This window comes from Drosophila persimilis, unplaced genomic scaffold (genome assembly GCF_003286085.1).
Source record: "Drosophila persimilis strain 14011-0111.01,24,50 unplaced genomic scaffold, DperRS2 tig00000232-arrow-arrow-pilon, whole genome shotgun sequence".
NCBI classification, from domain to species: domain Eukaryota; kingdom Metazoa; phylum Arthropoda; class Insecta; order Diptera; family Drosophilidae; genus Drosophila; species Drosophila persimilis.
This window is the reverse complement of record NW_020825307.1, coordinates 397,113-465,525: the sequence shown is the minus strand read 5'-3', so window position 1 is coordinate 465,525 and position 68,413 is coordinate 397,113. Positions and strand designations below refer to the sequence as shown.

General features: G+C 47.3%; 9 protein-coding genes and 1 long non-coding RNA gene across 17 annotated transcripts; 8 read left to right on the top strand and 2 right to left on the bottom strand.

Moving 5' to 3' along the window:
* Positions 1 to 9,057: 9,057 nt before the first annotated feature.
* Positions 9,058 to 15,214, top strand: LOC113565939. Its single transcript, XR_003408847.1, has 3 exons — positions 9,058 to 9,096; positions 10,090 to 10,216; positions 15,173 to 15,214. It is a non-coding gene; the product is annotated as an uncharacterized LOC113565939 (long non-coding RNA).
* A 73-nt stretch (positions 15,215 to 15,287) lies between these two features.
* LOC6604138 (flocculation protein FLO11) lies at positions 15,288 to 20,228 on the top strand. The gene is made up of 3 exons (XM_026989290.1): positions 15,288 to 15,442; positions 15,503 to 15,808; positions 15,894 to 20,228. Exons 1-3 carry the CDS (start codon positions 15,385 to 15,387, stop codon positions 19,508 to 19,510), a joined length of 3,981 nt encoding a protein of 1,326 aa, XP_026845091.1. The 5' UTR covers positions 15,288 to 15,384; the 3' UTR covers positions 19,511 to 20,228.
* A 954-nt stretch (positions 20,229 to 21,182) lies between these two features.
* On the top strand, positions 21,183 to 21,790 carry LOC6600089 (39S ribosomal protein L14, mitochondrial). Its single transcript, XM_002025145.2, has one exon. It carries the CDS (start codon positions 21,224 to 21,226, stop codon positions 21,719 to 21,721), a length of 498 nt encoding a protein of 165 aa, XP_002025181.1. The 5' UTR covers positions 21,183 to 21,223; the 3' UTR covers positions 21,722 to 21,790.
* Positions 21,791 to 21,917: 127 nt separating this feature from the next.
* Positions 21,918 to 25,852, bottom strand: LOC6600090 (raf homolog serine/threonine-protein kinase Raf). 2 transcript variants are annotated; one of them, XM_026989312.1, is made up of 6 exons: positions 24,884 to 25,851; positions 24,008 to 24,795; positions 23,798 to 23,926; positions 23,576 to 23,716; positions 23,129 to 23,502; positions 21,918 to 23,045 (listed from the first exon to the last, which is right to left on the bottom strand). In XM_026989312.1, the coding sequence occupies exons 1-6, from the start codon at positions 25,044 to 25,046 to the stop codon at positions 22,466 to 22,468; spliced, it is 2,175 nt and encodes a 724-aa protein (XP_026845113.1). In that variant the 5' UTR covers positions 25,047 to 25,851; the 3' UTR covers positions 21,918 to 22,465. The 2 variants fall into 2 exon arrangements, with proteins under 2 accessions (XP_026845113.1, XP_002025182.2); XM_002025146.2 differs by having other exon boundaries at positions 23,798 to 24,795; positions 24,884 to 25,852.
* Positions 25,853 to 26,790: 938 nt separating this feature from the next.
* LOC113565942 (pre-mRNA-splicing factor 38B-like) lies at positions 26,791 to 27,513 on the top strand. The gene is made up of 4 exons (XM_026989336.1): positions 26,791 to 26,800; positions 26,896 to 27,054; positions 27,138 to 27,262; positions 27,364 to 27,513. Exons 1-4 carry the CDS (start codon positions 26,791 to 26,793, stop codon positions 27,511 to 27,513), a joined length of 444 nt encoding a protein of 147 aa, XP_026845137.1.
* A 167-nt stretch (positions 27,514 to 27,680) lies between these two features.
* On the top strand, positions 27,681 to 28,718 carry LOC113565935 (pre-mRNA-splicing factor 38B-like). The gene is made up of 3 exons (XM_026989294.1): positions 27,681 to 27,782; positions 27,879 to 28,163; positions 28,461 to 28,718. Exons 1-3 carry the CDS (start codon positions 27,681 to 27,683, stop codon positions 28,716 to 28,718), a joined length of 645 nt encoding a protein of 214 aa, XP_026845095.1.
* Positions 28,719 to 37,203: 8,485 nt separating this feature from the next.
* LOC6600062 (inositol-trisphosphate 3-kinase A) lies at positions 37,204 to 58,203 on the top strand. 7 transcript variants are annotated; one of them, XM_026989302.1, is made up of 6 exons: positions 50,529 to 50,669; positions 55,032 to 56,208; positions 56,378 to 56,627; positions 56,713 to 56,981; positions 57,211 to 57,321; positions 57,378 to 58,203. In XM_026989302.1, exons 2-6 carry the CDS (start codon positions 55,144 to 55,146, stop codon positions 57,726 to 57,728), a joined length of 2,046 nt encoding a protein of 681 aa, XP_026845103.1. In that variant the 5' UTR covers positions 50,529 to 50,669; positions 55,032 to 55,143; the 3' UTR covers positions 57,729 to 58,203. The 7 variants fall into 7 exon arrangements, with proteins under 7 accessions (XP_026845102.1, XP_026845107.1, XP_026845106.1 ...); XM_026989303.1 differs by having other exon boundaries at positions 50,529 to 50,673; XM_026989301.1 differs by lacking the exons at positions 50,529 to 50,669; positions 55,032 to 56,208 and adding an exon at positions 37,204 to 39,157.
* Positions 58,204 to 59,508: 1,305 nt separating this feature from the next.
* LOC6600063 (peroxiredoxin 1) lies at positions 59,509 to 61,181 on the top strand. The gene is made up of 2 exons (XM_002025151.2): positions 59,509 to 59,631; positions 60,259 to 61,181. Exon 2 carries the CDS (start codon positions 60,259 to 60,261, stop codon positions 60,841 to 60,843), a length of 585 nt encoding a protein of 194 aa, XP_002025187.1. The 5' UTR covers positions 59,509 to 59,631; the 3' UTR covers positions 60,844 to 61,181.
* A 3,177-nt stretch (positions 61,182 to 64,358) lies between these two features.
* On the bottom strand, positions 64,359 to 65,735 carry LOC6600064 (40S ribosomal protein S15Aa). Its single transcript, XM_002025152.2, has 2 exons — positions 65,676 to 65,735; positions 64,359 to 64,944 (listed from the first exon to the last, which is right to left on the bottom strand). Exon 2 carries the CDS (start codon positions 64,940 to 64,942, stop codon positions 64,550 to 64,552), a length of 393 nt encoding a protein of 130 aa, XP_002025188.1. The 5' UTR covers positions 64,943 to 64,944; positions 65,676 to 65,735; the 3' UTR covers positions 64,359 to 64,549.
* Positions 65,736 to 65,878: 143 nt separating this feature from the next.
* On the top strand, positions 65,879 to 67,717 carry LOC6600065 (nuclear speckle splicing regulatory protein 1). The gene is made up of 2 exons (XM_002025153.2): positions 65,879 to 65,940; positions 66,001 to 67,717. Exons 1-2 carry the CDS (start codon positions 65,930 to 65,932, stop codon positions 67,268 to 67,270), a joined length of 1,281 nt encoding a protein of 426 aa, XP_002025189.2. The 5' UTR covers positions 65,879 to 65,929; the 3' UTR covers positions 67,271 to 67,717.
* Positions 67,718 to 68,413: the final 696 nt, after the last annotated feature.

Genomic DNA, 68,413 nt, shown 5'->3' with positions numbered 1-68,413 from the left:
CAGGGAAAATCAGAACTTGGGAAGAGTCAGGGAAGCGAAATCTGAAAATAAGATCCTACAATTTCGGTTCTTTTTCCCGCTCACTCTCCACTTGATTCTGATGGGAACCTTTAGAGTCAAATGAAATAATTGGAATATTATAATACTTGGTAATAGATCTCCCAAGAATAGTATGTATATTTCAATTTTTACTCTACATCAATGATCAATGATCTGGAATCTAGAATCTCTGCATCGGAAATAGAGAAAGGGAAGTACCCTGAATAGGGTCCACACTACGAGTCCAGTAGGCCGCTGATATTTTCCCTTTTCGATTGCCACTCGACTTGATTGTATTGTGGAGTATGAAAGCGTGAAAAGCTCAACGAATTACCAGTAAAGCAGTGACAAGGCGCAGGCGCAGCGATGGGAGCTGTGTCTGTATCTCCGAGTGTTGGAAAGGGCTGGCTCAGTGTTGGGCAGTGTGGAAATGCACTTGAAATAGACGCTTTATTCGGTTTCGTTTCGATTTGCAACTGTGTTTACGGGCTCGATGGGCTCTGGATGGGGAACGGGGAGTATGGCTCTGAGTCGTGCCCGTCGAGCCGTGTCGATCCATTTGGGTGATTTCTTTCGGGACGAGGGGGGGTGGGGCCTCCAGCCCTTGCATCATTTTCATTCCCTCGCTTTAATCTGTGTGCTTTCTGTTTTGCTTTTATTTTCACGCGGTTTGGCGTTTGATTTGTATTATTACTTAATGGGTTTGAACCTGAAAACTGCTAAGAGATGAAACGACTTGGATTTATGGCGACTCTTTATGCAAATCTGGCAGAGACATTTGCATAAAATTTTGTGTAAATTCTGGTTTGCTTCCCTTTTGTTTCGCTGAAGAAATCAAAACACGCGCAACTCCCAAAAAAATAAAAAAAAATAATAGAGGAACCAAAAGCTGATTTCATTGTCACCCAAAAGAGCGTGCTGACATTGAAAATGTCCAGAAAAAAAAGGAAAGAAAAGAAAAGAAACGAGCACACAACGAAATGACAAGAAAGGTGTAGAAAGAAGGAAATACTCGTGGATGGTGGATCGTGGATCGTGGCGAGAAGCGGCTGAAATGTGAGCGGAGCTCTGAGCACTCGCATTGGGGCAAATGGGTCAGCGTGAGGTCCGCAGATGTTGGGCAAGGCAAGGGCCGCAGACACCCGAGAAGACGTGCCCGCCATACGGCCCAAATATGCCCATACCATGCCCCCCTTTTTATAAACAAAATATCTTACAATATATTGTATAATCGGGTCGGCTATGGTGTCGTACGTGATCTGGCTGAGATATAGCCATAGACGGAATTGGCCCAAAGTAGAAATTCCGTCTTAAATGATAAACCTAGCAAAACGTTCTTTTTAGATTGCAATTGGGATATCTACATGTCTTGTACTGGAAGATTTCCAACCCGGATACATGTATAAGATCCTAATAATTCTTTTACAAGATCCTCAGCTATATGCATATCTCTAAAATCTCTACAAACCTTTAGATTACCATAAGATCTATTGGAAAGCCTTTAGCCATTCGAAGCAGCAACTCCTCCTATACCACAGACATACCCCAAAGCGATTGAAATCCCATTAGGTTTATCTAATTTCGAACGCGGGCCACCTGAGGACGTGTCGCACATAAGCGAGAGACGCTCCCAAAACACACATTTCCATCATTGTATAATCTTCAAAGGCAACAGCAATCCCAGACGTAGACGTAGACGCAGTCGCTCTTATATTTACAGCTACGTGACATGAATGAGCCAAAGGCTGGTCTAATAATTTATATAAGTCGCCGCCGCTGCCGCTGCCGCTGCCACTGCCACTGCCCAGGAGAAGGAGTTGGGTTGGTGGCGGAGATTGGTTGAAATTCCATTAGCCAAACGACCAAATGATCAAAAAAAAAAAAAAAAAAAAACAACCGAGGGAGAAACAGAGCTCAAATCAAGCGGGGCTTGCGTGTTGCAAGTGTTGCAAGTGCTTCCTGCTTCAAGGCATGCAACACGCATCCAGCGATCAGGGGACGGGGAGCCAACTTGTTTGGCCAGTATGCGGATTCGGATTGGGAGACTTGCTGTCGATATGTGTGTGTTGCATGCCCTCTCCGAGGAGCTACCATGACTCTACCCAGAAGTTGGTGGCACTGCCATAACATGACGATCGGAATGAACGGTACGACTGCAGACAGTCCTTAACTCTACAGATCTCCACAGATTTCAGAGCCCATACTGTTCTTTGGATATATTCAATAGATCCAAAAGATCATCGAGATGGACGTTGCTCGTAGGAATGAAACCTCAAAATATTGCTTTTTATATCCATATCCATATCCATATAAATATTTCGTTTACTATTATCTAGTATTTTTGATATTTATATTACCACTTATCGAAGGATGATTCCCATTTGTTTACAAAATATGGTTAATGATTCCATTATAAATACTCTATACAGAGCCCCGAGATTGTAATATTTACACTTCGATTTAAAAGTGTGTACCAATCGATTTTGAAATTAAAAAAAGGAAAATTATTGTACCATCAATTTCGAGATATTCATTTAGATTAAATATATTCACCACAAATTGTATATTTTATATTTATTTTAAAGTATTTTAAATGGGCTTTTAAATACTCTATTTGTAATGTTTAAGATTGGGTGAATACTTAATGTCTTTCTTTCTTCGAGTGTAGGAAAGCCCAAGTGGAACACTCTATTAGGGTATTTGAGCCTTCGGCAAAAGTCACCCTTCCGTTTTTTTTTAGCCTTTTTGGGGGGGGGGGCCGAAAGTAAAACCCACCACTTGCCGCTTGCAGAAAAATTTCCTGACCAGTTTTGGAGCTGGCTTTCGGTGCGGGCTCTCACAGCTGTTTTGGCCTGGTGTGGTGCGAGTATGGTCTGGTCTGGTCTGGTCTGGTCTGATCGGATCCGAGATCGGGGATCGGGTCTGGTGCGGTGCGGTGCGGGGCGGTGCGGCGAGCCTTGGGTGCGCTGCAGGTGACATACTTATCTCGGTGGCCTGTCCTAAAATAATTTTACTTTTTCTTGCCATCTTGGCAGCCAACTGGTTACCCACTACCAGCCGTCTACCAGCCGACTACTGGCCGACTACTGGCCGACTACTTTCTCTGCCCTGACATCGTCGTCATTATGGTGGATTGGCAGCGCCAGTGCCAGTGCTTGGTGGTGCCTGGTGGTGGTTTCGGATCTCTTCGGATCGTTTTTCTAGCCATCATGTAGCACTTTTCGTGGCCGGGGTCCATTTCAAGGTCAGAGCAGGCAATTTGCTGGTAGTTTCCCACAGCCCAAGCGATGTGACTTGCATTCGCAATGACTCTGAATGAATGCCTCAAAGGCCATTATCGGGCAGATGGCCATTATCCGAGATGGATATATATAGCCCACGTCATGTCCGCTGACAGTTCCCTCTCTTGATATCTTGCTCTCCGTCTCCAAATCCGTGTCCGTGTCCGTTTCCAAGTCCGGCCAACGACACTCCCCCGTTCGTTCATCTTTTGCATGCATTCACCTTTCTGGCAAAGTACGAATACGAGTACGAATACGAGTACGAATACGAGTACGAATACGAGTACGATTACGAGTATTTTATTGTGTGTGTTTTTTTTTGTATTTCGAGATTTGAACTGTTTTTTTAGTCCGACTCGGACCTGCATTCCACAGAAAGTGAGCTCATCTTCCAATTTCATTTCCATTTGCATTTGCAATTCCTCTCTCGTGACTGAAACTGAAACCGAGACGGAGACGGAGACGGAGAATTTCTTGAGGCGAATCCAACGGGTAATCCGATCCGATACATCCATCAGGTGGTTTCGATCCATCGATCGAAAAGGGGCTACGGATGGGAACTGACTTGGATTTCAACGGAAAGCGAATATCATATCCGCTCCGCTCCACATATGGCAGGGATTTGATCTTGAATCTCGGATTGGAATGCACAATAAATACTTTGATAAAGTTTCGACTGATTAAGGCTTTGAAAAGACTTCCCTGGCATGGGATAGATACAGTAGAAAGCATTGAAATGCTGTACACTCAAAGAAAAATGAAAGAGAATCATATATTTGAATCATTCGAATTGCTTTGGAACCCATTCGAATCCACTCGAAACAGAAGGGATACTTAGAAGACCTTCCTATGGGTGCACTCGTACATTTTCAGACTCTGGTCACCCACTAATTGGTGTCCAAGTGTCCAGCGTCCACCTGGCCACCCAGTTACCCATTCAGCTGTCCAATTTCATTGATAAACATTTGCCCAGCCCCAGCCCCAGCCGCAGCCCCACCCACACACCCAAACACAACCAGAAACAAAGACAAAGAGAGAGAGAGAGAGGGAGAGGGAGAGAGGGAGAGGGAGATATGTGCTGCCAAGGTGAGCCACATTTGCTCGGCGGCTGGTTCAATGCCCCAACCCCCCCGCCCCTGGTGCAGCGGTGCAATGCTGCTGCAAGAGCGGTACCTGGCTCTTTCGGCGGCTGTCCGTGGCATGATCCATCGGTGCAAATGGCCAAATGAAGTTAGCCGCATTTTTCAGTCTCTGCCAAACAGATGCAGATACTTGCAGTTACAGATACAGATACAGGTACACATAGATATAGATACGGATAGGATATGGATAGAGAGAAAGAGAGATGTATTTGGCGCTGGGATGGGGGATCGGGGATCGGGCAGGGGTCGGCAATTGTTCCAGCAGCAGCAACCGGTTGGATGCGAGGCGCAATTAAAAATCTGCGACCAGACCGGGCCCCAAGTCGAGGCACATCTCTGTGTGGGTCTCTACGAGTAGAGATTGGAATGGATGAGTGGATGGGACTGGGCTTAGAGATGGGATTGGGCTTGGGTTGGGGTTGGGGCCTGGGATTGGGATTGCGCGGCACTTGTCGACAATTTCCTGCCATTAGTTTAGCTGCATGTCAAGGTTGTTTGGCAAGCCCAGAGGCAGATACAATTGTACGAGTATCTCGTATCTGTGGGCTGCAGCCACAGCTACAACTACAATTATGGCAACGCGTTAAGCGTCGTCTTTCAAATGAAATGCAAGCCAGTTATTACCCAAGTAAGAAAGCCGCCTCAATCCACCAGCCAGCCAGCCAGCCAGCCAGCCATCCAGAGAGAAGCAAAAGTTGCTGCTGCTGCTGCTGCTGCTGCTGCTGTTGTGGCAGCTGCAGTTGCATTTGATTTCGCTTCACTTTCTTCCAGGCACCAACATCCAGTCGTTTGCCGTTTGGTCAGCAATAGAGTGGGGCATAAAAAACCTGCATCTTCTCTTGGTGCCGCCCCCTCTGCCCCCTGCCAAACATTGCAATGTGGAAAATGCACTTCAACAAATTATTATGAGCAGCACTCGGCTGGCAATTGGATGTGGATGTGGATGTGGATGTGAGGCTGTGAAGCACTATGGCTCTGGCTGTATCTGTGGCTGTTGCAGTTGCAACACTCAAACACCCAAAAAAAAAAAACACACACACACAAAAATCATAAAAGAAAAACCCGATCTTGGCTGACTGTGACAGGTTGGACCTGGACCGTTGCTGTGGCTACATTTATTGGGCGGCATTTGAGGCATTCAACATGCCAAACACTTGCAGCTGGCCAGAGCCACAAAAAGCTAGATCTAGGGGCAAGGGAGAGTACAGTACTTGCGAGTATCTACTGTCCGACATATGTATGTACCTACCTGTCGACAGAGTTCGAGAAACAGAGAAATATCTATAGGTACATGGAGATATATGGTACATATCTATCTGGGGGAGAGGACAGGAAGCAAAGGATCGAGGGCACAACCTTCCCTCTTCGATACCCTCGATCCTTTGCTCCATGTCCTCTCAAGTCCTCCTGTCCTCAAGTTCAAGTTCAAGGGAACTAAACCTCATAGAACACCCGTATGACTGAAACCCGTATGACAGCTGTAAATTAAAACGTTAAGAAATTAAAAACACCTTCTCTTAGCTGGAAATAGGGTAAGAATCACTTCTCAGAGAACAAATCCAGACATGCATCAAACCATATCGAATAAAGGTTACTAGTATTTAGAGCAGGGTCCAAGGTGGGATACAGATATAGATACAGGCTGTATCGATATCCCACCTTGGAATATATGATAGATCGAATGATAGGGAGTATCTACGAGTAGATGAATACAAAATTGAATATTACGTATGAATAGAAACGCCTACATCTTACACAATCGATGTATTGCATAGGAATTACATTACTACATTGTACCTTTACTCGTACAGATACTCGATACATATGTATGTGTGTATTTATCTTTAGACCAGGCCGAAGATTGATAGACAGAGGATTGCTCAGACAGCTGACTGCACTTCCATGGCAACCGCAATCGAATCATTTTGGAGCAGTCGACGCAGTCATCGAGCAAACGCATGCAACTGTCAGTTCGGTTCAGATGCAAACATACAGATACAGAGATACAGATTGTTGGGTGGGAGAGGGGGGGATTCTGTGACTGTGCGACGGGGGTCTACGGCTGATGGCACTGCAGTTGACCCCATTCCAATCCATTCCACTCTGCTTCTGCTTCTGCTTCTACTTCTGCCAGGTCTTAATGACTGACGTCAGATTTGCAGTCGTCGTCGTCGTTGTCTTCTACTAGGGCGCTGACGTTTGCCTCTGGCATTGATTGAAGTCTAATTAAAGTGAGACATGCAAAAAGAGAGAAAGAAAAACGAAACAAAACAGAAAAGAAAAGAAAAGAAAAGAAAAAGGGCCACGGCTAACGGTGCTGGCATGTAGATCAGCTATGCAATGCATTTCCCGCTCCAAAGAAAGAGCGGCCAGGCCATCAAATGGATGTCAGGCGAGGAGGCATGCCGCAAAATATTTGTGAAAAGGCAGAAACGTAAAAGCGAAAAGCGAAAAGCAACCGAGAGAAGCTGGATTTCTAAATCTATTTCTTGTTTCATTTTCGAGCAGCCTCCAACGATCCAGAGGCGGAGAGCCAGAGAGCCAGAGAGCCAGGCAGGCAGGGAGGCCACAACCAGAACCAGAGCCAGAGCCAGATCAGGCTGAATGATCATCATAACTATCATTACGCTGATCATATGGTTTCATTGTCGAATTTGCCGCTCGCGAAACTTGTTTATGTCGCGGCTGTCTCTCCGTTCTTCACTTCTTGCTCGGAATGAGTTTGTGCCACTTTTTGCCAAAAAAATGAGGGGCAAAGCAAAAAGCGGCAAAGAAACAGCTCAAGAATTCCCCCGAAAACGGGGTCACCAAGTACCAGTACCAGTCCCAATACCAGGGGTAGGGTCTGGTCTACTCTACGCTGCAAGCAGCAGAGAAATGTTGATACACAGCTCTCGATGTTGATAAGTCTGTACGTACTCGTTGAGGTATTCGCACTCTTACAACTGAGTGTGGCATGAACTACACTAAGTACACAAAACAACAATGTGATAGCAACGTCACCGCCCCCAATCAGACACTGAGAGGGACAGAGAGAGACAGAGGCCCCGGAGGGAACCTTCAAGACGACCGAACCTGAAAACATCAATTGCCCAAGTTGTGTGTTAAGGTTGAGGTTATCACCGAAACGTGCCCCAACAAGTACAAGTAACACACTATGTAGAACTGACTGTCAAGTGGGGTTTTTCGTTGGCTGTTTTGGGTGATTGGTTGGCTCTGTGGCGCTCTGGCGCCCTCGAAATTCTGGCCAAGTGCTCTGGCTCCCTCGGACATGTGGCCCAGCCCAGCCGAAAGCCACTATCAGCAGGGGTTCCAGCTAAAGAGCCCAGTAAGTCGCTGGGAATTTATTGGCATTCCTTTGCTGTACATTATCGAGTGGTTTTTGATAAGCGGAAACTGCAAAACACACATGGCACACACCACGTTGATACATTGATATAGCACCAACGATTTGCCCCACAACGAATCACTTAAATGTGCGTTAAACAAACCTTAAGTGATTTAGATACAAGCCCAAAGGAAAACACGGCCCAGACATCATCGGATCGATGACGGCGCAGAGTCATAGAATATAGAATCACTGGACGATTGGGAAGTTTCGTTGAGAACTTTATCGATCGGAGAACGGATCGGAGATTAGGGTTGATCGCAAGCAGAGATCCTAGATACTAGACTATCGATGCTTAATGCTTCAACACTGAACCCGATCCCGTATGTTCCTCAAATTTGTATCAACAAAAAATAACCGAAATGGTTTGAATTCAAAAACAACCTTTTGGCAAGTTCTTTCTACCTAAACAGATCGATAGATTGTTACGAAATTTACATACATAATAAATACAACAAATTAGAAACACTTTTAGAGCTGTCTGCCTGAATAAATCATCAAAATGCGGCTCTCTTGATGGAATAGTCGTACCACGCAAGATTTGTACATAATTAGAAATCAAAGAATTTAGCGACGACGACGGCGCTGGGCGATGGGCGATGGCACACCCTAGAGTCAGGCGGAATGGCCATTTATGGTCTACCCAACCTGTCGATGGCCGCGCCAGGTCGATGGATGTGGATGGTAGAGTATACGTGGATAATGATGATGTCACAAGTGGAAGTGTGCGTCTGGGTGAGGCTTCCTTCCTAAGCTGAAAATGGTCACGCATTAGCCGGGGCACTCCTCCTGCGGGGAGTGCGTGGAGTGGGAGGCCAGCGCGTCGGTGGCACTTTGGACTGGAGCCCCATCGAAGAAGAAGTACAAGAAGGTGGCAGTGCGACTCCCACACTGGAAGACGAATACCCGATGCAGATAGCAGGCGGATTTGGGGGCGCCTCACGAAGGTCGTCAAATCGTCAATCAGAATGGAAAAGAAGCTAGCGCAATTTGACAGCCGTCAGCCATCAGCCATCAGCCAGCGCTGACGTTGCTGCCAGCGTCGTCGTTGACGTCGCCGTCGCCGTCTTCGGCGTCATCATATGACTTATGCAACGCACTTGGCCTGAAGTTTAGTTCAGTTTTCCCAACGCGCGCGACAAGTGAAGATACCGCCATAAAGCATAAAGCAGATAGACCCCAGGGATAGAGAGACAGAGACAGCGAGCGGGAGCTCTAATAACAAAACTGTTTCTGCAGATAAATGGTAATTTGCGGGGAGACAGTGTGGAGAGAGTGTGCATGTACGTGGAGTATGCAGTTTTCCTTTCACCTCCGCTCTCCTCTTCGCGGCTGCTGTCAGTATACCCTTTCAGAAGGTGTGATTGTTTCGACCAGTTGTTTACAATGCCTCTGCGATGAAAGCTCCAGCAATCGACACGATACACACACATACATGCATGCAATTTCAATAAAAACACTATTTCTGGCTGGAAATTTACTGTAGTCAGTAAATCAATATGCAACTGCATAGGAACAACAAGTTTTTGTGGGAAAATACTTAAACTAAAAGTATTTTTATATATTCTATCGAATAAAACGATACGAAAACTTGGCAAAAGGCTGCTTGTGGTGTTTTGTTTCCTCCAAAACCTATCGATACATCGGTACATAGCTTTTCTTCCTACGATCAGAGTGACCATAAATCACAAGGGCTTCAGTCGTTTGCCTCTTATGCCATTCCCTTCCAACACACATTTCGAGAACAATTGTGAAACTGTGCTTTAAAAATTAAAATAAATATCTCAGTCAAGGAGAACGATCGACTTGGAAGGGTATCAAAAGCTGCGGCCCCGAAGCTGCTCTTCCTTCTGTCTTGCTTTTTCGCTGCTGATAAGATTAAAGAGGAGAGGCAGTAGCAGTAGCAGCAGCAGCGGCAGCGGCAGCGACAGCGGCATTCAAGCACGCAGAGAGGGAGGTGAAAGAACAAGAGAGTGGAGTGGCTAGGTGAGTGTGGTGTGGTGTGGTGTCGCGAATGACGCGTGAGAGAGCCAACAGCTGAGCGCACCGCGCACTCAACTCTTGCCTGCGGGGCTCTATTATTAGAGAGTTACCGTTGCTTTATTATTGCTACTATTATTGTGTGGTGTGTCCGTGTGTCCGTCGGCTGTCAGAGAGTGTGCGCGTGTGTGTGTGTTTGTGTGAGCTGTGTCTTTTGCTGTTGTGTTCTGTGCATAATTTGCGCGTTTTTTGTTTTCAGTTGTTTTTCCAACGTTGGCCGCCTCGCAAAAGTTGCTCCGCTTACACTCCCTCTTCCTACAGAAAGAGTGTGCTCCAAGGGGAGAGAAAGAGAACGAGAACGAGAGTAGAAAGCACCGCTAATCGCAGTTAGTACGCAGTTCTAAACAGTTTGTGTATTTTTTTTGCTTTACTGCTGCTCGATTTTACCTGCGTGTGTATGTGTGTGTGTGTGTATGTGCCAGTGTGAGTGCCTTAACTTTTTGTTTATGAACAACGTGCAGTTTTGTTCAACAACAAAAGCTGTGTGCGGAGAAGGCAACAAAAAACAAAAGCTTGCAAAGAAAGTGCACTGGAGAAAAAACTTCAATAACAGGTGAATTTTCAAGTAAATGCAACAAAAAAAACTGTGTTACCCCCGAAATGGGACTAGGCCTGGCGTCACGTAGCCCCGCGATTGGCTTAGACTGTGACAGTTCTTGGTAGTGCACTCTGTTGCCCAGCTGTGGGAGTATCGTTATCTGCGAAATTATAATTTCATTATTCTTGGGTAATCCAATTCTGAAGAAGTTCTTGGATTCTTATCTTCGTTTGTTCTTGAGACCTGAACCCATTCCACTCCTGATCCCATCCCATCTGTGCTCCTGGAGCGCCTCCCATCCATTATCGGCCCATCCCATACCATCCCACCATATCAAATCAAATCAATCCCAAAGTAATACAGACGTCAGACCAACGACGCCCGGTACAAAGTTTCAATGAAGTTTTGACAGTCGTCTCCTATTGGATGCCATGTATTCGACAGCTGTTAGTTATCGTACGACCCATGATAGCCCCAGGGGCGGTACGTGCTACGTGGATGGTGGACCGTGCAGCTAACGCTTTGCATCGGTCTAATCAAGTGGCGGCTCAAATTGCGGCACCAATTGAAATACTAAATACATACCCATGTATAATATGTACGTATGAATGTTTTTTAGATAAGGAGCCAAAAACTGTCAGCAGATGTGGCGGTGTTTAGCATATTTGGGATTAGTCATGCGTATCGCTCGCTTGATAGTAACTGCTGCAGTGCCCCTCCGCCCGCCATTGGCCCCAGCGGCCCCAGCGCCCCCAGCCGTGGCGACCCACCTTAGTGACTCCCAGATAAAGTTGTCAGGCAGCAGAAGCCATCGCAAACACACCAAAGACGCTGGACTGGGACTGGGGCGGAGACGGGGACGGGGACGGGGACTTAGGAAAGTCATTCCACTGGTGTTTCCGCAAGTGTATGAGTCGTTGGTCGTTTATCAATTTACGATTTGGCCAAAGAAATTAGCATAGCTGACTAGTTGAGCCGGCTCGCCAGCAGCGACGACACAGAATGATGATTATAAAGAAACAATGATGAGCGCCAATAAAATTTCAAGAAAAGAAAAAAATTCCCTCACGTCGGTTATCCAGCATGATATCATCGCCTAACTTTGATTCAGTCTCTCTGGGCCACAGCCAGAGACAGAGACTTGGACTGCGACTGCTACGGCGACCGAATGCAATGCCAAACTTCAATGTCAGTGTCACCCATCGAATAAAATCGCAATAAAAACGATACGATACGTCAAGTAGCCAAGCGAAACATCTACATACCTATAAATAATCCCATGATGGAACTGAACGGAACCCCTCACAACATTCCGAATCAGCATTAGCCATTAATCATCGCCCATCCATCGAATGGGCTCTTCTGTTTGCACTTCTGATTTTCCTTATTTGCGCTGCTCCAAGACCTTATAAATGCTTTCCATCCACACACAGTACACACAATTATTTAGGCACACACATAACGGTAGAAAGTTGCCAATATATTGTGCAAATAACGGCCAGTCACCATTAGGGCTCCCCATTGATCCATGTCTTCTTCATATACTCCCACATATTTGGAGATGTCGTAAAATCTACATACAATTATGGGCATGGGGCGGCTGGGCTCTGTCATAAGAACCGAGGAGGTTATCCAACTCGAAAGCTCTTATAGAGCTGTCATTTTCCATGATCTGCAGTTAAGATCTTAAACTAAGATTTAAGAGAGAAATTAGAGTGCCTCAAGCCCAAGGATTGGACTTAATCTGTTTAGGTCTTGAGATTGATCAAAGTTTACCCAGAAAATATCTTAAATACCATATATATATATAGATATTTCGTTGTACTTTCTGTAGTGATATTCCATCCCTTTTGGATGCTTTTAAAGCCTCGTGCTGACAATGAAATCCCACTTAGAGCCAATTAAAAACAAAAACAGGAATCGATCTGACCCCTAGAGCAGCAATTAGACACGTTACACCTTATACTAGATAGCATATGTACTTATAAGCAGAGCTACAATACTAGTAGACCGTAGAGTGTGTCCCACTCGAGAGAGTTACTTAACAATCGGCGATCCGATTCGTCCGAGGCAAGACAAATCATTTACGAGTGCGCTTGATTGTTCAGCTGCAGCTTACACTTCTCTGATTCATCGCGGCCTATATAGCAGCATATGTATATGGTATATAGTATAGTCATCGCAGATCTATATACCTACTACCTATAGTATATCTGATGGCCTATAGATACGATGGAAGAGGCTCATGAATGGGCAAAAAAAATTCAACCTGATTGGGCTGGAATCATCTGACTATAAATGAGCGTCTACTAAAGATACTACTAAAGATAAGGCAGATATTTAAGATACACATACTCGTAAGATAGTACTCGTACATATCTTGTGACTCTCTCGATCTCATAAAATGGGAACAAAGTTCGTCCCGAAAAACATCCAAAGACAATTAAATTTTTATTTCAATTAGCCGGGTTCAAAAGGCCCTAAAAATAAACACATTTTGGCCCAGCTGTTGTGTGTGTGGAGTGTGGTGATTAGCTATTAGCCAAGCTCATTATTTTGGCCAACACCAACAAGCAGCCATGTTCATGGAACGTGATGATTTCAGGCAAGAAACCTTTTCAGCGTCGCCTCTCGATAGCCGAGGAATTTTTACTTACTCACGGCTATTTCAAGGGGAATTTTAGTGGCTGACTGTTAAAGTGTTTTGCGCAAATTGATAAACCGTAGACAGAGCACAGTTTAGTTCGATTTGGGGGATACCCACGAGTACAAGTTGGGATTCAAGTTAAAGATGTAAAAAGAGAGTCACCATAGCTCTGATTTTAGATAGAGCTTGTAATTCCTCAAGCAGTACCTTGTCTCGTCGAACAGCATCATATCATGTCATGCACACGACGCACGACATGTATGTTGTTTTCACTTTGGCGACTGTGCCATGTGCCCCGTCATGTGGAAGCGATTCAAGTCATTCCCAACGCTAAATTAGAGTAAGGAATGATTGGAAAAGATATTAATTCTTACAAAACATTCCAACAACTTTACGCTACACATAAAGGAAGCATCGCATCATCAGTATGTTCCCCATCTTCCCTGAGTGCTGGATATACATATGTACATACGTACATATGTACCTCGAGTAAAGAGCGATATCTGTACCATATCTGCACTTACTCCTCAAGACGACTCCCAGTTGCGTTCTGCGAGTAAATCTAATTAGGTGGACTAATAGTTGCGGCTAATTAGTTGGGGCTGCTCATTAAAAAGTAAACACAAATCGATTTGATTCAAGGTGGGACGGGGCACGTGCCTAAACATATGGACATACAGTGCGTTTCATGACTACAATGTAGCTAAGAACCACAACGCGCTATCAATGTTTCTGTGAGAGTATGATTTTAAAGAATAAGTATTCTAAAGAGCACTGATGTCTCTGAAATAAAATATGTACATACGTAAAAAGAGAAATTAGTATGCTATCGAATGCAGGGGTGTATTTCTTAAACGAATACCAACAAATGATCTTTCGTATTGAGACAAAAGATGGATCGGATTCCACTGGTATCCCTACATCTGTGGCACGCACTGTCCTTTGGGCAGTCACGAAATTAGTATGCAAATATGTATAGTGTGTCTCTGTTTGCCGTTTGCTGTTGCAGCAGCAGCAATTGCCGGTAATTTGCATGGCCATGCCGCACACTGTTGCACTCTCTGCCTAACTGTGTCATTAGACAATAGACAATAGCGACTCCCCTGCCCCACACCTCCTCCTCGTTGGCCTCCCCATCGAAGTCGCCTTCGCGTTTTGCATTGTGTGCAAATGAAAAACGCACGCGACAGAGAACACTCCGCTCCGATCCGCTGGCAAGTCGCGTAGCGTCGACGATTTCGATTTTTCTTGAGAGCTTATCGCTCGCCCCGCCGTAAGTCTACGTGTGTGTGTGCATATATGTAGATATTTGTGAGTGTTAGCCATTATATAGCCGGCCGATGAACAATTAAGCACTAAGCCAGGCGCTGAAAACAAATAAAACGAAATTGAAATTGATAAAGCAAATAGTCTATGAAAAGTCTGTGGATATCCCGACCATGGGGCTACCCCGTAATATCCCAATGAAATAAATTCTTACCGTCAAAAGGGACGAAGACGAATACACGCACACGCACACGACATGTAGCTTGTTTTTTCGCTATTGCATTCACGGGTCCGAACTTCGCTTCCAGTCTCGCTCGCACACACGGCATGCACTCGTTTTCTTCTTTTTGCACTCTCGGACTTGTGCATCTCTCTGCCATCGGGCTGTCAAACAGCTGTAAATCTCCGAGCAATCTGCTCTAAATAATATATATGTGTATGCAATCAATTGTCACGTAGGATTATCACGTACCTTCTAGGATAGATCATCGAATGGGTATTCCTGGTACTACGAGTGTGAGTTTCTATTGCCTTATTTGGTGTGTATGTGTGTGTAGGTAGGGGAGGGGGTTCGTGCGTACGTTAGCCATGAGACGCATTGATAAACAAAAAACTAAAGAAACCATAAGGAAGGCTCCCACCCCAAGCCCCCTCATGCCTCAGTGCCACAGTCCCAGCCCTGCGTTATCGGGCGGCGTTGATAAGCGCCTGAGGCCCGAAGGCGTCTTGGTCTTGGCATTTGGGTCTTCGGGGTCTGCGGGGCTTGTGGGGCCATTCATTGTTTTGTAATCAGGCAGTTGTTGAATTTTCGCCTTTGCTTTTCACTTGCAGATTTCACAGCGCACAAATCGCACGCCATTTTCTAGTATGCTCTAGGAATATATTACGAAACCTTCCCCCCACCACCCATCCAACGTACAAAAGAAAGCGAAAGGAAAGCAATCGACAGACGAAAGAAAAAGAGAAAGAAACACAGTGGAAAAAGGATCGCAGTCCCACAAAGAGGCAACAGAAAGGGATCTACGCCACGCCCCCGCACAAGAATGAGCAACATGAAGGGCGGTTTCTCCACACTCAATCGCTGGTTTGGCCGCAAAAAGGGTAAGCACCCCCCTAGCCCCTTGGATTGAGATTCCCTTAACCAATATTCCATGTCCACAGACAAATCGGGCAGCAACAACAGCGCATCGATTGGAAACCTGTCCAAGTCCAGCACACAGCTGCACCATCTGTCCAAGGAGATGGAGATCAATGAGGCTAGTCAGCTGGAGTACAATCGAATCACCCCCATACCGGCGGTCACCAGCAATGCGCCCTTCGAGCAGACCTTCCGCATCACTGTGCTGCTCCCCAAGGACCAGCTGTATGTGGTCCGGCTGGGGGCACGAGTGCCGCTGCGCAAGCTCCTCGAGCTGGTGTGCGACAACAAGCAGCTGGATCTAAACAAGTACGAGTTCCGGAGTCCAGGTGAGGTCCTAAGGTCCAATAAGTGGCCTTCCCGCGCCCAAAAGTGCACCAAATGAATCGTAACTCTCTCCCTCTTTTCCCATAGTGGATGCTAGTCAGGTGTACAGCTGCGAGTCGACCATCGGGGCTGTGGGCCTCTCAGAGATTCGACTGTGCCACAAGTCCGAGTCCTATGACAGCTACAACGGCGATGCCATTGCCAAGTTCCAGCGCACGGGCACCGCCCGGGACTCGCTGAGCAGCAGCTCGGACTTCAGCAGCAGCCGCCACTCGAAGGTCACCGCCAAGACGCCCAGTCCATACAGTTCCACCAATTCCCTCAACTCCATGGACTCCACCGGCATGAACTACACGCGCACGCCCGTCTTTGTGCCCGCCCCGCCAGCCAAAGTCATGGCGCCGCCGCCGCGCAAGAAGCGTGTGGCCCCACGCCCGCCCAGCCAGCACTGCATCCCGGAGCAGTCTGTGCCGGAGTCGGAGCCGGCAAGCGCCCCAAAGAGCACGGCAGAGCCCGCGTACGCGGTGATCGTGAAGCGTCCACAGCTGTGCATGTCCACGCCGAATCTGTCCAGCCAGCCCCCGGAGCTGCTGGACTGCAATGGGAACAGCGCCAAGGCATCCCCGGCGGATGCAGCGGACGCCGTGGATGCCGACGGGCACTACGCCACGCTCGACCTGAAGCGAGCCGCGGGTCCGACACGGGGTTCGGTGACTAGCACACTTTCGGGCTTAGGACAGGGCCAGGGACCGGAGCCGACGCCCCGCAAACGGCTGTTGCAGATCAAGAAGAAAGCGGCACCGGCCCCGCCCCCTGGCTTCGCGGGTGCACTGGCTGCAAACGGCAATGGAAACGCTTCTGGAGTGGATACCATATCGCTGGCCTCCACCACGAACTCGCTGTCGGAGACGCTGACGCCCACCACACCGCAGCCAGCACCGCGGATCAGCACCCCGTTGCCCACTGCCGCACCCACACCCACACCCATTTCTCCTACCACACCAACTCCCGCTCTACCGAGCAGCACCCCACCAACTATTGAAGCCGCTGCTCCCACAAATGTGTCCCAGAACGTGTCCAAGGTGCTGCTGAACCGGACGCCCACACCGGAGCCCCGCTCCCTGGGCAGTGCCACAGAGGAGGACGACAACGATGCGGGCTCCAAGCAGGCAGACTCGGGCATCGGAGAGCCCGCACCCTCACCGTCGCCTGAGCCCGAGACCGAGGAGCCCGAAAAGTCCAACATAGAGTCCAGCTCGGAGGACGACGAGGCCATCAAGGTGTACAACTTCAAGCTCTGCCAGACATCCGTCAAGGGAGAGCAGCCACTGGCCAACAGTTTCGCCGAGCTGGCGGTTCTGACAGCCGCCGCCCAAGAGGACGAGGAGGAGGAGGAGCAGCAGGCGACCTCCACTCTGGCCACACCGACTAGCGCCAGCGAACAGACATCGCTCTCCTCGTGGAACTACTCGGTGCCCATTTCCCCGCCGCCGGATTTCTCCGATCCGCATGCCCGCGGAGTGACCAAAAGCGTAGCCACAAGCCCCAACCCCAGTCCCGGCTCGCCGCTGGACGAAATCGTTGACGAGCTGTCGGCCATCATCCAGCAGCAACGCCTCGACACGCTCATCCGCAAGCAGCCCGAACAGGCGGAGATCGAGGCAGCAAAGCCGAACCGTCTGGCCAACTTCAGCATTGCCACGGCCAAGTCCACAGCGATCACGTCCAGCACGACTTCCACGAAGGTCAGTCGCTCTGACTCCTTCCAGGCGGCAGCAGCCCAGGAGAGGGCATCCAGATCCCTAAGCCAGCGCAGCTCTTCCCACATATCTCTCAATAAAATCGATCAGAATGGACTGGGAAACGAGGCCGGTCCAAGACGCTCCTCCAGTGAACTGAGCATCGGGGAGACGCCCTCGCTGCAGAGCTTCGAGGTGATCAAGACCATCCTGAACTCCCGCAAGAATAGCCTGACCGAGAGCAGCGGCGGTGGGAGTGCATCAGCGTCCGCAGCCACATCCCCCTCCAAAGTGGTGGAGCAGGCGGCCCTGCTGTTAGATCAACCAAAGAGCAGCCCCACAGCAGTCGCCAGGCTGGAGCGCCAGCCCTCGGCATCTGGACAGGCCAAAGAACAAGGATCTGCCAGAGGAACAATGGCAGCAGCTGGAGCAAAATCACCAGAGCCATCCCCTACTCCAGTCAAGGCTCTCAAGGAACAGTCTCCCCCTCCAGCTAAGGCCGTGAAAGAGCAGCAACAGGAGGTTCCCCCTGCAGCCAGGACAGTCCAGGAAGCAGTTGCTTCTGCTACCAAAGCCGTGAATGAACAGAGTCCTTCTGCAGTCTGGGAACAGCCGTCTCCAGCTTCGTTGAGAGCCAGCCCAGCCAAGGAACAGTCACCACCAGTCACCGTGGCATCTCCGACTGAACCAATTAAGGAGCGGACATCACCCATACCCACTCCAAGTGCCTCTCCAGTCAGCCCTGTCGTCCTGCGACCAGCACCAGCACCAGAACCAGAACAGACAGTCATATCCCCTGTAATGACGGCAGCCCCGCCAGCTGCGAAACCCCTACCGCCCCAATATCGCTACTCCGGGCCCCCGAACATTAATTTTGGGGCATGGAGCGAACGACCCAAGTCACAAGTGGCCATCAAGAACGAGGGCGACTACATATTCGGGGGAGCCGGCGCCACCCCCGCTCCGTCTCCAGTTAAACTAACCATCGAGGTGGCCTCGCCCATACTTAGGATGGGGATACCGCAGCGCAAGGAGTGCCATGTACCCATAACAGTCAAGCCTCTGCGAGATGTCACATCCGCATCCCAAACAGTACCGGCAACAGCACCCACACCAACACCAAAACCAACACCCGTCCCTGCTCCAGTCGCAGTTCCCGCATCCGCATCTCAGCCGCAAGCAATGGCCGCCTCTGCAGACACCACCACGTCCCCAGGCCAAGTCCAATCCTCGACATTGCCCAGACCCGCAAAGAGCCATCGTTTCACCCTGCCCGCGGGTGGTGCTGGTGACGCCTACACTCAGGCAACCATCAACTCACTGCCACGGCCGGTTTCCACCCTGGAGAGAAGCAAGGCCCCAGTTGATCCCTCTCCAGCGCCATTCGGACAGAACACCCTGCGGCGGACGGGTTTCAAGGAGCGCATGCTGGCCAGGGAGCAGCAGGAGCAGGAGCAGGCCCTGAGTGCTCGTGTCTCGGTCAATGGCAGGTCTTCAAGTCCAACTACAGCCTCAATTGCAGCTCCCATCCCAGCTTCAGCTCCAGCTCCTGCTCAAGCTTCAGCTTCAGTTCCAGTTCCAGCTACCACTGCAGTCGAAGTGCCGGCAAAGGTTGCAGTTGCATCTCAAACTGTCACCGCAGCGCCAGTCCCAGCACCGAAGCCTGCTCCGCCGTCCAAGTCCAACCAAGTGACCAGCATGGTGGAGCTGAAGCTCCAAAAGCCTGAGGCACAGCCACAGACAGCCAAGTTCCAGGTGAAGCTGCGATCCACAAGCGGGCCAGCGGCTGCCACGAGGACAGCGACGCAGCCGCCACCGCCTCCACCGCAAATGGGAGTATCGCTGAAGCCCCTGAAGGCAGGTCCAGCGACAGGAGCGGGACGCAGTCAAGCCTCTGAGGACCCGCGCTCCCAGCTGCTAGACGCGATACGAAATTTCAAGCGAGACGAGCTCAACCGATCCTGAGCGGGCGGACTCACAAAAGAGGAAGAGCACAAATTGTATTGTTTTTATATCGATTAGCATTAGCCGTAAATTAGCCTCAAAATTTACTGTTTATTTCTTTAATTCTTTAATTTTTCCAATGTAAATAATCCGAAAACTCGAATCGGATCGGATCCGATCGGATCGAAATGCGAAAACGAATACGGATGTTGTATATCTGAAGATGAAGCTGAAGTAGAGAATGTGTTTTTTTTTAACCGTATTTTTTGTGTACCGAAGCACATTCATTTTTTTTAACTAATCTTAGTTTTTGTTATGAACTATGTAGTTTTTTTTTTAAACACTTTGTTTTAGCCATTAGGTCACAAAAACCCAAAAAAAAAACAATCGATGAAACTGAAGAAGTAAAAGAGCGAGAGGGAACGAAACGAAAGCAAAGGAAAAGTATATAAATATGTTATTATGCCTAAATATATATTATTTTGTATGTCATAGTGAATTATAGTAACCAATTTTCTAACCAATGGGACTGGTCTGTCTACTTAGTCGTGTCGAAACAAACAAACAAGAAAACCCAAAACTAATAGCACAAAAACGAGGAGCGAGCATCCGTAACAGCAGTGTTAATAATGCTATTAAAGAATTATAGATAAGCACACATATAGCCGCTGCAGAAGTTGCATTTGGCACGCTTGTATATATATATATGGCATTGTATTAAAGTGAATAAATATAACTAAAAAAAAAACATTTATAAAACATGCGTTTTCATATTCAAGTAAAACTGTTAAAAGCCACCATGCCGCCAAAATGGTCGCTGTTGAATTGAGAGCGTGCTGTTAACTAGAGAGTGTGCTGTTAAGCGCAGAGTCTGCTGTTACTAGCGTTATGACGTTATGACTATGTTACATTTTTTGCAAAGAGCAAAATAGCATGATAGACTTTTATAGCCATAAACTTCAGCGGTTGAACATGTGTTTTGTTTTGTGGGATGCTAACTGAACGCACATATTATTCTAGATCTCATTGCATGCTTATCCCGTAAGCCTAGTTTCTGCAGTTAGTCAGTTGGCAAAGTCTAGTGTCATAACGCTATATACATATGTATATGCTGTTGGCCCGCTTCATTTCTATGGTTTTTATACCCGGTACACGAAGATTATGGGGTATATCATATTTGTGGTGGGAGAGCAAGCGATTCCGACCCCATTAAAATAAAATCATATTATTTTTGTTGAACTATTTTGTTTCAGCCATATTTTAGCCAAAATATAAGCAAGGACTAAAAACTAGCCAATCTTGAAGAAAATGTATTTATCAACGGCCTAAAATTATGTGGTCAGAACTAAGGGTTTCCTTTTATGCGTGACCTATTTCGCTAAACCCTTTTTTTGTTTGACCTATTTTGCCAAAACCTTTTTTTAGACAAGATCAAATAAAAGAAGTGGTTAAAATAAGCCAGGCAGGTAGAACATTAATTCATTTATCGGATAAAATTATGTGGGCATGGCTAAATGTTCTATACAGCTGGTAATATTTGATAGAAGATCAAAAACGAGGAATATGTAAAATAGAACTTGAATTCTTCAGAATATTTACGGTATATTTTTAAATTGAGGCAGTATATTTGGTATATTTCTGAGGGTCGGACGATATATTTTATCGATAAGATTGTATAATATATCTCGGATTTATGAATTAAAAACAAGAAAAGCTGCGAAGAGCAACACCAGAATGGCACTACAAATCCTGAGGCGTCTGACCACCACGCTGCCAGTGGCGACAATCACGGCCAGTGCCAGGGCCGTCACCTGCCGCCAGCAACAATCGCTTCACACAACGCCGGCGTGCTGTGAGATACGGAAACTGGCCCGCCTCCGTGTGGTGGATAACAGTGATCTCGGCAAGCGAGCCATGGCCGAGGGCCGGCCGCCGCGCTGCATCCATGTGTACAATAAGCGCGGCGTCGGTTACATTGGGGACAAAGTGCTGGTGGCCATCAAGGGCCAGATGAAGAAGGGCATCCTCGTCGGCCTGAAGCAGAACCAGAAGCCCAAGCAGCCCAAATTCGATAGCAATAACCTGGTTTTGATCGACGACAATGGTTCGCCGCTGGGCACACGCATCCATGTCCCGATACCCACCGTCCTGCGGACGATACTCAAGGAGAAGACGCTGGCCAAGGGTGCCGACTACACCAAGGTTCTAGCCATCGCCAGTCGCTATGTTTAGTCATTATTGTTGTACTTCCTTCCCTCCCCCCTGACTGTGTAAAGAATAAACAGCTTTGTTATATTGAAAGTGCGTGTGTTTCGTTGCCTGTTGCTAGGGAGGAATCCAATGCCTTTGATGTGCCTGATGTGTAGACACAGCAACAGTACGTCTTCCTTTCCAATCAATTCCGACTGCCGGTACGCGGAGAATTACATGAAAGACAAGCAATTTGTTGTAGTATTGTATGTATTATGTGTTTAATGTAATCGCTAGTGGATCAGCTAGTTTACATAGTTTTAGTTTAGTTTAGTTTAGTTTGTGGGGGGCTTAACATTAATAAATTATGTTGCAAGGTATGTACACATGGGCGTTGCAGTTAACAGTAACAGAAATGCACGTTTATCAGTTTTTGTTCGGGGGGAGTTGGGGATTGGGGGTTTATGGAAGAATAAGCAGAAGCAGCACAGAGGTATTGGTATTTTTGTTGGTCCGTCCATTTGTCATCATGTGCGAGAGAGACACTCTCCTTCGTTACGTTACTCGTATCCTGTCCCCTTCTGATTGAATGTCTGCGTCCGTCCTCTGTCTCCGTCTCCCTCTGATTCGCTCGCTTTTCGTCTCTCGCTCACACAGGACGAGTTATGTACAGGAAAAAAACCATGAGAAAAACAGTTCAACAAACAGTTAAAGATTTTTGTAAGTTTTGTAAGTACAGGTACAGCAGCCACGCCACGCCTCGTTCCGCTCCGCTCCGCAACCAAATTAGATGTTGCCGGCACTGCCAAAGAACTGGAAATTGTTAAAGTTCACCGGCGTCTTGGGGCTGGGCAGATAGAGGAAGTCGTCGTTCTGCAGCTGGGACTGCGTCAAATTGGGCTCGCTGGCACTGCGATGGATTTTGGGCAGCGTGCGCAACATATTCTCGAGCATGTTGAGCAGCGGGCGGAAGAGCGGTCTGTCCTTAGGCGTGTACTTGATACAGTCCTCGGCCAGGCGTTTCAATGCCTGTGGGGCATCGGAGCGCACCTGGCTCATTTCTGGTCGCAGCAGGCCGCGTCCCACCATAAACAGGATCTGATCCTTGTTGCTGATGTGACCGTAGGGCAGGCACTCGGCCAGCAGCTCGTACATCACAATGCCGAAGGCGTACACGTCCGACTGGAAGGAGTAGGGATTCAGCTCCTGCATCCGTATCACCTCCGGTGCCATCCAAAGAATACTGCCCGTCGGCTGGTTGGCCTGCTTCTCGCCCGACCATCTGGTCTTCGCTGTAGCCAGCCCGAAATCGCCAATCTTCACCGACAGATCCTCGTGGAGGAAAATGTTGTTCGATTTCAGGTCTCTGCAGGCAGTCAAAAGAAAGTCGATTAATCCCATCATCCATCATCACGAGTGTCCATTATTTTCGACTAGTTTTCCCCTCACCTGTGTATAATGTTCTTGGCATGGAGATAGTCCATGCCCTGGGCCACTTGCCGGCCAATGTCGATGAGCGTGTTCAGCTTAAACTTCGTCTCGCTGACGTGGACATGCTTATAGAGGCTGCTGCCCTCGCACCATTGGGTGACAATCGCCAGCGATGGCTTCGAGACGCATCCCATGAAGAGCAGAATGTTGCAGTGGCGCGTCTTCTTCAGCATGGCAACCTCGTTCTTGAAGGCCTGCAGCTGGGTGGGACTGGGCGTCTTAACGTTAAGGGTCTTCACCGCCACAGGTCCATGCCAATGGGCCCGATAAACGGTACCAAAGGAGCCGGAACCAATGCGCGGACCAATTAGAATCTCCTCCGCTTTGATGTTCTGCAAGTGATTGATGGAGGAAATTGAAATTCCATTGACATTAAACATTATTTCGCTTCCGGCTTTGCCATACCCAATTCTCCTCGGAGCTCTTGTCCTCACGTGACAGCAGGTTCTTGTTGCTCTCGTCGGCGGATCGGGCACGGGGTCGATTATGCTTGAGAGTGCTCGTAGGCGAGGCCTGGGTTGAGTTCGAGTGATCCGTGCAGGGATGCTGGATAAGCAGAAACAAAAGCAGACAGAGATACGTTTTAAAGAGGCGTTTCCGAAAGGCAAAAAGTGGGAGGGCACCTACCGGCAATGGTGGCCTTGCGTGCATGATGAGGCTGCGCTGAACCTCAGTGGTCACCGATCGGATGTTGTTGATGCACACATTGGGAGCGGAATTGGAGCGGTCGTCCTGGCTAATGCGAGGCGGCCGGCCCTGTCGATGGTTTGCAGAAGGTTTAGAGCTGCTGCTGCTCCCGCTGCTGCTGCATCGCCGGCTATGGCTGCGGCTACTCACGTTGAATCGGACGGCCGTGCCGCGTCCGGTAAACCCGAGGGCGTTGTCCGGATTCTCGGCCAGCAGTAGCTGGTAATAGCTATCCATGGGAAAGGGCTGGCACAGCATCGGCACTAAGGACGCGCACCGCTGATGGAAGCGGAAATTGCACTGACTGCAGTAGAACCCGGTGAAGAGTAGCCGCCGGCATCCCTCGCAGAAGACCAGCGAGAAGAATGTCTTGCGTATGATCTGATGCTGCGTGTGAGTCCGAATGGGGAACTTGTCCAGCAGTCGCACAAATATCTCCTCCACATGCAGCGTGCCAATGTCCGTGTTCCACGGTATGATATGTCGCCCGCTATGCGATGTGCTCACCTCGCACATGTCCGGCGTCAGCTGGCGCAGCTTGAGTGCCTTCATCAGAGCATCGCAGAGTCGCACGCCGGCGACCACCTCGACCGAGGTGCGCTGTTGGTTGGGCAGATGGGCCCGCAGCAGGATCTTGGGCTGGCGGGTAAGCGTGCCGCACTGGCTGGTACTACCGGAGCCGGGGTTCGACATCAGGCTGTCGGTCAGGTCGCTGCCATGGTAGGCCAGGGGCCCCCGCGCCAGCTGCCGCTGCTGCTGTAGGATCTGCGTCTGGTTCTGGTAGTGCGGCTGATCCCTATCCGCGGCGCTGCGCTGCTGCTGTATGTCCGCGGCACTCTGGCTGCCATCGTCTTCCTGCTGCAACGCATTAAGCTGCTCCATCAGCTCGTGCTCTTTGGCCTCCAGCTCATGCAGCTTCGATGTGAGCTCCTGGTATTCTGCAATCCGAAAAACATACATAATTAATACAGAATTTGTACATGAAAGGGCTGCCCTGTCCTGCCCTGCTCTGCCCTGGCCACTCACCTGTTAAGTACATGGCCGGCGGCTCTTGGAGATTGGCAAACTTGGCGTTCAGGGCATCGATGTTCTCCCTGGTGACATGCTTGACCAGCTGCACATTATGCAGCTCCTCGGCCAGCGGGTCGTACAGTTCGCTGTCGCTCTCCGTTGACGATTCGCTCGACATGGTCCCAATCTCTGGCTCTACAGCTGCTTGACCATGACCCTGAACCGCTGTCCCTGTCCTTCCGCTCTCCAATGCTCCGTTGTCCTTCTGGTCGGGTTGGTGTCGGTGTCGGTGTCGCTGTTCGTGATGGTGTTGTTGGCTTCACCTTCGCATTGGCCGTGGCCGTGACTGTGGGATGTTTGCTATTTTTGCTCGGCGGCTGGTCTGCGCTTGCGTTTAGAGTGGGCTGCTGTGCCACCCACGTCCGCATGCAGCAGGACAGGGGAGCGGTTGCTGCATTTTAGCCTTTTTGCGATGCCCTTTTTTTTGTTGGTTTCGGTTTAGCCTTGCAGCAAAAAAAACTTTTACGCCACCTGCAATGCGTATTATTTTGTGCGTGTTTCTTTAATTATTTTATTTGATATCTTTTTGGTCTTCTAATGCACCCACACACGACCGCGCGGACACACACAAACGCACGCACACTGGCCCCGTACGCACGCTAAGGTATGTACATGTATTATTTAATATGAAGGTCGCCGTTCCCGGTCCCCGGTCCCCGTTCCACCGTATTTTACTTGTGGGACGGACAGGGTACCTTCGCGCAGCTTAGCTTACAGAGTCCTGGACTTGTTTGGGGCCTTTGACTGGTCTGGCCGGCCCTTACCGATGCTTTAACCAAGGTTGTGTCCTCCAAAAGATGTTAAACGGCTGGGCCCTAACTAAGGACACAGGACTTGCTGGCTGAAGCTGACTGAACTTGAGGGTTTTCGCTGGGCTCAAAAGGATAATTACTACAGGAGCTAGAGATGGTGGCAAGCCGCCGATACACCGATTGCCGCTTCTATCGGCAGGTAGCAGTGTACAGATGTGCCATACAACAAACATATCGCAGAGCGAACCTTCAGAATTAGATCCCAGGGTCTTCATCATGATCCAGCCAGCCCAGCTTTGTCATACTTGCGCATCATATTTGAAATCATTTTTTTCTGATACAAATGCAATGAAAATAAACATGTACACACACATACAATAGCCTGCAAGTGTTCTTTGAATGGACATATCATGATGATATTACACCAGGTATTCCGCAAACTCTCTTATCGGTCTTATTTTACGCTCATCACAACAGAGACGCTTTAACGCCATGTTTGATGTAAGAGGGGAGACAGATATATGTAGATATATGGAAGATGTTTTTTTTTTTATTCTTCGATGAAATATGAAAACTCAACAGACCCGAAAAGAGGGCGCGTTGGGGTTGCGGACCATAATTTGATTATGCGCTGGCCGAACGCCAGAGACGAAGACCCTGTGATCTTATACTGATGATTCGCTCTGCGATATGTTTCGGTGTATGAAGTGGCACATCTTTATACTGCATGGTTAGTGGCTTGATGCCGCACGATTCATCGCTAACATCGCTAATTTTTATTTTTTTGTTGTGTTAATTAGAAATCAAATATAATGTTTCAATGGTAATAGTATATTTGTGTGCTTCAATTTTATTTAATTTTATTTCATGTATTTTTCCTCTGCAAACACCAGATTATTCTCGAAAACTATCTGGACGGCAACGATATATGCGCGCCATTTATATCGATAAGCCCCGGCCATACGGCGATAGGCAACGCATACATATCGCCAATTCAGGCATTTTCTCACGCTCGCAAACGTTTGCAAATCTGGTTCTTGGCCATTTTGCGCGCACAAACTGCATTAAAATTGCGGAATTGATGTTTTAAAGTGCGGTTCGGCAGCAGGAATGGACGAAGGTAAGTTTTCGTGCTGGCCCTGAGCTGGCTCCCGTAGCCGCATCAACCGCTAATTGACGGTCGCGTCTCTCTCTGACTCCCTTTAACGCTGGCAGAGTATTCGGCGTCATCTTCGGCCGGTGGCGGCGGTGCAGGCGTTGGCGGAAAGAAGGCCGGCAAGCAGCACAACACCCTACCTTTCTGGGGAAACGAGACTTCAATGAACCTGAATCCACTGATCCTCGCCAACATCCAAAGTTCCAGCTACTTCAAAGGTGCGTGTCCGGGAGGAGTCCCACTGCGAACTAAGCTATGTACATACATATATTTGATCGGCGTTTCCCGGTTCCCTTTACAGTGCACTTGTTTAAACTGAAAACCTACCACGAGGTCGTTGACGAGATCTACTACCAGGTGAAGCACATGGAGCCATGGGAGCGCGGATCCCGCAAGACCTCCGGCCAGACCGGCATGTGCGGCGGTGTGAGTTGTTTATGAAATGTAGCGCTAATCGTTGGCGATGCTCCTCGTTTGCTCTTCTGGCGCAATGATGACTCATTCTCTGTTTCTATTCCCCCTTCCAGGTGCGAGGCGTTGGAGCGGGCGGGATTGTGTCCACTGCGTACTGTCTGCTCTACAAGCTGTACACCCTGCGTCTGACCCGCAAGCAGATCAACGGACTGCTCAATCACACAGACTCGGCCTACATACGGGCACTAGGTAGGTGTTGGTAAGTCGCATGAGTTCAGCCGCCACATGCCGTCGCTTGCTCCTGCTCCTGTTTAGCAAAAACAGAACCCTCCCTTCCCCTCATCCAAACCCAGGCCCCACCCCCACCCCCTTAAATGATGATGCCAATGAAATGTGATCTAATGACAATTTCCTCTCCATTTAAGGGTTCATGTACTTGCGCTACACACAGCCGCCCGGGGACCTGTATGACTGGTACGAGGACTATCTTCAGGACGAGGAGGAGATTGACGTGAAGGCAGGCGGCGGCCAGGTGAGTCAACTGTATGAGCCACCAATCACATGTTACCCACTGCTGTCCAGCCAACGAATTCCTCTTTATACGATCCCTTATCGCCTCCATCTGCAGGTTATGACTATTGGCCAGATGGTTTACCAGTTTATGACCAAGCTGGACTGGTTCTCTACGCTATTTCCGCGCATACCCGTGCCCATACAGAAGCAGATCGAGCGCAAAATAGGAGATTACTGCCGCGAGCAGGGCATCACCCTCAATCAGCTGAGCTCGGGACGACCGGTCACAGGTCCACCGGGTGGTGGGGCTGGAGCTGCGGCTGCAACCGCTGCTACTGTTGGCCCCGATGACGATTACCAGGAATACCATGAGAGCGGTAATGGCGGTGGTCACGGCCACGTTGGGGGAGACCGCGGAGGCGGAGGTGGCGGCGGCGGTCGTGGTGGTGGACAAGCTATGGGCGGCTTCGGCTCTCGCCATGGAGTCGGAGGATATCCACCGATAAACTATCGCAATGATCACGATGATCGCGACTACTATGCCACCTCATCGAGCTCCTCGTATGCACGAGGTCGAGGATATGAAGATTACCCACCGGCGCCGCCATCGGCACCTATACCCTACCACTCGTCTGGGGACCGGGATCGGGACCGTGACCGGGTAAAGGACCGTGACCATGACCGTGACCGGCTGAAGGATCACGACCGCCAACGCAGCAAGCACAAGAAGAAGCACAAGCACAGACACTACTCGCGCAGCCGAAGCAGAAGCCCCAGCCGCAACCGCCAACGCTCGGAGCGTCACGACCGCAAACGGGATGCTGGTGACGGTGGCGCAGACAGCGGGGGATCCGGAAGAGGTGGCTTCGGTTCGGAGCGAAGTAGCAAGAGCCGGCACAACGATCACCCCGATGATCGGGAGCGGGATCGAGAGCGAGAGCGTCGTCGCCGGTGATCAGCACACCGGCGCGATACACAGCCCTCTCTCAACCACCTCGTCCTTCTTCAGCTGTTGTTTACTCTAATTCAATTTGTTTCCACAGAACTACTACACTACACAATTATTTTTGTTATGTAAAGACCAGTTGAACTCATTTTCGGATAGCCCCGGCGGACTGGTGGGCTTCGTACTCAGGTTAAAACAGGCCTCGACACAGATACACAGATACACACATACACATACAGACAAACACCAGCATGGCTATATATATATATATATAAATATTTATTATATATATATATATACATATATTAACTGATTTGTGACTACACCCTTAATGATAAATAGTTTCCAAGTTGTGTTTTATGCTAATAAAGAAGAACATTTTTGTTTTAAGCCAGTTGTCATTTCGAATAGATACGCTAGGCAAGTCCTGGACATAGGAATACGTTGGACGTTGACATGCAATGAATGCATCTTTCAAGAGGCGATACTGCACCGTCAAGTGGGCCGTGTGAAACCAGCAGAAGGCTGTTACGCGCGGATCCCAGGCAAAACACAGCCCTGCTCACGCCCAACCGACCGAGGGGCGCTGCCGCATGACGCACGGTGCGTAGCCGAACCGAACGCGAACATGCAAGAAAGATAGCTATTAGACTAACATTCGAGGAAAATTAGCACTAAACTTACTAAGAAACTAAGAATGCAATCAAAATACAAATACCACTACAATTACTAATTAATAGAAAGGTGTGTAAGGATTAGTAATTTAATAAGAGGAAGAGAATTAGTGGTGGATGTATTATGGTAGAGGGAATTATAATCCGAGCATAAGACCCTAAACGGTTCATGCAAGGAATAATTCGATCTACAAAGTGGAAGGAACAACGGTATAAAATTTCTAGTCAGTCTAATAGGAATCGTGAAGTTTATGCGGCTCAACAGATCAGGGCTGTCTATGTCAACCCTGATCAAGTTGTGCATAAATATCACACCAAGCATTTTTCTACGGTTAACTAAGGATGGGAGGTTTACTAATAGTTATCTACTAGAGTAAGATGAGAGTCTTAAGGCCAGTTAAGGCCCCGCAGAGCACAGAGTAAAAAGTGATTCTATACGATCCTGGTGTACTTTGTACTGAGGGCACCATACACAGGAGCCGTATTCTAAGATCGGACGAACAAGCGAGGTATAGAGAGTCTTTGTTATATAGGGGTCGTCAAATTCCTTTGACCACCTCTTTATAAACACAAGCACGCCCATGGCCTTATTTACCATGGTAGAAATGTGTTCGGAATGCCTGAAATGATGGACCACAGATCACTTTTAGATCATTCCTTTGATCGTATTCCCCTGAACCATGAGGATATACACAATATTAAACCACAGCTTGCTTACTTTGGTTGAAGCTTATATTTAACTTTCGGATCGATAGTTACAGGGAGTTATTTGATTTCGAGCCAATATAAAAATGATATCAAAATGGAATTTCCCCGTTGTTATTCTTACAAGTTCTTCGCTTTATCTTTATTTATAGGTAAACACTTTATTTAAACAATCTTGATTCACATATAATATAAAGCGAAACCTTTTCCCGACCTCTAGTCCCTTCAGAAACCAGAACGTCGTTTCAAATTAGACAATTAACTGGACATGAGCGATCATTGGTTAAGATACGGATATGATAGGAAATCAATATGTAAGTAGTTTTTGCATTGCCATATATTTTAAAGCGTTTTTATAATTTTCAGCTTTGCTTGGTAAATGACCGTTGAAAAGGGTGCGATTTCAATTAAGTGTGTATTTTTGTTAGAAAATTAATTATTGACCATCGGATAACATTTCGGGAAACCCCAGGCCGGAGAAGGGATGTTATTGGTGGTCTTGCACACCTAGCAATTATTGTAAGAGGGCACAAGGACTAGTCAGAGGGGATAGCTAAAAACAAAATTAGGGACGTGCGGACGGTTCTCTATACTCAAAATCATTATCTCTCTGCAGTCCCAGAAAATTCAGCTTTCTGTTGTTTACAAATATCAGCGTAGCCCCAGCTAGATCTGGGCTTGACACCTAGCCTTCCGCGTGAAGGAATTGGTGTATAAATCCTTCACCGGTATTATGGGTAGCTTTCCAAAGCTGCAAAGGATTAGTATAGCACTTTGAAAATGGTATATAGGCACCGTTTTTTCCAGTGCAGCCAAAATTCGAGGTGTGCTTGAGCCGAGCTTTGCGGCCGACCGAGCTGCGTAGATTATTAGCTGCAGCGGCCCCAAAGCCTCTCCTCTTGACCTGTGAGCACATTTCGGAATTCGAATTTCGGATTTCAGTTGCTTGCGCACAGTGAATCGCGAAACAAGCGCAGGCCCCGCGCCTCACACAGCAACAGCAACAACTGCAGCAGCAGCGGCGTCTGGCTGGTCGCGCGCCAAACCGTTACGAAGAGAGCGAAACGAAAATTGAGTTCTGCAAGAAATGTAATTTGCATGTGCTTTTCAATTAACAGTTTCGCGCGGGCTTCATTTATAGTTTTCACTAATTCGAAGGCACGCACACAGACACACACACACACACACACAGAGCGAAAGAGAGACACCGAAAGCAAAGGCATGATCAATGTCAGGCAACGATGAACAAATAAAACCAGAATGAATGAGACAACAATAAACGGCACACAATCTACGCGTTTGCGAATGCGCGCGTCAAATGGCCTGCTTTGACCATTTTGAGACGACGGAATGGTTATTGCGTGTGTAAATTAAACAACTGCGGTAGCGGATTGTGTTTTTAAAAAGTTTTTATTTTACTTCGAACTTCACTGATATAGATTTAAGTAGAGGGTCACAAAGGAATTCCGGGCCAAGGGATTGCGCGATCTTAATATTTAGCTAGACTTTGCGGTGTCGCTGCTGGATCAAGACTGATTTGAACTTTCTGATCTTTGCATCGTTGATCCCTTTCGGGAATCGTTTTTCTATAAACATTTCAATTGATTTCGCCATCCCGAGTATTAGATTTCGTCATCCAAAGAGAGAACTGTAAAAGGCCTAAAGTGCAGGATCTGCAGAAAGCCGGGAGTGAGATTGTTTATGAGAAGCCGGGTGTGGGCAAACATTGGTTTTCCATTTAGGCGAGTGTCAAAGAATGGGATTGCGGCGGGGGCGCTTGAGATTGTACATCTTAGAAATCAATTAGGCGGAGGCCCAAGATTGAAATTGTTTTCGTTTTGGAAAACCAAAGATTGTTTACAACTCGTATAAGAGCTCAATGGAATTGGGTACGTTAACTCCCCCCATTCTTAAATGTTTCGTCCCGATACATTTTGAAGTTCTGATAGAGCTCTAATTTCTTCTGACAGTATTTGAATGTTGCTTTCCACTATTTCTTCTGACGGTATTCTTATTGATTTAATAAGTACAAATTTGGTTAATTTATAGCAGAAGTAAAATAACATTAACAATATCAAAATGATTAAAAATAATGTTGTTAATGGTAAGGCCGTATTACCTAATGTTATAAGGGGATTTAAAATATTAACATTATCAAAAGAAAATTGCTTATCATTTGATTGTATATAATCAACTAATTCAAAATCGCTATATCTATGATGCGATATATATTTTAGAATTTTACCCTTATCATTTATGTGGCTTATATTATTTATTACAATTGTGTTGTTGAATATAAGGAGATACGATCCTAACAAAGTAGTATTGTCTACGATATTTTTGCCTGAAACTAATATGGCACCATCCTGAATGATGTCTATTTCTTTGTTTTTTTTCCCTTTTTTTAGTGCAGTTGGCTTTAAAGCCATTAAGTAAATTGGTGAAACAGGTACTCTTTAAATTTATTTGTGCGTAATTGTTAAAAGTTTCACTTTTAAAATTATTCATTAAATAGTATTTCTCCTTACATTCACAAACTTTTTCACTTATAACTAACATTCCATCATTTTGTGAGATGGCTCTTGCATGGTAAAACTTGCAAATATCTTTAATTTGAGGATATTTTATGTAAATGATTATTAAATCTGCATTTCGAATTATTTTAACCGTTGCAATGTCCAACAGATCAGACAGTTCAACATTATGTTTTTCATGCTTATAAATGTCCTCTATTTCGTTTTTATTTAAAATTTTTGTATTGAAAATGTTTACTTTTAAGAGGGTTATGGTATCAACTAAATTTAGTAGGTCAAAAGTTATTAATTTTAAACGATGCTTTCTCAGTATCGTTTCTTCATTGAAGATGACATTCTTTAATGAATTTGATAGCAATTCAATTTCTTTGAAAAATTTGGAATTTATTACAAATTGTTTATTATTATTTTCAGTTAATTCATTTACTTTATTTTGTATTTTCAAAAAGTCGTCATGATCAGGGCTGCCTGCTATCCATTTCCAAATGGTACCTAATTCATTTATTCCCCTTTCTTTCCGTTTTGGAACTAATTCTGAAATCATTAATTTTAATAGACTTAAGTCCATTGATATTTCCCACTCATCGTCTGAATTAATTGATTTGTTGACATATTTGGATTCTTTATCAATTATCTCTCTATAAAAACTCAAATTAGTAATATGGAAAAGTTCAGCGTATGTTTCATAAGTGTAAACGTCTCTGTCGTCTTTGAGCAATAGATAGTCACTATGCGTATAGTCAATTACTTCCGCAGTCGTCAATATAACAAAAGTCAGTATTAGTATATTCGCATACATTTTCTGGAAAAAATATTTAATATTTGATGTTATCTTTATGTATAATTCTGTTTCTATTGTTGATTATAATTTTATTCGGTCGATTTTCCTTAACTACCTGCTTTTTGTATCGGGATTGAAGTTTATTTCTTTCCCCGAATTTCTTTTCATAGACTACTTCTCCTATTTTATAATCTTTTTCTCTTCTATCTTTGTTATGTATCTTAAGCATTTTGGTCTGAGCTTCCTTAAGTAATATTGGATTATGTTTGTGTTCTATTTTGTTATACAATATGTCATATGGCATTTGATTGGTCGTTGAATGTATCGTCAGGTTATATTTCAGTGCCGCCCTTATTATTATTTCTGAATAATCTGTTAGATTTAGTTCATCCTTGATGCACCGCGCTATTTCTGTTAGTGTGGAATGTACCCTTTCTACCTGACCATTTGAGGTGCTGTGTCTGGGATCAGCATAATAAATAGTTAAGTTACTTCTTTGTATGAATGATCTAAATTGTGCTGAAGTAAAGCTTGGTTCGTTGTCAGTCATTAATGATGTTGCTAACGGAAAGTGTTGTAAAATTTCCATTACCTTATTTTCAATGTTTAATTTACTTTGAATTTCCTTGACCACCAAGTATTTGGAATAAGAATCTATACAAGTTATGAATGTTAGGTTTTGGGCATAGTATATGTCTAAGTGTAATTGATCTCCTTCTTTTGCTGGAATGGGAGCTTCCCCAATTGGAATTTTTACAGGGTGTCTCCGATATTTGTTTTTGTTACAGATCTCACAATTTTTTATATATTCTTTTAATTTTTTGTGCAGGTTTGGCCAATAATACAGCTTAGTTATTTGTTTTTGCACACCCTAAGCTCCGGTTTGTTTCCTTTTTATCTCACTTTTTTTTATCTATATCACACAGTCACTCCGCGTTTTTAATTTTGAAGGATTTATTCCATTAATTAATTGTCCTTCGGGTTTCGGCACGACGCAACACTTTTATCATTCGGTGCTTTTTAGACAACGTCGCCCCACGTTGGGCGCCAATTAAACAACTGCGGTAGCGGATTGTGTTTTTAAAAAGTTTTTATTTTACTTCGAACTTCACTGATATAGATTTAAGTAGAGGGTCACAAAGGAATTCCGGGCCAAGGGATTGCGCGATCTTAATATTTAGCTAGACTTTGCGGTGTCGCTGCTGGATCAAGACTGATTTGAACTTTCTGATCTTTGCATCGTTGATCCCTTTCGGGAATCGTTTTTCTATAAACATTTCAATTGATTTCGCCATCCCGAGTATTAGATTTCGTCATCCAAAGAGAGAACTGTAAAAGGCCTAAAGTGCAGGATCTGCAGAAAGCCGGGAGTGAGATTGTTTATGAGAAGCCGGGTGTGGGCAAACATTGGTTTTCCATTTAGGCGAGTGTCAAAGAATGGGATTGCGGCGGGGGCGCTTGAGATTGTACATCTTAGAAATCAATTAGGCGGAGGCCCAAGATTGAAATTGTTTTCGTTTTGGAAAACCAAAGATTGTTTACAACTCGTATAAGAGCTCAATGGAATTGGGTACGTTAACTTGTATGTTAGTGTATGAAGTGTATGGTACCTCAATCCTCACTCATCAAGCCATTAGCCATTCTTCAAGCCCCGCTGTGGGAAAGCCAAGCTGCCTTTGCAGAAACAGACATACATACATATGTTCATACATATGTATGTATGTATATTGGCCACTCTTTCTCTCGCTCTCTTTGTGTGTGCACTCTCTGGGGCGCTCTCTGGGGAGTCCGTCCTCACCTTACGGTAATACACTTTGGTCAGGCAGGGGGAAGCTTTGAAAGTTTATTGCGGAGATTTCGGTCACTGGGCCAAAAGCACAATGCGCTGAGGAAAAGAGATGGAGAGATACAGCCAGAGTGAGAGAATGAGAACGATATTGAGACTGGTCATTATCCTTCAGTTTTTTTCTTGTTTACTTTGTGTTTCTGTTTCGTCAAATGCATTGACGTAATTGCCCATGCACACACATATACAGAACACTCACACACACGGGTATATCGATCTCGATCGCAGGTGTGTAAACCTAAAGTGGTTTTGATTTCACAACTACATTGGTTTGGGAGGAGCGACAGGGGGGGGATATCACTTTAAGCTGCTACCACGTCATTCCGCCCCGGAGCCTATCGGCGTCAGCACCCAGCGTCCGTGCGTCTTGTCAGCCAGAAAAAAAAAACAACAAAAAAATACAGCAACAAGAACGAATGTGAACAAATCACAGAAAATTAACAAAAAGTTGGATTTTTTTTAATTGCTTGCCGCCGCTTTTTATACTCTATGCAGGGAGGACACCACTTAATTAGAACGGCCCAGGAGATGAGAAGGATGCGCACATAAACATAGCATATGAAACCAAGTCGATAAAGCCATTTCCCTCTCTTTGTTCCTATGCAAGACCAGGATCCGATCACTGTATATCGGTCACCAAGGGTATCAATGTTTCGGCCTTCATGTATACCGTTGCCTGCGACGAAAGACGGCAATTTCGCCGTCAAGTGTGCGTTGACGATCGCCGCAACGGCAAGGCGAAGAGTGGGTGGAGTTGAGTAATCGCTTCGCAACGCCCTTGTCATGGTCGCTCTTTGGATACCCTGTCTGAGTCAAGCTGCGCTGTTGCGTCTGCGTATTCACCCACTGACGTCACAGCGCTGGTGTTGAACAAAGTGCTCTAACGCCGCGGCGTCACTGCACCATGGGTCGCCGTGATGATTTCGCAATTAGTGAATCACGTGCGTTTATAGCGGATTCCCTGCATACTAGATTCTGTCAGCGATAGCGGTCGTAATTAGTCGTCGAACGGGTGAATGAATAATTAATTTTGTATAGATATGTATGTATGGGACTACTATCCCTAACATGTACTATATACAGCGATTACAAGCGAATCTTATGGGGATGGGGCAATAAATCATCGTTTCATCCCATTGTGCGTCAGTTGCCTGTCAGTGCTGTCATACGGTACTTGTGTGTGCGTGTGTGTGTGTTTGTGTTTTTGTGGCCGTTTTTGCTATCGCTGTGCTGTCGCTGTGCTGTCGCTGTTGCTGTTGCTGTCTCTGCTTTTTCTCAGCTCTCAGCTCAGTCCCTGTTTTTTGCCCGTGTGCGTGCGTGTTTGTGTTTGCTCGTGTGTGCTTTGTGCTTAAATGCAATTACGCGCTCAAGTTAATATACACTAGCAAAGCAATTGGAGCGCAGCAACAAAAACGAAATATGTACGTGCATACATATGCATGTGCATAATACATACATATGTATTATTACTTATGTATGAATGTATGTATAAGCAGTTACAAGTGTCTGCCAGTGGCTGTGTGTACGTGTGTACGTGCGCGGGATCATTGCACATTGCGTCAACGTTTCAAGATCACAATTACCCCCAACAGTAGAGGCCCCGCCCCGACCCGCCCCGCCCTGTGCAAGCAGCAGCTGTTGCTGCGGGTGCGCGGGCGCGCGCGCTCGGGTGTCGGGGCAATGAGCAATTACAAAAATTCAATAGAGCCCCATCGTCAGAGCAACAATCACAAATATACATACAACAAAAAACATACTTAAAAAAAACTATCAACAATACACCCGCAACAGAAAACAGCCGCAAGCACCAGCACCGCACCCGCACCGCCCACCACCCACCACCCCCCACCCCACACAGCCCGCACACCCCGCACCACAGCAGCCAGGCAGCCAGGCAGCAGACCAGACCCCCAGAACCCCAGACCGAGACCGAAACCAAAACCGAGCCCGGGCCCAACAGTTTAGCGACGGCAACGGCAGGTGCCATTTGAAGTGTGCGGACGGTAGAATGGTTTTTTTGGATGCGAACGAAAGCAGCGGCGCTTTCATTTCCAATTTTCCATAAGGGAAATCCGCGTTTATATTGCCCCCCGACGGTGACGGTGACGGGGACGGTGACGGTGACGGCGACGGCGAAGGCAACAGCGATGAGTGCGTGCGGCGGCAATGTTCGCGACGGTTCGAGTTTTTATTCCACCGCCCCCGCTTTCAAATTCGATGTCATGCCAAAGATAACGACAGCGACGTCGGCAGCGGCGGCAGCAACGGCAGCGACGTCGACTACAGCGTTGGCAACGGTTAACGTGGAAAATAAATTCGAAGCGGCAGAGCCAACGGCTTTTAGTTTTCGAACAGCGTCGGCGGAGCATACAACACAACATCGATCCGATCAGATCGCCAGCAGCAGCAGCAGCAGCAGCAACCATAAAGCAACGACACCCACAACAAAAGCAACATCAACAACAGCAACAGAAGAAAGTGAACCAAGAGCTAGAATTGCAGCAACATCCAAAGAGAGGCATAAAAGGAACGAAGAAAACGCATCTACCGCTCCATGTGAACAGCGTCTGCAGCGTCTGGCCAGGCACAAGGCTCAACTCCGTGCCGCCTTCTTCAAGGACATTATCCATCATATAGAAGAGCCCACGAGCAGAAGTCCAACGGAAAGAGCCGCGGACACTGAAACTGGAGCCAAAACCCCAGGAGAGGAGAACACCGGGCGAACGGAAGAGCAAGTGAAACCCATCCAGCTGTTGATTCACAAATTCCAGGCCATGATTGTGCAGCAGGAACAGCAGGCGGAACGCGAGCGGGAGCTGAAGGCAGCGGCTGCCTCGGGCGGAACGGCCACCAGTGCTGCCAACTCGGATGAGGGCTGCAATGTGACCGGGGGCGGATTGAGTCCCTACAGCAGCGACAACGAGGATTCCGGTGCTACAGTGAGCGCCACCTCGCGCTCCCGGAAGGGCAAGGTAACGCGTTGTGCCAGCAGCGATTCCGCCTTGGGCCTGGAAGTGGACGATGTCCACATCGAGGTGGTGACAATTCCGCCCCAACGTCGCATGACCCTGACCGTCACCGATCTGCCGCTGCGTCCGGCCCTGTTGCCTTTGGCCGAGCCCACCGCTCTGCCGGACTCGTCGCCCCTCACCTCGCCCACCGGTACTGGGGGATTGGTCGGCGCCGTTGGAGTGCCCACCAAGGTGCTGCTGGAGGAGCGATTGGTGGCCGCACTGGCAGCTCCACCCGGCTCCAGGCGGGAGTCCACGCAGAGCTGCTTCAGCGAGCTGGGGGCCGGGGTGCGCTACGTGCGCACACCATCGGTGGTGGTGTCAGACTACTCGGACGACATCACCGCCTGCGGCATCAGCATGGAGGAGATGGAGTACTTTCGGCTGCAGAGGTCCCGCGGGCAGCGCCGCTGCTCGCTGGAAGCGGGAGCAGCCTCGGCCGCCGGCATGGGCCAAGGATTTGCCAAGGACGAAGGCCAGTCGGATGTCAGTGCCGCTAGCAGCTGCAGCAATCTCTACTACTGCGGCTCCACGATATCCGCTCTGGACGGCGGCGAGTGCATTGTAAATGGCGTTCGTGTGGCCCTGGCCAGAAAGTCCAGTCGCAGTCACAGCACCAGCGGCGACGAGGACGACGATGAGGAGGTGGAGGTGGACGAACCGGTGATTGAGGATCTCGAGCTGGAGGAGGAGGACGAGCAGCAGCAGCAGCAGCAGCAGCACCAGCAGCTGCAGGTGCAAGCGGAACAGGAGGATCAGCAGAAGCAACAGCCACAGCCACAGACGCAGACGCAGAGGGATCGTGTTGGGGAGAGGGCCACAGAGACAGAGGAAGATCCACACCGTCTGCTCAGCGAAATGCTGGCTGCCACGCTGCTGCGAGATGGCACCAAGAAGGTAGGCACCAGCGCCAGCGATGAAGACGACAACATACAGTAATGGGAAATCTCAATCTATACATTAAAGCACACAGAACAGAGCCACAAAAGAGAGGAGGAAGACAGAAGGATAGCAGAGGATAGGATAGCATAGGGATAAATGTAGTTGAAGCTAGGATTAGGAATATAGAAACAGTATTTGTTGTTGTCACTGTTTATGTGCATACACATGCATATGTATGTGTGTAAATAGATCGTTGAAACTATTGTTAATAATAATCCTTAAAATACATATGTATATGTACTTTTTGTTTGCTATAGGCAGAACTGAATGATGCGCTGGATTAAAGATTAGGGCTAAGGATATACACATATAGGAATATAGGAACAATATACTATATCAATACATATGTATGTATGTATTTATGTGCATTACATATATTATACATATATCTACATAGTGTGTTTTTCATTTTTCTTGTGTCCGTGGAAGTAGAATCAAAAGAAAAACAAAGAAAGGACTGAACGAGAGCCAAACAGATAACCCCTTGGTGCATATTTGCTTAAAAGGCTGTTAATTAATTTGATTTTTATCTTATCACAAAATGAGGTTCTGTTGCTCGCTCCCTCGCTCTCCCGAGAATTTTGACTTTCTTTTTTTTCTCTCTGTGTATTGTACTCAATTTTTGTTGGTTTTGGAGCGACACGGGGCATGGGGCATGGGCATGGGATGATGTTGAAATTGGGTGCCTTGATAAAAATGATTCCCTTTTATCTAGAACGGGCAAAAGGCAGAGCAGCGCCAGCAACAACGCGAACCAACGAGAGCGAGAGCGAGAGCGAGAGCGAGGACAGAGCTTATCTTAATGTATTATGTACCGTATTATAGATAAATTTTATATACACACATACATACACATGTACATGTGTATAGTATATACTCGCAAAAGCTACAGGGAGGAGAACAGAGAGAGAAAGAGTGGGGATAGGTTGGGTTATGTAAAACCGAGTAAAAGTATTAGAAACCGAATTATTTTGGCATGATAATAAAGTCATCCGCTTGGATATTTATCAACCTGTGTGTGTGTGTGTCCCAGACCTACATATGTATGTTTATTGTTAATAATTTTATGCGCTTATCAGCCAGAGGGGTTTATCTCCTTGGCAGTTATAGTATGCCCTCGGCTCGGCAATCCACAAAGGCCATAATCGTTAGGGATACCAACGATACGATACCTGCACGAGGGTGGAGGGTGATTCCCCCACAAGAATTGTGTCCGTAGGTCTCACTAGATCTTCGATGATATGCACATGTATCCAGAAAGTCATCTACGTCACAGGGTGGCTGGGGGGGATTACGCTATAAGTCATGGAACTGTTGGAACTGTCAGTCCCCGTTCCGGCTTTGAGTCGGGTTTTTCGTGTCATTTGAGTTCCATCATTCCATCAATTATTAGCTGGATTTCGCATTCGGAATTGCTCTTTCGAATGAGCCTACACACGTAGCCCAGACATTCTTGCTTTAAGTTATAGAAAGTCAGTGAATTATCTGGAATGAATATATCATCTCGTACTCATTCTTCCCCGCTCGCCGTCAGACCCACAGATGATGATGATGCGGTGCCCGCGTCTGCACATATACATACATATATACATATTTCGTCCGATATCTACCGTGTTTGAAATGGCCCACCATTTCCTGGTACGAGTATCCTACTCACTCTGCCGCCGGCTGTCATCGTACACCGCCTTATCACCACTTGTCACCGCCACGACAGCGGACAGCGGACAGCGGACGGGGGACAGTACGGTACGGTACGGTACGGCGATCTTGTTTAGTTTTTCTTTGCATTGGGTGTGGAAATGTGGCATGGGGCAGATGGCAGACTGTCGCGAGGTATTGTTTTGCTATTGTGGTCGTTGGTCGGTCTAATGCGGCGTGGGCTTCATGGAAATGCCTTTTGCTTACTTAAAGATAAAGCCTCCGGGCATGTGGGTGCCTCTCTGGCTTTACGCGTTCGGCTTTCGGCTTTGGGCTTTGGGCTTTGGCGACTGCTGACGTCGCTGTGATGTCACCAGAGCTCTGGAGTGCCTTTGTTTACGAGCTGAAATCGCTCCAGTCATGATCATTAATAATATCAGCCTTTGACTCTCGTTGGGTATGGGTATGGGTTTTGGGGATGGTCGTAATGACGTCGGAAGTCTGGCGAAGGCAAAGATTATACTCCTTCCAGTCTTGGATCGACAGTCGACAGAGTGCTTCAAGATCTAACCCAAGCAGATCTAACTCTTTAGTGTTTGTCTACCTGGTGAACTTATGCACTGCTGTTCCCCGTCATTTCTGCTAGAACTTTTTTACAACTGAGGATCGACTGAGTGATCATGATGAAAGCTCTGACGTCGTAGCATTTTTTGTGGATGGATGGGTACCGACAGAGCGCATTTACCATTATTATTGGATCGTGTCGTTTTAGTTTATTTTTTTTTTGTTTGTTTCTTTCTTTTATGGCTTGTTCGTGCACATCCGTCAGCAGCCGATCGGCACGGCCCCGTCCTCATATCTAATCAACACATCAGCGCCGCCTCGCCTCGTCTCGCGTTGGGTTGGGTTGGGTTGGGTGGAATGGAATGGAATGGAATGGAGTGCTGCTGGAACTGTGGAATAGGGGCTGTAGACTGGGAATTATGACGCCCACTAATTGTGTGAGAAATCGATTTAGCGCTGAGATCTGACTGGCTTTTTGCAACAACCTGCTCCTCCTCCTCATCCTCTCCCTCTGCCTCTGGGATCTGGGAGCATTTCTTGGTACAACAATGTTGGCCTTCGCACAAGCGACAACTTCCGTTGACGTCAGCAAACTGCGGTCGCCCGCCCATCAGCGATCGCAATGAAGATCGTCGAAAAGTAAATTACATCGCATTCATGCCCCCATGCCCTGCCACCCTGCCACAATGCCGAGTCATTGAAGCCACAAAGAAATAAGAGCTCAATACATGCTTTGCCAAGCCGACGGCTCCGATACCCTGGCACATTCAGTATTCAATAAGAAGCACTTCCTGGATAATACCAATTGTTTCTCTGAGGCGGGATATAGGGCCAGCACTCTGCAATGAAACCATAAAAGAATGTATTGGGTACCGGGAGTACAATCTGCACTGCATTTGGTACCACCTTTTGCTGGTGCTGATTTGTAGGCCTGGAGGTCCTGGGGCAGCGTCGAAAAACCCGAAAATTACCCTTCGAAATTTCAATATTGTTACGTATAACCAGGTATAACCAGGTATAACCACCCTGATCCCTTGTTTCAGACGGGCAAGGCTGTACAAATTTCCTGTAAGCGAACGGATACAGGGACCATTTTCGATTCTGTGATTCCTGGCATTTGCTACCAAAAAAAGGTGATCTGAGATGAATATATGTACATAGATTAGATGGTTTCGGTGACGTGACATCTCTGCTATAATCTCTCTCTAAAAACTTCCAAATAGCTCGACCCAAGGAGCTCACCCGAAAGGAGATGCGGGCACTGCTTCGTTCTGTATTGTACTCTGCAAAGTTCTCATCAAAGTTGGGCGAGCAACAGTGAGGGTATCCATCGAAATCACCCTCGAAGTGTGAGTAACTGAACCGCAAGTCAAGAAGTATGAAGCAAACAGCTTCCGCGGCACCTCGTCTCCGTTTCCGTCTCCGTCTCCGTCACCGTCCCAGTTCCAAGGCCCTTCTTCCAGACGGGCCGTGCCGGGTCGGATCCGATCGGTGGGTCTCTCGGGTGTGCGCGCAATTCGAGTCATTTGCTCTTGTCGAAGTTGTTGTCGGTTGTTGCTCGGTCGTTTCCCTGTTGCACTTTCCCTCTGGTTCTTGTACAAAGTCGTATGTACATGTTCTTGGCTTATTTCGTTTGCAATTTCCTCTGAATCGAATCGCAGTCTGGCTGTCTGTCCCCCGACCCCCGATCCACGATCCAAGCAATCCAATCCACTGCCAGTGGCCAGAAAAGTTGTTGCGATTTGCGTGTCCAGCATATTTGTCATTCCTTTGGCTTCCTCCCTGTAGATGGCCTTAAAGGTTATGTTATGTCGCATGTCCCAACGTGCGACACCCGCCGCAAATACACGCGCCACATGCAACATGCAGCAAACAGCAGGCAGCAAGCAACAAACAACAGCAGGCTCCGGGGCTGATCTACACGGTAAACACGCTTCTCCTACTGTAAGTACGGTCTACACTTCAAGAGAAGACATGGACATGGGCTTCTTCGTCCAATTAGTTCCCTCAAGATGCCTCATAGACAGGGCAGGACTCCGCTGCTTGAATCCCTTTAACCATTAGTTAAATATGAGGTGGCTGTCTTGCCTATTCCATTCCCATTCCCATTGTTCCCATTGCAGCGACGCCATCTAGAAGCACATGGAATGCCCGAGAATGCAATAACAAAATACACGTTATGACACGTGAAAGTATTGCTATTGAACAAATTAGTTAAATATTGTATTACTTCTGTAGAAGCCACCGCCAACAGTTGTTGTGGCTTTTTCTTTGTCTTATAACTGAAATCAGGATATCCAGAATTCCAGGCAATTTTTGTCCAACTGCTTATTGCCATTTGATCGCTTACTTATTCTGTAGTACAGTGGTGCCTCGCTAGCAGTCGCCCCTCCATGATTGTGGCATGTTTAGGCAACAGTTGATAAGGGGTAAATAATTGTTTGGAAATAGATATCGCTCTCCCCAGAGATAACCGATGAAAAGATAAAGAAATTTGATACATTTACGGGTGCGAGTGCGAGTGCGAGTACGAGTATGAGGCATAGCTTTTGGTTCGATCTTGGCCCCAGTTGCAGTGTTGCACCTTTGCAGCTTTGCAGCTCCCATCCTGCCTCATTCCGTATGTATCTTTGTATCTCTCAACTTTCTGCGCTCGGTTCAGTTCGGTTCGGTTTGGTCTGGTCTCTGGTGCCTATGACAGGCTATGAGCGATGCCGTGCGATGCCATACGATGCCATACCTCTGGGAGCGGAGCCACAGAGCCAGTGCCTCACTTATCTGGCCAGACCATCTGTCTGACTTCATAAAACACTTAAACAAACTCCCCCTCCCCACCTCTCCTTGCCACGCCTGCTCTGCCCTCCTCCGGGATTGCGGACTGGGGACTGAGGACTGGGGATGGGGGTGTGCCTGCGGCTGCTGCTGGATTTGTGGCTGAGGGGCGTCAAGTGGTCAATTAATACCGTACAAATATTGTGACAGCCGCAGCCGAAGTCTGTCATAAAGCCAAGCCGACCCCCAGTCTGAAAGTTGAGAGGGGGGGAGGGGAGCAAACAGGGAACCCCACGATCCAAGATCGAGCGCTACCGATTAGAACGAGCTGCAATTTGCATTATGCAAATCAAATGCATGCAAGGCAATTTGCCGCCGCAATTAGTCGCCTTGTCGGAGGATCTGTCAGGCCCAGACCCAGGCCCAGGCCCAGAGCTGGCTCTGTTGTGGACCCTTCATCTGCATGACATTTGTCGCACCATTTCCCTGCCGTGTTTCAATCAGAGTCATTATTCCATCATGTCGTTGCTGATTTATGCGGCGATTAGAGCCTGGGATTAGGCCTCAGTGTCAGACCCAGACCCGGGGCCAGAGTCACAGACAGAACCACAAACAGTCCGACCAAGAGGAGGGTTTCCTCCCCCCCCTTGATCGCTTCACTCTTGGCGTACCACGATCCACGATGATCGGCTGCAGCTCTTCGGTTTGGGGCCTCTCGAGGCCCGAAGCTTTGCTCGCGGCTGCTGCCACTTCCACGACTTCAGTTGCGCGTGCACCGTTCCAAAGTCAACAAGCGAACGATCGCTGGTCCGACCCGATCTCAGTCCGAGTGCGAGTCCCCCATGCGACACCATCCACATCCACATCCACATCCACACAGAGTGCGATACGATACGATACGATACGATCCCATCCGATCCACAAGCAGTTTCATTCGCTTCGATTCGATCCGTCTTTATTCGCGCCGCCTTTTATTATTATTTTCGGCTGAAATATACATATTTTTGTTTGTTTGTTGATAAGTTTTCTGTTTCTGTGATTCCGAATTTACGATTGTTTGCTCTGGGAGGAGTCCAATGGAGGAGCGCAACAAAGAGTGAGTTTTTTTTTTGGGGTTTCTTGGGTTTTTGGGCTTGAAAGATATATAAATTCTGATTACATTAAAGTAACACTTAACCTCCCCGTTCCCAAGCCTTCGAAAAATTAACAAGAGGTAGATATAATATGGTCCAATTATATGATGGATATATATACAAATAAGTACTATATTGAGTATTGATAATACAAAAGTCCTGGCTGTGTGCTTTGACCCCAGTGTAGCGCTGTACAGAGGCTCTAGAGAGGAAATGAGTGAGCGACACAGAAGCAGACATGCAACTTCCATAAACAGCAGCTTGCAGCAGTTGCACTCGCAGTTGCGCTTTTATGGTCACTGGACAGTGGCCAAAGCCAGAGCCAGAGTCAGACTCAGACGATCGGGGCCTCAAAGACCCGACAAAGGCATTAATCAAGCAGCCAAGAGCCAAGAGCCAACAGCCGCTTCCCGTCGATAAACTTTGACATGGAGCAACCGCAACAGCAGCCAAAGGAGCCGCTGCCGCTGCCGCTGCCGCAGAAGCCAAATGAAGCGATCTTCATAAATCAAATGCAGTTAGCAGCAGGACAGAGATGGGAACTGCTAGGAGGAGGAGGAGGAGGAGGACTACTGGTTCGTGGCTTCGTAGGGGACTCATGTGATTTATGGACGCTGCGGCGGCGGTCCCCGCCAACAAGTTAATTGAAAACGAGGCGTGACAGTGAAATTTGCCACCGCACGCCAACGTCCCAAAGATGTGCCCCGATCTCGATCTCCGCTGGAAAAATCGCTACTGCAACTAGAGTGGAGTGAAGTGCTGTGGAGTGCCATGGAGTGCCATGGAGTGGAGTACAGTGGTTGGCTATAGATAGAGGGAGAGGCAGACACAGACGGTGGCACGTTCAGTTTTCAAAGCATTTTTCCAAATGTGCCACTAAACTGACAGATTTGGCCATAATAAAAAACTAAAAAGCCAAATACAAATACAAATGCACACACAAAACGGACTGTTCGACGGTTCAACCGACTGTCGGACTGTCGGACGGAGTGGAGTCTGGAAAATAAGTTGCCAACTTTAATTTATTGTGACATAACGGTATAATCTGACATAAATTATTGATAAGACGAGCGCCCATAATAGTACAAGACAGTTGGCTTAAGCAATACCAACAACACACACACACAGACACAAATAAAAGCTGAAAAGCGGCGGAAAAGCGATGAAAAACTAAAGCGATGCGAGGTCCAGGTCCAAGACGAACACGGTGTGCTCTATTTAGTTCCATGCCCATTCCCCCCCCTCCTACTTCGTTTGCTGTTCGACTTTGGTACACAATTTCCCATAGGCGAACGGATATTCTTCTACACCCAGAGAATAGTAAAAGACTTTTAAATAGACATACTATAATATATATGTATACCGCATTTGTTGTGGAAATATATTTCAAATATATATTTATTTTAATTATGAAATGTGCATAGATTTTTCACTAATCTATTTTTCTCTGGGTGTACGAGTGTGTATTTGGTTTGATTTTAAAGTGAGGAGAAGCCCCAGAGCCACTAAGTCAGGAAATGTCCTGTGATTGAGAATACTTTTTCCGTTCTTGAGTGCTTGAGGGCACCATTTCATTGTGTTTCCCCCAATTATAAATATCTATTGTCCTCAAGTTAAATGTTAGCATTGAGGCTCTTTTCGGGGCTCTTTTTGGGGAGACTATTAAATTGTAGTACCCCTTTTTCGGATTTATGGTCAGGGTATAACAACAGCAACAGCAACAGCAAAAAGCAAAAGCCAACAACACGATTTGTGGCATGCCGCTTATAAATCATTTGGCTAACAACAACGGGCAACCCAACCAACGAACCAACCAGCATTGGCGGGGCAGCCTGCGGACTGTGCAACGTGCAACGGGCTGCCACTTGAAGCTAAAGTTGGAGCAATTGCAGTTGGAGTTGGAGTAGGAGTTGTGGCTGGGGACTGGGGAGTGGGGACTGGGGAGTGGGGACTGGGGAGACTGGCAAATGTATCTTTTGGATCTATTATTTAACTTTTATGTGCGCATAAATGCGGCGATATGATGCGGATGACGACTACAACCGGCAAGAGGCAGCCAGCAGGCAGCAGCCACTGGCAGGCAGCGGCAATCGGCTAAGGAGCCATGGCAAAAGACGTGGCTAAGACAGCCAGTGTCGGGCCAGCTTCAACGGGTTTTTTCATTTCTTTTCTTTTTGGGCTTTTGCCATGGGAAATGGGAAAACTTTGTACGGTATCTCCATCTCTGTTGGATTTTCTTGTTAATTAACAAGAAATCTTTATCGGCTTTACGATTAAGCGAATGCCACTTCTAACGCCCCAACGTCTCTCGACTCTGGCTCTGGCTCTGGCTCAGTGTCAGTGTCAGTCTCGGAGCTCCATCGGCATCCTTCTGTCTTTTGCTCGACAGATCGCAGATAAGCGCGCGACAGACAACAAATTGTGGCCCATAAATATTTGACTTGTGGATGTGGCAAGGAACTGTCCAAGAAGCCCATCAAAACGATAACAAAAAGATACCGACAAAGATCTGACCAAGATTGGAGATCGTCTTTAGATCGGACCTCCGATCATACACGTAATTTATGATGCCCCTTCAAAGAATCTGATAGATTGCGTTGAGCAGTTGGATTCAAGATTTTAAAATAATTAATGGAGGCTTTCAGAAGGGAAATACGAATGTACAGAATCAGAATCATAAATAAGGGCATGGAAAATATTTCATAATGAGAGATGAAACAGCATACAGTTCTGTGATCCAGTTTGAGCCTGTTCGACTCAGGTCCTATAAGTGGTAGTTAAAAAGTTCGAAATCAAGGATTCAAATAAGTAAAGTGTTAGTATTAGAACAAGGGGAGGCTGGAAACCCATCCGACCCATACGAATAATCGAAAAATCTCACCCAAAATACCTGAAATATTCATATATTTCCTAGACAAAAGCTCAACCCATGATAAAAGCTTACACTAACCCTGAACTTTTGTTGTGCTTTCTTTACAGGTATGTTGCAAGTTACGCTTAATTAATAGGGATTGGATTCCGCTCCGTTCCGGGAATATTTAATAAAAAGATACAGAACAGAGAGAACAGAAAGAGAGAGAGAGAGAGAGATAGAGAGGGAAGTAACGAAAGACTTAGGCAAAGAACTCAAGTGGCAAGTGCCGGCGGAGTTGGACGTAAAGGAGGAGCAGGTGCAGGAGCAGGAACAGAAGACATGGCCCTGTTTCCGTCCTCATCGCGTCCGCGCACGCTCATGGAGCAGCTGCTGGCGCGCAAAATCGAGGCCGCTGCTGCCGCTGCGGGTGGCGCCCCGAGCACCGCCGTTATGCCCCCATCAGCGGGCGAGGCCTCGGGGAGTGGCAGTCCTATGATAGCGGGCATGGCCTTGGTGGGCGCTGGTGGAGGCGCCTCCATATTGAGCCGGCTGCGACGCACCGACTCCCTGGACTCGACGAGCAGCCTGGGCTCGCTGGCCTTCGGCGAGGATGTCTGCCGTTGCGACGACTGCCTCCTGGGCATTGTCGATCTGTACGTGATCAGTGCTGCCGAGGCGGCCAAGAAAAAGGTAAGAATCGGGGGGTCTGATTAGTTTTCCCCGAAAGCTTTACCCCGAAATCAACGAACGCGTTGGGAAAGCTCTCTCCTAGCGGATTGGTTACTGTCTTCGCTAAAGCGAAATAATCGCATATCTGGGTGGTGGGCGCCGATCGAGCTTTTTCTTGATTCTCTTCTCGGGCTTGTTGTTGCCCTTGGATTGGACTGTTGGACCGGTCCGGTGCGAAAGCTGTTCTCCGATGCCATTGACGTCACAAGCCGCTGACGCAGAAGTCGGCTAAGCGAGAGAGATAATTACAGAGAGAGCGAGCGAGAGAGAGGGAGAATGAGAGAATGAGAGAGGAGTCGCTGATGCGTAAAGCGGGGATCGTGTGAAAATGAGATTGTTCAACTGATAAGTAAGCCAAGGCGCAGAGAGAGTGATGAAGAGAGCGAGAGAGAAACAGTGGTGGAGAGAGGAGTAGGCACCTCCTATGGGAAAAAAGCTGCGCGCGCATGGAGCTTTGCTGGAGAAAGTAATCATCGGTCTCGACAAAGGATCTTCGGTTGAATATAATGTACGCTTTCTCCTGAGACCGATCTCCGTTTCTTTGCTCTGTTTTGCTCTGGAGAAAGTTCACGTTTAATTGCGGCAAAGGAAGGATCTTTACTGCTCTGCATTGCAGAAAGGTGGAAGAAGCTAAAAGATATTTCCCACTGGGAATCTCATTGGGGTACTCATTAAAGACGATTTGGTATCTTCTATTCTGTCAGAATAAGTTCTGGAAACGTTGTTTGATAGATTTCCAAGCTCTGGCTCGAGGATCGGTGACCCTGTTGCATGACATTCTAATCAGAAACTACGTCATACCGTTGGCCCTCGGTTCAAGTAAAGTCTCTTGGCCAACTATTGAGCTTTGAACCATCCCCAAAACCAGACCAGACACGATTTGGCCACCTTCTTCAATGCCTCTCGTCTTCCATTTGCTCCTCCTCTAATAAGAGACCATCTCTTCAATGACATCGCACCTCCTTCCTTCCCCAACCCTCCTTCAATATAGCCTCTCATCAAATTCATCTTTCCTTTCGGACTTCCACTTCCATTGGACGTATCTCTGTGTGTCTCTGTTCCACCTCCTCCCCATCTAATCCGTGCCTCACATTCATTCTATTTAATTCTGCTCCTCCTGCCTCTCACCATCACTACAGTAATCCATCAGATGACTGGGTCTGTCTCTGTCCCACCTCCCCCTTACCCATCACGGCCTATTTATCTCCTAACGCTCGATAATTTCGCAATTACGTCTGACGTGCTCCTCCCACTGTTGCTGGTGCTGCACCCTCTTCCCACACTGTCGACACTCCTCTCCACTTCGCATTCACCCAACCACCCTACCCATCTTATCAGCTCCAGCCTCTCTCTCTCTCTCTCTCTCTCTCTGTCTCTCTCTCTCTGCACAGCTTCATTTCGGTTGTCATTGTGCGATAGTTGGAGGAGGCAGAGAAGGAGGAGGACACCCGATCCCGTTGCTTCTGCTTTTGCTGGCGGTGCTCGTCGTCGGTGGGGCGGCTCTGTGGGTTGGTCGGTCGGTCGGTCGGTCGGCTGACTGTCTGCTGTGCTGCGCCTCTGCTCCATTCAATTCAGTTCCGTTCAGTTTCGGTTTCGGTTTCTGTTTCAGTTCCAGAGCAGAGTCGACCAGTTGAGCTTTTGCAGCGATCGCGTGCGGCTGGCTCGGGCTCCCGTTGTTTCGTCTTTTCTCATCGTGCTTCTGTCGTGTCGTGCCGTGTCTTTTCCGCGTGTGATTCCACCGTATACCGTTCTCGCTCTCTCCAAGCTTTGTATACGAGTGTGTACGATACATGTGTTCCAAGTGTTCCACTCTCTCCTTGGGCCTCCGCACTCGCACTCGCTCTCCTCTCCGTGTCATTCTCCCAGGCATTGGCCAGAGACCGCGTCAAGCGCCTCAAACAACAAAATATGAAGACAGCATCAAACACACACACACACACACACACAAAAAGAATTCCAAAAATTATCATTTTTCTGATTCTGATATTTTTTGGTTTTTGTTCTTATTTTAATTAAAATATATTTTGTTGCCTGGTTTTGGAACAGTTTCTTGTTGCTCTTGTTTTTGTTTTCGTTTTCGTTGTGCGTTTGTTAGTGTGTGTATGTATTTTAGTGTTTGTTTTTGATTGTGTTTTTGTGATGTGCGAGCTTTGTTGTCTTTCGAAAACGGAAGAAAGTCTTCAACTTTTTAGGGGGCTGGCTGTAAAGTGTGTTAATTGTACCACGCGCCGCCAAAGCCCTCTCCAGAGAGAGTGCGACAGAGCGACATAGAGCGAGAGAGGGAGAGCTAGCAGTTATCACAGAGAAAGAGAAATAAATGATAAGAGAGAACAAGAGAGAGAGAGAGAGAGAGAGCCTCGGGAATCAATATCTATAATTCAATCGAGGGGGGCAGACGGGCAAAATACAAAAACTTTTATACGAAACAGCTCTAGACAAAAACTGACTTTTGCACCGAAAATTCATTCTATTCAAGTTTATGTAAACATTTACACATCAACATCCACAACAATAACAATAGCCACACAAACGACGACGTCAATGAGAGCTCTCTCCCGCCCCCTAACCACACTACCGCAGGCGCTGGCACTGCCTCACCTTCTCGTCTCTACCCCTAGAGTGCTACGCAGTTTGGGAACACGATCCACAACCCCTCCCCCAAGCTAGCTTTGGGGGCAGAGGGGGCCGAAGCGCTTGATACCCTTGCAGAAACGCCTCTTTCGATCATTCCACAAAGACGAGTACGGCAAGGATCTGTGCACAGTCACGGCCAGTTAGCTATAGAGACACAGGCCTGCGATCAAAGTCCAAGTAGCCCCCAAGTCCCATGTCTTTTCAAGGGTATCTCAAATGTGAATTATATAATTGAAAAGGCAAACAAACGCATACAGAAATCGTGTTTATTTTCGTATAGCAAATTCGGCAATTGAGGCTCATTAAGCGCCCAAAAATGGAACTAAACCCTCGGCCATGCCATCCCTTCCCACCCCCCTCGGCACTGGCCCCAGGGCCTTAATTGGTGTGGCGATCGATTCATGAACATCCGTCGCGGCGGTGAGGCGCCCACCCCACACACATGACGATCCATCCGATCTCCCAAAAGCGAATCCCAAAGCCAAAGCCATTTATTCTGTGCGTCAATGGCAACCAAAAAAAAAAAACGAAACGAAAGTAAAGGACAGGAAAGCCAGGTTCGAGCATCAGGCGAAGCTTCAAATACCCTCACAATCTCACAGTCCCTCACAGAGGTTCAGAGGAGTGAGGAATTCCTACCGTGATTGATAGGGAGCCCGTTTTAAACAGGATTTACATTACTGCAGATTTGAAAGTTTCATTGGATCCTCTTTAAAGTTCCATTCAAACGATTTCTGATCCCAAACGGCCCATTCTAAACGATCAAACGTTTCTATAGAAGCTAAATACATAGTACATATGTATAGTATATATTTAAAAAAAAAAATAGAACACGCGATCGTTTCTTTGGAAAGTTGCCGTTGGATATAGGATATAATGATCCAATTGAAATGGTTCCCACCTATTTACACATATTGTATGTATGTAGTTTCCTCATGCGACTATCTTGCGGATACACGAGAACATATGAGAGCACACAGCCAATACCCTACATGGGGGTAGGGTATCAAAGCACACATGCCATGGGAGAAAAATGGGGAAAAATGTTTACTTTATTAATTTGAAACTTTTGGTAGTTAAAAACGAAATAAAGAGAGATATTGTTATGCGAATGTGAATGGTGCGCATTAAACGCGTAGAGTCCATTTGGTTGAATTTGCTTCGATTGGGGCGGCTGGCTGTCGTCGGGTGTTGTGGGTGTGGGTGTGGGTGTGGGTGTGGAGGAGATTCCAGGCATTACGTACCCCCACACACGCTCCGATAAATGTATCTATATGCACGGTACATGCCTCCCCATACGCTATACCCGCGTACCGTACCCCCCGTACATGTGTCTCTCCCACATCGAGTATATCCGAGTCTTTATCGTCGACACTGCTGCTGCTGCTGACGGCATCGAAGATTGTACAATTGTGTTTATTAGATAACGGACAGCAAATTTGTATTTAAGGACGGATCTTTTCCGTTCCGTTCCGTTCCGATCGAAACGAAACGAAACGAATCGAATAAATCCGCTCGCATTTAAGAGAGTAGAGCAAGAAGATAGTTCCGTTATAGGGAAGAGCGGTGTCAGCGAAGAGAGGGGCCAGCAAGGCAAAGGGAATGCTAAAGAGAGAATCAGAACAACAACCAATAAATATCCTCAGAAGATATAGAATTCAAATGATAAATTATCACTATGGGTATAGAGTAGGGTAATGTTAGATGGTGATGGGATGGATTAAAAGAGAGAGATACAGAGAGCCAAAGGGGAACATGAAACAAACTTCGATTGAGGGAAGGTTTGTACTAAGGTTTTTTAACAGGGATTTTTCACTAGGGAACATTCATCCTTTGAATGGCGTTGATTCGCTGCCCAAATTTGCCATAAGCGAAAGGACACATTCTACGAACGAATACGAGTGTACCATAAGATGATATTCAATAAAGGAATCTTAATCAAAATTAAAGCTTATAAATAGAAACAGGACTGTGTGGGGACTTCGATCTTTTGGGCTTACAATCCTTATAGGTACAATATCCTAATTTACCATAGACTCTTGATCGATCAATGATCGTACAGCACAGAAATTGCACCTAACGCTGGGTTCTACCAAGGTTTCCACTAGTTGTCGGTTGGTTGTCGGTTGGTTGTCGGTTGGTTGTCGGTTGTCGTTTGGTGTCTGTCGTCTATTTGGTGTTGTTGTTGCTTCGTTATCGCCTAGCGGCGACAGCGTCAACTTTTGCGAATGACGTCAAATGTTATAAAGAAATTTCAGTATACCATACTATACTATATGCCACAATATTCAGTGTTGTTGCTGTTGTCTGTCTGTCTGTCTGTCTGTCTGTCTGTCGCGGTGTGCACTGGCTGGCGTAACTGGATAGCAGCTCAGTGCTGCTGCTGCTGGCATTTCCATTATTATCATAATGTGTTGTTCGATATGGGTTTCGGATTGCCTTGCCTTGCCTTACCTTGCCCGACTCTGGCTCTGGTCTGGGCGGTTTCCACTTGCGGTCGGTCGGCCGGTCCCATTGGCGGATTGCTGCGCCAAGCTTCTACCGCTAGTGGCTTGTGGCTTGTGGCTTGTGGCTTGTGGCACCGATGGTGTGTGGATGCCGCAGATGGAGCTGCCAAGATGCCAACACGCTTCGACAATGCCTACTTGCGAATGATTTTTGTTTTGTCTCTTTTTCCATGTGTGTTGTTACATGGCACATACATGTGTATTAAATTTAATCAATTTTGATTGATGTGTGCGCCCAACAGCCCCCAAAAGCAGACAAGCAAAACAATCGGCAATCGGCCATCGGCCATCAGCAACAACGAAGCGAAAATACCCTGAGAGCAAAGACAGATAGATCCCTTTGGTTCTTTGACTTGAAGGAGACTAGTTCCCTTCCACATTCGGTTAAAATATCTGAAAGAATCCTTACAGATTTCAACCTTGGAGACAGCTCTAGTGTGGCTCCAAATAAGAGTCCTTAGAACCCTTAGATTTCCGTGATTCAGTAGGGCCGTGGCAGTGGGAACCCTTGGATTTCTTTAATACTGAAGAAATGGAATTTATTATCGATATACTATTTACTTTTAAGATCTTGATGTTTGAGGTCCTCTCCGCTCTTTCTCCCAATCTCTCTTTACTGTCAACTCGCTTTCTCTCTCTTTCGCTCTCTCTCTCTTTTTGGCACTTGACGAGTGAAAGCCCTCGAGCGGTACAGGGTATTGGCTTGCTTAGAGACCCATTCCCATCGCTGGGGCCCAATCACTCGTCAGACGGCAGGCGGGAGATTGAGGAGGGATCTGGTGGCTGGATGGATGGATGGATGGATGGATGGATGGCTGACGGTTTACGCGAACGCTGTTAGCGGTTAAGGCGCGAACGGGTTCGCAAATTGTGCAGAAAATCAAAAATGCAGCAGCCCCAGCATCCACATCCACGTCCACATCAGCCCCAGCATCGGCAATGAGGCTGCCTCTCTCTATCCTTGTATCTCTATCTCTGTGTTTCCATCTGTGCCGCAGTTGCAGTTGCAGTTACATTTGCACTGATAGCAATCAGCGTTTGAGTCGGAATCGGCCCGTCTAATGCGACAGTGGAGCATCGAGCGTCTGTCCCCGACGCAGGTCGCGTAAAATGTCCGTGTGTGCCCTAACCCAACCCCAACAGAAGCAAAAACAAAAGCAGAAGTCGCCACCGCAAGCCACGCGCTCGCCCCGTTCTGGTCCTGGTGCTGGTGCTGGTGCCGGTGCCGGGAAGCCTTTGCTGACACCACTATCCGCTGGTGGATCGCTACCACTCCAGAGCTCGACCCTGAAACATAATCAGATACCGCCCACGCCGCCGCCATCGCCGCAGGTCCGCATCTACGAGGACTTTGACAGGATGAGCGCCAAGGAGGTGTACTACAATGAGGCGGGAAAGAAGGTGACCGTCAAGCTGCTCCACTTTCCGGACGTGTCGCCCGAAGACATAGCCAAGCTGCGCTTCGACGACGAGGAGAACGACGACGATGACGACGAGGATGATGCCGAGGACAGCGATGCGCCCAAGAAGGCGGCCGCAGACAGCGATGCGGATGCGGGCAGCGAGGCGGAGACCAACAATGGCCACCCGGAGGCCCACACCGCCGGTGGCACCAGCAGCTCCGGCACCACCACCACCGGAGCGCCATCCACCACCGTCAAGAAGCTCTTCCGCCGCAAGCTGTCGGGCAACAACATGCAGTCGCGTAAATGCAGCCTGGCCTTTGCGCAGGCCCACGGCATCCGGCAGCGGGCAGAGAAGAAGCTCTCGATGCCGACCATCAGCATCACGGCCAACTCGGGCGACCATGTGGCGCATAACGTGAACCTCAATCTGAATTTGGCCGGGAGCCGGAAGCTCTCGCAGCAACACTCGCTGCCCCTGGGGGGCTCTGGTTCGGGTTCAGGTTCCCCCACATCACCCACGGGGCTGGGTCTGGGACTGGGACCTAGGCGTTCCCACTCGCCGCTGGGCCAGAGTCTGTGTCCGGGCTACATCCAGTACTCCAAGTCGTTGCTAGAGGTGCCCATGCCGCGGGACTATGGGTATGCCAGCAGCGATGACCTGAGCTCCGAGTGGGACTCGGATGTCTCCACATCGGGGGCCCCGGACGCCTCCTCCGGCTCGACATCAGCGACGGCGGCTGGCGGTGGCGGGGTAGCGGGCACAAAGAAGGTAAGGGCTCCAGAGAGAGGTCCCTGATCGCAGCACCCGTAGGTGTTCTTCTTCCATCCGATAACTTTTGATCGTTTCGTTGGGAGGATCTGTTTCCTGTGGATGTGTTGACCTGATCTGATCTGATATGATCTCTGATCCCCTTCTTCTGTTTGTTTGATCTTTTCAGAGCTCTGGCTGGCGGAAGATCCGCAACATTGTGCAATGGACGCCCTTCTTTCAGACGTACAAGAAGCAGCGCTATCCATGGGTCCAACTGGCCGGGCATCAGGGCAACTTCAAGGCCGGTCCTGAGCCGGGCACCGTCCTCAAGAAGCTTTGCCCCAAAGAAGAGGAGTGTTTTCAGATCCTCATGCAGGACCTGCTCCGGCCCTATGTGCCCGTCTTTAAGGGTCAGGTGACCAGCGAGGACGGTGATCGTGAGTTCCATTTTATCCATTTTTGCATACTTGATTCTGGTTTCCCTTTCTGATCCGCCCTTTCCGCGGCTTTCCACGTCAGCAGTTTACTTGCAGCTCCAGGATTTGCTGAGCGACTATGTCCAGCCATGCGTGATGGACTGCAAGGTGGGGGTGCGCACCTACCTCGAGGAGGAGCTGTCCAAGGCCAAGGAGAAGCCCAAGCTGCGCAAGGACATGTACGACAAGATGATCCAGATAGACGCCCAGGCCCCCACACTGGAGGAGCACGCGGCCAAGGCGGTGACCAAGCCCCGGTACATGGTCTGGCGTGAGACCATCTCCAGCACGGCTACGCTGGGCTTTCGCATCGAGGTGGGTGTTCTTCAATCCCCAGTCACTAGTATAATTATCACAACGGTTGGTGGCATGTCCTTGCTACCATTGCTCCCATTGCTTCGAGAGTGGGATCGAGGATCGAATGCAAAAACCAAATGAATGTCGTGTGTGAATGATAAGGTTCCATATGCAAGATATACATAGCTATTAGAAAAGATCTTTTGAATCGTATTCTGAAACTGATCGTTTTCTTTCGCTTCCGTAGGGCATCAAGAAGAGCGATGGCACCAGTTCCAAAGATTTCAAAACGACCAAGTCACGCGAACAAATCAAGCTGGCCTTCATGGAGTTCCTCAGCGGCCATGCCCAGATTCTGGTAGGTACCCCAATGGAAGATCCACTGATCCACTGATTGCATTATCCCTTCAACAGCCGCGTTATATTCAGCGCCTGCGCGCCATCCGCGCCACTCTGGCCGTATCCGAGTTCTTCCAGACGCACGAGGTGATCGGTAGCTCCCTCCTGTTTGTCCACGACCATAACCATGCCAGCATCTGGCTGATCGACTTTGCCAAGACAGTGTCCCTGCCCCCCGAGCTGCACATCGACCACTATTCGGCCTGGAAGGTGGGCAACCATGAGGATGGCTACCTGATTGGCATCAACAATCTCATTGATATATTCGTCGAGCTGCAGGCGGCCCTGGAAAAGGACGCAGAACCATCCAGCAATGATGCCTCTGCTACTGCGGAGGATGGTGCAGCAGGAGGAGCCGATGAGTAAACCCTAATTCGTTGGCGGATCGGAGGAGACGGGGCTGAGCCCCTGAGACAAATGCAATCTGATTTGCACGAAACACAATTACACGATTGAATATTCCCCCAAAACCTAAGTTTAGGCTAGAAAATAGTTATCTTCTACTATAACTATTTTTTTTTTTTTTTTTATAAACTACATACGTTTAACCCGTTAAATTTAAAGAAAAAGACTGAGACAGAATATACCTATACGATAGACCAAGAGCTTGGCCTTGCTGTTTGGTAGAGTTATTTATTTATGAAAGATTCACATTCTAAGCCGCGGCATGGCACCCCCTCGAACCACGAATACATGTAGCAAAAATTTAAATCAACCAGAATTATAATATGTACGCATAATGTTAAAGCAGTTTAGTTTTAGTGTTATTAATGTAACGTTAATGCGATTACCCACTAAATACATACTAATTGTGCACTATTAAATTCAGTTAGAATCCGAATCTTCGCTAAACGTGTGTTTGAATTGTTTGGTGAATCTAATTTAAAGACGATATACGCCCGCCACACTGTTACTGCAAGCGATAACCAGCGCCCGGCCGCTATCGCATCTATCGATGCCGGCTGCCGGCCGGCCATGCTCGAACTTAAGAAGGTGGGAACAATTTAGCTTTCAGTTATCAAGACATGTTTGAACAAAATTGTAATGTTTTCATGGGAATTCGATAGCAAACCCCTAACCCTATGTGGGTTTTTTCGTTCGACATGCACCATAATAGATATGATGTCCCGCAAAAGCTCGCCGAGCTGTCGCTACCTAATATAAATATGACATGCAAAATAAATCGATGGAGGCGCCATTCGAGGGTTTCGATGTTTTCATGATGAATAATCTTGGTCTTTGCGGCTCTGAAGTCCATGTCCGAATTCTTTTTGCCTACTATTTGCCCGTGCTAATGATTTAACCATCAATAAGTAATGAAATCCCAACATAATCTGGTAATTTTCTTAAACGCGCATTTATCGATAGTGAGCATCGCCTGAAGCACACATTTGGCGCAAAGAGCAAAAGGGAGGTGCTGCCAGATTTTGGGAGTCTCCATAAGCTAGATTGAAGAAAAAAATTAGCTAGAATAGGCTAAAAATTAAAAAACAAATAGCTTAAAAATAACCTAACCATAAAAAAAATTATATGCTTTTTTTTTTTTAATTTTTATTTAAAGTAATGACATGATTTTTTCCACTTCATTATGCTATGGCCGAGTGCTCAGCAAAGTACAAACAAACCGCAGCCTCCTGCTCCTCTGTTTCTTGAGGACTTTCTAACAAAAGGTATTTTGTTAGTTTGTGCCAGGCTTGCATTGGACGCAATATGTTTTTTTGCCTTATAAAGCAGCATTACAATTTTGTGAGGTCAGTTGGGGGTTTAACCAGTAACCAATAAGACACTTTCGGCATTTTTGTCGTATGTAAATGTGTAAACATGTGCTGTAGTGTGAATAAAATTTATCAACGAAAAATTACTATACATTTATACACAAACTTGGATGATATACAAAAATACGAACAAGAAATATGATTTTTATGAGTTTTCTCGCTAAAAATTAACAAATATAACAATAAAATAAAAAAACAAATTTTGTTGTACTAATTATTTTAAGCCAAAATAAGCTGGATTTCAAGCAATGCATTTCAAATATTTTTCAAACTATTTGCTTTTAAAATAAGAAAATCTAGCTAAAATGGCAGCACTGCATTAACCGTATACTGTATACCATAGCTACATCTTCCTCCATTCGCGATTTCGTTACCGTGCCGGAAGGTTGTGCTTTTTCTCTGGTTATTTTCGACCACATCTGAGATCGACCCGAGACCGAGACCCCAAAGCGGAAGTCAAGCAATTACATACATACTATACCCAACAGGTTAAAGTGAGTGTCCGACAATGAATATTTCGCAAATATTAGGCAAAGTCAAAGAGAAATTACTGTGGAGTGTAAGACCAATCATGATTACCATTACCGTAGTTGTCTGTTGTTGCTGTGTGTGCTGATAGTTATGATTGCGATGATGATGTTGAGTCGCAGATTATTTCACAAGTTTTGTTGAGCACCGAACATTCGTAGTCATTTTCTTTCACATTGTGCTTTATTGGCACGTCCCTCGCTCAAGAGCACCACTACACGCGCACACAGGGCAGACGCAGCCTCACACAGGCACGCACACACCACACACTCGCACATATACACTCGTAGTGTGTGCCGGCTATAGACAAATTTAATCAAAAAAGAACACGAAATAGGGTTAAAATATGCGCAAAATGCGGCGAATTTTTCCGATTTCTGTAATTAAAGCCCCTACATCCGCACTAAAACGTGCCCAAAGTTCAATTGGTACAAATATTCGGCCACCTCCATTACAATTACATGCCTACATCCATACATAAATAGGTGCCCTGTCTAGCTCGGACCGCCGCACGACGGCTAAACACCCGCCATCTTGTGACTTTGAGCTTAGCTTTTACTTATTATATAAAACCCTTTCTCTTTCCCCATCAGATGCCCCAACTGCAGAAATCCGCACCCGAGTTCGCCGGCACCGCCGTGGTCAATGGCGTGTTCAAGGACATCAAACTGAGCGACTACAAGGGAAAGTACCTGGTGCTGTTCTTCTATCCACTGGACTTCACCTTTGTGTGCCCCACGGAGATCATTGCCTTCTCGGAGAGTGCTGCCGAGTTCCGCAAAATCAACTGCGAGGTGATTGGTTGCTCCACGGACAGCCAGTTCACCCATCTGGCGTGGATCAACACCGCCCGTAAGCAGGGCGGTCTGGGCAGCATGGACATTCCGCTGCTGGCCGATAAGTCGATGAAGGTGGCCCGCGACTATGGTGTTCTGGATGAGGAGACCGGCATTCCCTTCCGTGGCCTCTTCATCATTGATGACAAGCAGAACTTGCGCCAAATCACCATCAACGATCTTCCCGTTGGCCGCAGCGTTGAGGAGACTCTGCGCCTCGTCCAGGCCTTCCAGTATACGGACAAGTACGGCGAGGTGTGCCCAGCCAACTGGAAGCCCGGCCAGAAGACCATGGTGGCCGACCCCACCAAGTCCAAGGAGTACTTTTCCACCACCTCCTAAGAAGCTAATCATCTGTGGGGCTGTGCCTGTGCGGTGCTGTGCCTCTGGCGAGTCCAGGACGATTCGAATCGCATTGCACAGACACGCACACATTTGAACACCCTAAATATACATATAATAAATCATAACCCTAGAGCTAGTTCGTCATCTATATACGAGTACATGCATATTATTATGATTTGTGAACAGAAACTGTGAAATAATTTGTTCTTTCTCCCTCTGCATTGCACACAACAACAACACACCAAACACACAAACATTACCTAAGCGGAAAGTGATTTATTTGAGTTTGCTCTTATTTTGTAATTTCGCCTCAATAAAACTGTATTGAATACTAAGATGCACACGTGGGTCTTTATCAGGGGGAGGTCCGCGCCCGTTCCGGCCAACAGACGGACGGACTTTCGCCCTGCTTATCTGCTTTCGGGGCTTTTATCGCAGGTCCCAGACATAGACCGAGCCGATTGCGAAATAGCAGCCGGCGATTATACGGAGTATTAATATGCCGAGAATGCCGGAACCCAACGTCACCAGTCCACAGAGCAGCCGCAGTTGCAGCGCCAGCAGCTGATGGATGACTATGACACAGTGCCAGCAGTGGGTTACGCTGCACTTCCCCTTTCGCCACAGTATTCCCGTTTTGGATTCCCGTTTTTCTTTTCAATGTTAAGTGCAAGCGAGAGGTGACGTGGATGTCTTGCATATTAAGCAGGTCTCGGCGGGGCTCTTTCTGTGTGTGCGAAAGTGATGGATGGAGCGAGATGTTGTGCTTGCGATCCGCTCCGTGTCAAGCCCTCCCGCTTTTCCTAGAGTCCACCCATTACGTGTGGCGCAGCGCATCACACGATCTGCCCCTCAGTCTGTCTGTCTCGGTTACTCTTTGGCCAAACTAGTTTACACAAATGCGTTGTCCATACATACATACATATGTATATGCACACACATACATTCGTACAGCCAGCTGCTGCGAATCGTGGAAAAAGCTTCAACGCTGTTACTGTGTCGCCGATCGAAGCTACCAGAAAACAGAACAGAACGAACCCTTTCAAATGGTGCGATCGCAGCGTTCTAACTGTATCTATACGGAAAGAGTATACTTACTATTTCATTGCGTTGGCGCTTATCAGTTGTCAGGCGAGAAAAATGTTCGTTCGCATGTTAGCAACTGTTTTACTACTCCACAATAAAACAAACCAAAAGAAGCGATGGCTTGCTGTGGATACCCTTGCAGATGCATAGTTCCTATGGCAGCAACAAAAACAAAACGGTCTACTATACAAATACAAGAATAGAATCTGTACTATATCGATAGAGAGAACAGAGAACTGTCACAGACAAATGCAACTGTGAAGCACCTTTGTTCTGGAGCTTGGGCAAAGACAAGAGCATCTCAGTTTCGGCGTCCCGCGTGAATAACCTTCCCATTTTGTTTTTACCTGAGCATGTTAGCCAACTATCGCAGAAAAAACTAACGCTATACATATTCATAAGCATCTCGACAGCTGAAAAAAACGAAAAAATTACAAATGCTGTTTCGATTTTGCTAAATCACTGCCCAGAAAGCTGTGAGAGCCAAACCGTTTACTGGAAAGAAACATTTTCTGAACACAGAAACACAAACAAAAAAAGAAGTGGAATAATCTCCGTCTGAGCCAAATTGAGGGCGTTGGGCCGGCATGACTTTCAACTGTCTTGATTGTACAAACGCTCTGGCTCCAACGGACCTACATATGTATTTCGTTGAACGTGGAAAAACGCATTTACTCTAATGGAAAGCAGGACTCCTCGGACTGACTTGAAATCAAATGACATTGAAATACCCAATCGCGACCGGAAAGTACATACCATACATATACATACATATACGTACTCGTTTAGTATATAATTCATATACGAGTAGTGTGCTGTCGTCTGTCGTGCAACTTGATTATTTTATAGACTGATAAAGCAAGAATCAAATGATAATCGGTATGTCTGGTGTGGGCTGTTGCTGGTGTGCTGAGCAACCATTTCAGCCATTTTCAGCCATGCCGCAAAGGTTGGGTCGTGTGGAAAAAAAATATGGCCAATACTCGTACTCGTAGATACATAATTGAAATGGACCCAGTCATACTCGTACTAGTATTGGCATGCGGTAATCAAATATGAAATGAATAATTCTGCAGCTGCTTATGACCTTTTAATAGCCGCGATGGATGGCCAGATATGAGTGGGGTGGTGTGGGGTGGACGTGGGCGCTACTGCCATTGTTGTTCCGCCCTGCCGTAGATATCGACAGATTGGCTGCTCATCAATTATCTTTGTCCTGGGACCGACCCCGCACGCAACGCAAAAGTCGGTAGTTAATTTTTCCGTCCATAGCTGATGAGTAGATACAAATATATGTATATTGCAATTAAATTGAAAAATTTCTGGACTCATCATTTGGGGGTGGCCGGTGTTTGAAAGAACCTATAATTATCAGGATAGATAATCGTCGGAAATGTGTTCGTTGCAATTTCGATTGATTGTCATTATTAATTTAAATCTAATCAGGGTTTTCCGTCTAATTGATTGCATACAATCAGAATTCTGTATATAATGGAATTGTTGTGGAAAATTTCTTTGCTTCTTACACACACCTATTAGCTCTAATTTGAGCAAGAGCAATTTCGTACGAGCAGAACTTTTAAGCAGGTAATGGAAGAGATATAAAGTGAAAATTGATTTGTTTAGGTTTCGTTTACGTAAGATGCTCATAAAATGATTATTTTGAAATCCAACTGCAATTTGGCGGGACAGCCGCAAAACTGGAATCGGTTGGCAGGGCCAATGAACAGCTGATCCATGTTCGATTAATGCCATCAGCAATTATCGGTGTACAACACATAGTATAAAGTGACCGTTTGCTGTTTTATTTTCTGCGGGAATTGTTTCCCGCCAATATGTTTACATTCAAAATTATGCAGTTGTTCTAATTCTTGGAATTAAGCTGCGAGCGCGTATCTAATAGACACTCGTAACTGCAGATAGACTGCAGCTCGTTTTTTGCGCTCTTTAGAGAGACTCTAAAGTCAAATGCAAAGAAGGCCTAATGCGACACCTCAGTGGTGTCCGTTTTGATGTTTGCACGAATCTGGCTGCAGCCAGGTCATTGCCTTCCTGGACCCACTTACACAGTGCGTGTGCGCTACATCGTCTCTCTTTGTTCCGGATCCAAAAACGGTTGTCCCTTCCTGAGCCTTGTCAATAATATAGCCGTACAGGATACGATGCGATTCATTTGGCACGATTCTGTAAGGAGTGCCTTCAGTGAATCATAAATAAAGAACAGCTTCTTCGAGGTCTTACTGGTCCATGCTATGCGTTTTACACTCATCCACTTGGCACCGGCTCTTGGCTTCCGGTACTGGCGCCACTCCAATTATACACAGAGATGCTTGGGTTGGTTTCACGTTGTCAGATTGATTTACTATTATTTTCATTCATCTTTTCGGCTTACATGTTACATGTACAATTACATAAAAAAATCTTGATTAATATTAATATGTATCAAATCATTTTATTTCGCGTTAACTCTGTGAACATTCAGTTTTGTTGCAACTACTTTATGCTTGAATGAAATCCTCCTCGGCCCTAGGCTCGTGTGAAATAAAACAACATTCTACATATCAACTCCCACACATACGCTTTAGCATTAGGTTGTAGACGACGCCGGTTCCTTCGCTTAGAAGAAGAAGCCGAGGATCTTGCCTCCCAAATGTTTTCTCCTGGCCTCCTCGTGATCCATGATACCGCCCGAGGTGGTCAAAACGACGTAGCCGAACTGACGGGAGGGCAGCAGATTGTTGGTCCACTTCTCAATGTCGTTGATGGGCACATCGAACCGTGGCGAGATGACGCCACATTTGTTGAGGCGTCCGGTGAGGTTCACCACGATCTTGCCAGACCGATGGTCATCGACAATCTCAAACTCGCCGATATAGCCGTGCTTCATCATCACAGTCAGGAACTTGATGATCACCTTGGAGCAGGGACGCAGCAGCACCTGGCGCTTGCCACGCTTCTCGGCGTTGTTGATGCATTTAAGGGCATCGGCCAATACGTTCATACGCACCATGGCTGCAAAATGTGAAAACGAGAGTACAAATTAGTTCACGGCTCTCGCAGAACAACAAAAAAATAAACTGTAGAAATGCTAGCACGTGCAAAATACATGAAAAAGAACAACTCCAGGGCGGCCGCCATTGCCTGTGTGTATGTGTGCGTATGCCTGCTTGTGGTTGTGTGCGTTCCTCTGCCTGGGCATCGGTGTTACATAGTGTAAACAACAACAGCTACCCGACAGGACAGCCTTTGGGGGCAGGGCAGGGGCACCATCCATTTGCCGGCTTGCAAATGCCCCCAGACACTGCTTCGGATGATTCTCATCTCAAGCCCGCTGCGGCGGCCCAAAGCCCTACACAGCGCCAGCCCAACCACACAACCACCAGCAACAACAGCAGCCGCACACACAGCTGACATCTCCCTCTCCGGGCAGGAACCACAGCCAAAAAACGCCGCCACACAGAAAAAAATTGGCAAAAAAACCATAAATGTTATTTAGATTCATTGATGGACAATGTCTTGTTTATACATTGCTCCAAGCGGACAGTGTTCGGTTTAACCACTCTCGGCCAACAAGTACTGCCATAAATTTCGGCCCACAATAAAAAAATATAAAAAGAATAACACTTTTCACATATTTTGCATCGCGCTCGCACTAAATTTATGGTGTAAACCATAGTGGGCACATTTGGCTAGCCATTTTTTGGCTTTATTTCAACAAATCTATTAAATTAAGCGACGATTACCTAGGATTGATTTGCAAACACAAATTTACACGACCGCGAACGTATCGGAAAAGAGAAAGAGGAAGTCGAGCCCGCTGCATCTGACATTTGACAGCTGCCAGAGTTGCTTTGAAGCACTCAGAGTTGCTACTGCTGCCAGTGCTGAAAAACGAACCGCAAAACCACAAAAAAAATTGGCGTTTTGGGGCGCAACAGCTTGCGGTCACACTGCAAAAATATAAACATTGTTCTTAAAAAACAAAAAACAATACGAAATGTCAAAACCGTGAGTATTGTTTGAAATATATTTATAAAATAACTATTAATGTGTGAATGATGATCTTAGGTATGGCCTAATAATCCCGGGGCAGCAAAAGAAGGAGGCTGCCAGGCCGGCAAAGCCGCCCATCAAACCGTCCATATTCGATGAGAGCAGCGAGTCGGACGACAGTGCCAATAATGCCCCACAAATACGCCCGAAAGCTAGCGTAACCGGAGGGCCCAGTGTAATGGAGCGTCGGGTGGCACGCCGCATGCAGGAAAAGGCCCTGGCCGAGGATCCCACCATATTCCAGTACGACGAGCTCTATGACGAAATGGAGAACAAACGAGACGAGGCCAAGCTGACCAAAAGTAAGGAGCCCCGCAAGGCCAAGTACATCAACCGTCTCATGGAGCACGCCGAGCGGCGGAAGCTAGAGAAGGAGCTGCGTGTCGAGCGGCAAGTACAGAAGGACCGCGAGGCTGAGGGCGAAATGTACAAAGACAAGGACACCTATGTGACAGCAGCGTATCGCAAAAGGCTTGAGTACGTGCGTGAGCTCCAAGAAAAAGAACAGCGGGCCGACTACCTCGAGGCCATTGGAGATGTGACCAAGCAAAAGGACCTCGACGGCTTCTACAGACATCTGTACGAGCAAAAACTGGGCACCGCAGATACGATGGTCAAGCCCAAGACGGCACCATCCACGGAGGAAGTGGCCTACAAGCCCATCAAAGCGGATGTGCCAAAGCACCGCAGCTACAGAAAACGCCGTGCCTCTGAGGATGAAGAGCAGCAGCAGCCTCCAGCAGCGTCTCCTGCCAAGCCGACCTCAGTTCCAGATCCAACTGAAGACAAGCCAGGTAGTGCAACCAACTCCCAGGCGCACTTGAACAACAACATAGATGCGGACTCTGACTTCAGCATTGATGATTCCACCGAAGATGAGGTGGAGGATGAGAAGGAAAAGAATATGAAGCTGGCACAGGCCAAGAAGCAAAAGCAGACTAAGAAGCTGGACCAGGACCAGGACCAGGATCGGGACCGGGACCAGGATCAGGGAAATAAGTCGGAGCAGTCCAAGAGTCCAGACCATGCCAAGAAGAAGGAGAAGCAGAAAAAGAAGATGGAGCCAGCAGAAAACCCCGATACCAGTAAGGAAGCTACTGCAGATCCCAAATACAAATCAAAGGATGACGATGGGCAGGATACTGATTTGAAGAACCTGCCCATCCCCACCGTAACCAAGCCGACCGTCGACCGTACTCTCATCTGGCGCAAGCGGACCGTTGGCGAGGTCTTCGAGGCGGCCTTGGCCCGCTATCAGGTGCGCAAGAAGTCCCGCCAGGGCTGAGATCCAATTATACAAGTTTTGGCACCGCATTAAAATGGAAAAGAGCCGAAACACGAGAACAAAAAATGATTTGTCCATTGTTTGCTTATTATGTTAATTTCAATTTGTCCCCCGTGTCATAGATTATTTATGCATGTGCATGGCCGGGCCGCCATTCCCGCTCCGGGCCGGTCCGCAAAGGCATCTTCTGCGGCGAAACCCCCTGGTGCAAATATTTTGCATAAGTTGCAATTTTCCTTTTTTCCCCTCTTCATTCGCTTTACAAAAATAGCAAGACAAGAAAAGAGTGCCTGCTTCGTGGGTCGAGACTGTAGATACCCTTGCAGGATTTTCTATTATTGTTAAAAGCGGCTTTCCGTACAAATGCTTGTCATACGATCAGTAGTTCCAATGGCATCTATATAAATTGCAAGATCTGATTTCCTAGACTCATACAGAGAAACAATAAAGTGCAAATGGTGTCACTTTGTTTTTTCATCATATTATGGAAAAAAACATTTGCTTAATTCCGGAGTTGCTTATTGGTCAACCACGGGGGTATCCCTTGACTAATAAGGACATGAGTGCACTGTACATACATAAATGTTCTTATAATACAAGAAATTAGAGATGCTTTCGTGGGTTGGGTTATATTAGGTTTACCCAAAAGAATAGGGTATAAAAAGCTCACGGCGCCAACTATGGCATGACGGATAGAAGAGGAAGGCGAAGAAACAGTGGAAGTGGAAGTGAAACCCTGGATGTGGATGGGCGACAGAGCCAGAGAAGCTGGTTCTAGATGAGGGGGATAGAGGCGGAGCATGGCACGAAGATATTCCATTTATTTTGTATGACGACGACGACGACAAACCCAAAAGAACCAACAAAAAAAAAAGAAAAAAGAAAAATAAAACTTGCAAAACGCCCAAATAACAAAGAGCCAAGTTGCCGTTAGTTTTCTTTTTTTTCTCTCTCTCTCTCTCTTTTTTTGTGTGTTTTGTTTCATTTTACCGCAAAAGCTGGAAATCCCTTTTGAAAATAGGTGTGCCTGTGCTGCGCTGCGCTGCTCTGCGCTGCTCTGCGATGCGCTGGCTGTGGGCCGCGCGCCATAAAAGCGAAAGGCAAGGAATGGAAAGGAAAGAAATGGAGGGGGGAAAGCAAGGC

Excerpts from the sequence above, each read along its gene's own strand:
- LOC6604138 (XM_026989290.1), top strand. The coding sequence starts at position 15,385 with ATGAGCAACATGAAGGGCGGTTTCTCCACACTCAATCGCTGGTTTGGC. Across the intron at positions 15,443-15,502 it reads CTGGTTTGGCCGCAAAAAGG|ACAAATCGGGCAGCAACAAC; the intron begins GTAAGCACCCCC and ends CCATGTCCACAG. Across the intron at positions 15,809-15,893 it reads GTACGAGTTCCGGAGTCCAG|TGGATGCTAGTCAGGTGTAC; the intron begins GTGAGGTCCTAA and ends CTTTTCCCATAG.
- LOC6600089 (XM_002025145.2), top strand. The coding sequence starts at position 21,224 with ATGGCACTACAAATCCTGAGGCGTCTGACCACCACGCTGCCAGTGGCG.
- LOC6600090 (XM_002025146.2), bottom strand. The coding sequence starts at position 25,046 with ATGTCGAGCGAATCGTCAACGGAGAGCGACAGCGAACTGTACGACCCG. Across the intron at positions 24,796-24,883 it reads GCCGGCCATGTACTTAACAG|AATACCAGGAGCTCACATCG; the intron begins GTGAGTGGCCAG and ends TTCGGATTGCAG. Across the intron at positions 23,046-23,128 it reads GCCAAGAACATTATACACAG|AGACCTGAAATCGAACAACA; the intron begins GTGAGGGGAAAA and ends GACTGCCTGCAG.
- LOC113565942 (XM_026989336.1), top strand. Across the intron at positions 27,055-27,137 it reads AAGTTCCAGCTACTTCAAAG|TGCACTTGTTTAAACTGAAA; the intron begins GTGCGTGTCCGG and ends TTCCCTTTACAG. Across the intron at positions 27,263-27,363 it reads AGACCGGCATGTGCGGCGGT|GTGCGAGGCGTTGGAGCGGG; the intron begins GTGAGTTGTTTA and ends TCCCCCTTCCAG.
- LOC113565935 (XM_026989294.1), top strand. The coding sequence starts at position 27,681 with ATGTACTTGCGCTACACACAGCCGCCCGGGGACCTGTATGACTGGTAC. Across the intron at positions 27,783-27,878 it reads TGAAGGCAGGCGGCGGCCAG|GTTATGACTATTGGCCAGAT; the intron begins GTGAGTCAACTG and ends CTCCATCTGCAG. Across the intron at positions 28,164-28,460 it reads ATGGCGGTGGTCACGGCCAC|GATCACGACCGCCAACGCAG; the intron begins GTTGGGGGAGAC and ends GACCGGCTGAAG.
- LOC6600062 (XM_026989301.1), top strand. The coding sequence starts at position 37,271 with ATGCGAACGAAAGCAGCGGCGCTTTCATTTCCAATTTTCCATAAGGGA. Across the intron at positions 39,158-56,377 it reads TGCGAGATGGCACCAAGAAG|AGCTCTGGCTGGCGGAAGAT; the intron begins GTAGGCACCAGC and ends TGATCTTTTCAG. Across the intron at positions 56,982-57,210 it reads CGCTGGGCTTTCGCATCGAG|GGCATCAAGAAGAGCGATGG; the intron begins GTGGGTGTTCTT and ends TCGCTTCCGTAG.
- LOC6600063 (XM_002025151.2), top strand. The coding sequence starts at position 60,259 with ATGCCCCAACTGCAGAAATCCGCACCCGAGTTCGCCGGCACCGCCGTG.
- LOC6600064 (XM_002025152.2), bottom strand. The coding sequence starts at position 64,942 with ATGGTGCGTATGAACGTATTGGCCGATGCCCTTAAATGCATCAACAAC.